Raw genomic sequence first — 72089 nt, 5'->3', positions numbered from 1 at the left:
CTAACTTTCCTAAGCTTCACTGAGTTTCAAAGACTTGCAAGTTTATCATATGTATATGTTGATTTTCATCCCTGATTTTTGTTGTTGTTGTTGTTGTTGTTGTGTCTCTTTGCTTCCAAATCTTTAGGAACACAGCCTGAGATCCTCACACTGCTTGTCTGAGAAGAGTCAACCTGCCTTAACCATATTGTTCTATACTTAATTCAGTTTCCAGGAATGCACTGTTTTAAAAAATCAGGAAGTAGCTTTAGGTTTCTTTTGCTTATTTATATTTATGCAATTTTACACACTTCGCAAAAAGAAAACCTTTGTTTTATCATTAAAGTACAATGACATTAGAAGTTGTCAGTGTCTTTTTAAAAATTTTAAAACTACTCATATTCTTTAGAATTTTAACATTTTAATAATATTCTCTATTTTGTTTTCTCCTTGTCATCTCATCTCATCTATGCCAATGACCTTGAGTGATTCTTACCTCTTTATATGTGGCCACATTTGCAAGGCTCTGATTAGAAAATCCTCTTTTCCCCTAGAGAGACACAAGAATAGGACATTTAAAAACATTGAAAAAGATATGGTGATCAAAGAATAAAATGCAAATAAAACCTATATTTATGCCTATTACAGGCTTTGAAACTACTGCGATTACAAAATTGTTAGTGAAGATACTGTGTCCAGAATTGGTGGGTTCTTGGTCTCACTGACTTCAAGAATGAAGTCGCGGACCCTCGTGGTGAGTGTTACAGTTCTTAAAGATGGTGTGTCTGGAGTTTGTTCCTTCAGACGTTCAGATGTGTCTGGAGCTTCTTCCCTCTGGTGGGTTTGTGTTCTCGCTGTCAGGAGTGAAGCTGCAGACCTTCGTGGTGAGTGTTACAGCTCTTAAAGGCAGCACATCTGGAGTTGTTTGTTCTTCCTGGTGGGTTCATAGTCTTGTTGGCTTTAGGAGTGAAGGTGCAGACCTTGGTGGTGAGTGTTACAGCTCAGAAAGTCAGCATGGACCCAAAGAGTGAGCAGCGGTAAGATTTATTGCAAAGAGCAAAAGAACAAAACTTCCACAGCATAGAAGGTGACCACAGCAGGCTACCACTGCTGACGCTGGCAGCCTGCTTTTATTCCCTTATCTGGCCCACCCATATCCTGCTGATGGGCCCATTTTACAGAGCTGATTGGTCTGTTTTGACAGAGTGATGATTGGTGCATTTACAATCCTTGAGCCAGACACACAGTCACAGAGTGCTAGTCCTCCAAGTCTCCCCTAGGTTAGCTAGACACAGAGTACCAATTGGTGCAGTCACAAACCCTGAGCTGGACACAGAGTGCTGATTGGTGTATTTACAAACCTTGAGTTAGACACAGAGTGCTGATTGGCACACTTACAATCCTTGAGGTAGACACAGAGTGCCAGACTGAAAGTCCTCCAAGTCCTCACTAGGTTAGCTAGATACAGAGTGCTGATTGGTGCACATACCATCCTTCTGGCTAGATACAAAAGTTCTCCAAGTCCCCATCCATTTCAGGAGCCCAGCTGACTTCACCCAGTGGATCCTGCACCAGGACTGCAGGCAGAGCTGCCCACCAGTCCCAAGCCGCACCTGCACTCCTCAGCCCTTGGACTGCTGATGGGACCAGGCGCCACGGAGCAGGGGGCGGCGCCCGTTGGGGAGGCTCAGGCCGCCCGGGAGTCCACCGCAGGGGGAGGAGCTAGGACATGGCGGGCTGCAGGTCCCGAGCCCTGCCCCCCGGGAAGGCAGCTAGGGCCCAGCGAGAATGCAGCGCCGGCGGGCCGGCAATAATGGGGCACCTGGCACAACCTCCGCAGCTGCTGGCCCGGGTGTTAAGCCCCTCACTGCCCTGGGTCGGTGGCGCCGGCTGGCCGCTCCGTGTGCGGGGCCCGCCAAGCCCGCGCCCGCCAGAACTCACATTGGCCCGCGAGCGCAGCCCAGCTTCCTGCCGGCGCCTCTCCCTCCGCACCTTCCGGCAAGCAGGAGGGGGAGGCTCTGGTCTCAGCAGTCCCAGAGAGGGGCTTCCACAGTGCTGTGGTGGGCTGAAGGACTCCTCAAGTGCTGCCAGAGTGGACGCCAAGGCCGGAGGTCGAGGAGGCGCTGAGAGTGAGTGCTGCTAGCACATTGTCACCTCTCAATATGAGTTATAAGCTGGTAAGGTGAAAATATTAAATTGATGTGACTTCTTTTCTCACCTTGTTTACAAAGTTACAGTTCAGTTATCAAGTCAAGCCTCTATGCCTGTGCTTGGCTCTCAGGAATGAGAATATTATTTTAGAAATCGTCTACAAATTGTTTCTGTACTCCAAACACATAATTATCAAATTGCATACAAATACACACTAAATAATCATTGAACCTATTAAACACAATTATTAAGGAAATCTGAACTTGTGTGGTTAAAATGCTATTTGTAGTGCAGACAATATTCTTATTTTATTTGGACATTGGTTTACTCTTTATGAGGATAGCATTCCACCTCTTCTTGATTTCAACTTTACAAACTGTGTGTTAATGAAGATTATCTCTTAAAAATAGATTTCTTATAACTAGATTGTCTATATACCTCATATATTGAAAATTTCATCAGGATATAGTCTCCAATTAGAAAATTCCTGCTTTTAAAAATCAAGACATTCTGGCACAAGCCCCACCTACTTTTTTCTAGCAATTAGCCCTCTTCAAAGTATCTGTCAGTCAGACCTAGAAGTCCCCCTAGAGGTGTCTCATATATAACTCTCATTTAGAGTGTTTTCATGGAATATTTCACCTTCCTTTTTTTCTTCTCAGTTACCCATTTGTCATTTTGCACAATCTCCTTGCGGCATTTGCTTTCCATTAGAGTGGCATTGTCCATGCCAAGAGTGGTGGCTACAGATGTTTCTACAGATTCCAGTTCTCAAGGTGTTCTGATGTTGCTGAGTTCATTCCAAAAGCTCGAGAATGGCCTGTTTCCCATCTAGAAGAACATATTTTGCCATATGTACATTGAAACAGCTCTCCCTATATAAATAAGATATTATAACTTCACTCATTAAAAAAGTTTCTTTTAGTTTCACGTATACTTGATATTTACAGATGTTTAATCGCAGTTCAGTTGAAAACCACTCAGTTATTAGTTTAGACAAACATCAGTGTTGATGACAGCAGCAGTATAAGTCAATGACTATAAAAATTAATTTGTAAAAAAACATAGATAAAGCATGTTGGGATAGGAAAAAATGCTTTTTCATTAACAATTACTGATATATATTTTATTAAATGTAAAAAATGCCATTAGAAATAACCAAGTCCTATTTAACCAAAACTGTTTATCAAAGATATGAATTTCTTAAAAATTTTATCTATTAATTTCATTTTTAATGACTGAAACATTTGGCGTTAATCAACTCTCTCCTTTTGAATCATTATACCATAATTTTAATCCCTAAATCCTAATTTCCTTCTGCCTTTTCTTTGATGATCACTGCTGACATTCAGATAAACAAATCGTAGTAGTTGATGTGATTGGTTAATGTTTTGTTTTGTTTTGTTTTGTTTGAGATGGAGTCTTGCTCTGTCACCCAGGCTGGAGTGCACTGACGGGATCTCTGCTCACTGCAGCCTCTTTCTCTGGGGTTCAAGCGATCCACCCACCTAAGCCTCCAGAGTAGCTGGGACTATAGCCATCTGCCACCATGCCCGACTAATTTTTGTATTTTTAGTAGAGATGGGGTTTCACCATGTTGCCCAGGCTGGTCTCAAACTCCTGGCTTCAGATGATCTGCCCACCTCACCTTCCCTAAAATGCTGAGATTACAGACATGAGCCATCACACCCAGTCAATCAGTGAATTTTTACAATCACACTATCTCTAGAATCCATTTTGTCTCCCAATGACTTTTTATATTTTGGTTCAGGTCCTAAATTCATGTGAAAATAGAATTGCACTGTGCTAACCTTGCCTTGTTTCAATCACTCTTTCGGAATTCTGTGAGATCATTTTTAACCAAGCTGTTGGCATGTTGGAATTTATGGGTGTTGGTGTTAAGATTCAGATACTGACAAAGTTTGGAAAGTGGTCATTAAGTACGGGTTGCTGAAGCAGTAGAAATTTTTGACCTTTAAAATGAGTTTGTTGAAGTCGTCTTTGATTTTGATATTAATTGTTGATTAAAAAAGAATAATCCAGGTTCTAGAATGGCATTCTGCACTCTACCAGATGTTGAGCCAACTGTGTCCATAGATTAACTTCTCTCACAAAGTACAGACTTCCTGAATGATATTTCACATATTATTTATTATTGTAGTATTATTGTAGATAAGTCTTATCTTAAGACTACAATAATACTTTTACACATTTACATGAATAAATGTAAATGATCATCAGGGGAGAATAAAGATTATAACTGAATTGAGTGTACAACCCAGATTACCCAAGATATTTTGTATTTATGCCACTACATGGAATAATTCTTATTGCACCTATTTAACTCCCCAAATTGCCCAGTATTGCTTAATAAATTTTATGGCCACCTAGTTATAACCTATATTTCTGAGTGAAACCTTGTGACTTTTTCTTACTTTGCCATATTATGTTATTCCAAATCTTGAGTAGATTATTTAAACACGTATATGACTAAAAATGAATCATAAATGAATAAGCAAGTCACATCCAGATTCAGGAACTGCTATTGCTATGAGTCCTCAGATACTGGTTCAAGTACACTGTATACTGTTATTTGCAATGAGTATGCTTAAAATACCAGTTACATTTTTCTAAACCTACAATCTGGATGGCTATAGGTGAATTATAATTTATTTATGATTATAAATATATATTAAATGAAAGAAAAAATAGCAAGTAAGTGAAAACTGTGTGAAGAATAAAGTTAAGAAGGTAGCCATTTATACTGATAATTTGCCTGTGACAAATTCTTCTAGTGTCTAAATATATTCACGAAGATTAATGCTTCCATTCAAGATTGGACAGCATGTATTCAGTCAATTATGTGTTACGTTTTTATTTTGTCCTATATAATTGTAAATACTGACATAATAGAAGACTCGACCCTATGTGCCTCAATCTTTTAAAGGCAGAAAGAGAAGTCTTATAGTTTTCAATATAAGGTAGAGGTTATTTCCTCAGTCTGAACTCCTGTAGCACACTGTATCCAACAAAGCACTTTATGTCTGCGTGACTTCTATTTGCTTTTGAAAAAGCACTGATTCAGGTTATAGAGAATTTTCACCTCTCTTTATAATTATATTCTACTTCATTTGAAATCACACAATACTTTTATATTGTAAAACATTAGAAAAGGCAGACAAATGACACATTTTTAAAAGTTACCAAACAGAGAGAAGGAAGCACTGATGTTATTATTTTAATAGTGAATCCTTTCAGATATCTCTCTCTGTTTATATGATATATAATGGTAATGGACCTTAATGCAGATGACCATTCAAATCTCAGATCCACCACTTACTAGCTGTGTGACACTGGGCTCATGACACAGTCTCCCAGAGGATCAATTTCCTAAGCAATGCAATGGAAATCACAACTGTATGATTATGTGTACATGTATACCTCATGTGGCTTTTGCACAATAATACATATAAAACTTGTATGTATTTGTAAAACAAAATGTTAAATGAACATTTTGTATATTGACTGATCATTATATTAAGACATATTTTATATAATGTATGTGGAAATCATGTGTAATAGTCTATGTAAGTATTACCTAAGAGTAGATATATATTGATTGCTGTATCATATTTCTTTGTATGAATATTCTATATTTTATTGATCCATATTGTTGAAACCATTTTAAAAGTTTATTTTTTTCTTAAATCATAAAATCTATGTCTATTGTAACCAACTTTATAACATAAAGTATAAAAACTCACAAAGTATATGTATGCAGAAGCAGATAAAATTTCAGATACTAGGCTTCTCCTAGTCTATACTATAACAGAAATATATTTTGTAACCCTATCTCACCAAGATCCTATTTCAGTGGACATTTTGCTGTATCCACTCATCACTCTATACTCACGGTCCATCATCAAAATCATTCATTTGCAATCTCATTCCATTCCCCATGCCGCTCTCATTTTCCTTTTTTTTTGGACTGGCAAATCTAAAATCTTGGTAGAACTATTATTTTATCTATCTATGCTCTCTGTACATATACCCAAGCAATTGGACATTACAGCAAATATCACAAAACCAGGCTAGGTACTTTTATTTAAATTTACTCTAAAACATAGACCTAAAGTAATCTCTCAACACCACCTGAATGTTTTATTGTTTGCCTCGTAAATTCAGTTTCTGTCTCTTCAAGCTGATGGCTATCTTCCTTTCTCCTGAAAACTCTTAACACTTCCTTCTCCTAACTTACTTGAAGGCAATAGAATCATATTAGTCTTCACTGTGGAGAGGAAGAGGACATAGAAAACACCTCATCTTCTTATCAGTGAATCTACACAGAAACTTGACTCAATGACTAAATTATCCACTGTCGCTTTTGTTAAGATTCCTTAACCTCAAAGACCAGGTCTTTATCTTATGCTTTGGATGCTAGACGATCCTTTTTTTCAAGGATTCTATTTCAGCTTTGCTTTATTCACCAGTGTTAATCTTTTTCACTCAACTCAATCATTCCCATGGCCTAAACATGTCCTTATTTATTTTTACCTTTATTTTTTAAAAATTAACTCTTTAACTGTATTCCGTGTAGATACCAACCCATTCCTCTAAGCCACTTCTCAAAATAAGGAAAAAGTATTATACAAAGGATAGTCTCCACTTGTTTTTGTAATTTTCTACAACCCTATTGGCCTTCACCTTCTCTAATCTGCTTTTTGTTCCCACCAATAGACTAAAAACATTTTCTCCTCTCCTTAAGATCATCTTTCAGGATCATTCCAGGTGCCAATCACTTGCCTTTTTTGAAACACATTTTCTTCTAAATTTCTCTAAATGCTTGTTCTCCTGCTTTATCCTTTACCCAGTGGATACTTCTCATTCTCTGCTCCTGCTTTTTCTCTTCTACTGGGGCACTAAATATTGAAAAGTCTTAAGACTCAACCCTTGCTGTTAACTTGCAAATTCTATCTCCAAGTCTAAACTTTTCTGTAAGTTCAGGTGTTGTAGGAAAAACCGGGTTCTTGTCATATGACCAGGAAAGATTAGGCTCACAGACACTTTGAAGGGTGAGGAGGAACAGAATTTATTGGGTGAAAAGGAAAAAACTCAGCAAAGTGAGAGGGGTTCCTGTTAACAGGCCCCCATCTCATAGATTGAATCCCAGGTTACCACACAGGAACAGGAGAGGCCAGGCTCCTCCCCGTTGCAAACAGCATGAACTTCCCAAGTTTCCACTCCATCCTCCTAGTGAGCAGACTGATCTGACATTCCCTGGACCAGCAGTCCTGTTTTTCAGCCTTCATGCTGTTTTAGACTTGAAGGCGAGGTTTTGAGGGGGACTCTTGCCTGCCTCCTGTCTCTGTTACTAGCTTTGCATACATAACGACCTATTTGATATTTACTATGAGATTTATATATCCTAAGTAGGACTTACTACTTATGATAATCACAGCTTGTTTTTCTCACATTATTGTCACAGCTTTTCACACAAAGGAAGCAAAAAGCAAGCAGCAAAACAGGCAAAACAAAGCAAAACAAAAATCCCATTAGATATTATCCTCAACCACAACTTGTTTTTAATTTGAGCTTTCAAGCCAGCAGTAAAATCCCTCTTGCCTCTAAAACCTAGTTCATTTCAGTCTACTTCTTTTATCTTCTTTGCTACTCTCTTTGTCTTTACAATGATTATCCCTCACCTATACGTATCGCAAACAGTTTCATAAAGGACTTCTCTGCCCACTTTCTTCCATCCTATCATATATTATTTAAATAGTATCTAGAGTGCTATTTTAAAAGCATGATTACAAAAAGTGTTTAGAAATTAACATAAGAGAATACCTTAAGACACAAAAAGCCATAACTCAAAGGAAAAAAAAGCAATGAAATAGGTTAAGACCTAATATTGAAAAGTTGTCACGAAAAAAATGAAAAGTCTATTGTGGGGAATATCTTTACTGTTTGTAAATCATACGAAGGACTCACAAACAGTTCATTAACAAAAATATAATAAGAAAATATAAGAAAATAAAAATATAAGAAATATAAATAAAATATAAGAAAATATAAATAAAATCTCAATAAAAATCTCAAAAATATAAGAAAATGCAGACAGTCCAATTAAAAATGGAAACATGGACTCAATAAAAGCATATCTATATTATCAAATAACATATAAATAGATGCTCATTATAATTAGAAAAATAAAATTTAAAGTTACATGAGGTATCACTATCACATAGCCAAAAATGAAAGGACTGATAATATCATGTATTATCAAGGATATGGAGCAACTGAAACTCCCATACACTGCAAACAGTAGTATACATTTGATAACTGATTTGCAAAACCTTATAACAAAGTAAAAATATGACCCAATAATCCACTATTGATAGACACTTTGCGTGTACCAAAAGACATTAAAGGAATGTAATAGTGGTAATAGTAATAGAAGCTCCAACATGGAAATAACAAAAGAGTCCAATTAAAATTAATACATTATAATAATGGAATGGCATATAGCCATAAAAAGCTATAGCTTTACAAATCACACAGTTGAATTACATAAGCATAATACTGATATTGACAAATCAAGGTTATTTGAATGCAAGCTAAAAACTATGTAAAAAAGATTTTCTGATAAAGGAGAAAGAAATGGAAAATGTAAAAAATATCTTTTTGTTTATGTCTCATAGTTTTTAATGTATTCTGCCTATTTGGCACAGCTCATAACAGAGGTTATGAAATATGATATAAATTAATTCATACTGCATATAAATTAGTATATGCAATTATCTCCACTGGTGTTACAGTGAGAATTTCATATCAGATTATGACAAATGAGCAACCTGGTTATTTAGTTTCACTGATGTTTTGAATTTTCAAATTTATTTTGAAATATTCTATTTTATTGCATGATTTTGAGAGGTTGTATCTATGTGGGACTGCTTTAAAAGTGACCATATTTTCCTTAATTTTATATAAGTAAACAATATGTTAAGGAAGTTAAACCAAGCACATACAACCAGAAGATGTCAGGCTGAAATAACTACATTCAAAGATAAAGTCTGTCATATCTTATTGCAAATATTTATTTTTGTAGAACAAACCACCTTAAAACTCGATAGCGTCAAGCAAGAAGAATCATTTTGTTGACATATCTCACAATACTGAAGTTAACTTCACACATCTATGTGATTCTTCTTCAACATCACTGTTCCAGTTAGTAGATGGGATTAGCTTCTCTTGAAGGATTTCTCACTCTCATGTCAACCAGTTCATGCTAGCTCCAGTCTGGATGCTCACCTGATGCAGTAATCCTGAAAACCTGAACATGAACTTTCCCTATGGCCTGGTATTCTTCATAGCATGACTTGGTTACTTTAGAGGGCATCTCATCCCAAGGTTACACAGCAGAAGTGTAATCAACTTTAGTGACAATCTCACAAATCAAGTAATGTTATGTCCCCACAGTCACAGCGTTACCCAAATTCAAGTACAAAAGACCTAAACCTCAACTGTTGGTGGCGAAATAGAAACCATAGTAGCCATTCTAAATCCTATTATGGTTTTATTTGCATTTCCTTGATGCTTAGTGACACTGAACATATTTTCATATACTTGATAGACACTAATATTTTGGATGCTTCTCATTTTGGAGAAGCTTATTCATTTGTTTCAAAATTTTTGCCCATATTTTAATCAGAATTTGTTTGTGTGAGGGGGTTTAATTTATTATATATTTTGGATATTAATCCCTTGTCCAATTAATAGTTTGAAAATATATTTCTCCCATTATACAAGTTGTCTTGACTCATTCCCTTTGCTGCGAAGGTTTTTAGTTTGATATAATCCCTTTTGTCCACTTAGTTTTTTTTTTTTTTTTGCCTGTGCTTTTAAGTTCTTACCCATAAAATCTTGGCCCAGACCAATGTCCTGAAGCATGTCCCCTGATGTCCCCTGTGTTTTCTTCTAGTAGTTTTATAGGTTCGGGTTTTACATTTAAGTCTTCAGTAAGTTTTGAGTTAATTTTTGTTTATGGTGAGAGAAAGGGATTTAGTTTCATTTGTCTGCATATGGATATGCTATTTTCCTAGTACAATTTGTGGAAGAGGCTTTTCTTTCTCCAATGCATATTCTTGCTACCTTTGTTGAAAATCAGTTCGCTGTAAATATATGAATCTAGTTCAAGTTTCTCTATTTGGTTCCCTTGGTTTATGTAACTGTATGTTTGTTTGTTTTTACCAGTACTATTCTGGTTTTGTTACTACAATTTGTAGTATATTTTGAAGTCGGCTAGTGTGATGCCTCAAACTTTGTTTTTTTTTTGCTCAGGATTGCTTTGGCTACTCAAAATCTTTTGTAGTTCCATAAAAATTTTAGAATTACTTTTCTATTTCTATGAAGAATGCCACTGGTAATTTAATTAATATTTTATTAAATCTATAGACTGCTTTGGGTATTGTAATCACTTTAACAATATTAACTCTCCCAATCCTGTGCATGTTTTCTCTTTCAATTTTTTGTGTGTCCTCTTCCATTTCTTTCATCAGAGTTGTATACATTTTATTATAGATATCTTTCATCTATTTATTTATTATCTTATTTATTATTCATTTATTATCTTTTCATAATAAATATGGTTAAATTTATTCCTAGGTATTTTATTATTTTTGTAGCTATTGTGAATGGAATTGCTTTCAATTTCTTCTTCACTAGCTCTTTACACATGTTTAAAAACACTGATGATTTATATATGTTGATTTTGTGTCCTATAACTTTACTGAATTCATTGATCCACTCTCATAGTTTTTTCGTGAGTCTTTGGCTTTTTCTCTAAAGAAATATATCTAATTTGTTAAGAGTTTTTGATTCAAAGGATATTGATTTTATCAAATTCCTTTTTTGCATCTACTTTTGTCTTTCATTCTAATGATGTTACTTATTGTATTTATTGATTTGTGTATTTTGAACCACTGCACCACTGAGGTAAATCCCATTTGATTATTGTGTATAAACTTTTTGATGTGTTGTTGGATTTGGTTTGCTGGTATTTTGCTGAGGATATTTTGCATCTATGTTAATCAGAGGTATTGGCTTATGGATGTTTTGTTGTTATTGTGTCCCTGTCTGGTTTTGTTATCAGGGTAATGCTAACCTTATATAAGGAGTCAGAATGAATTTCTTCCTCTTCATTGTTCTGCAATAGTTTGAGAAAATTTATGTTAGTTCTTCTTCAAAAGCTTGTTAGAATTCAGCAGGGAAACTATCCAGTGCTCAGATTTTCTTTGCTGGCAGGCATTTTATTATTGATTTAATCTCATTACTTGTCATTGGTCTGTTTTTATTGTTGTTGTTTTTCTGGTTTATCTAAGTTTGTTATATGTGCACAGGAATGTATCCATTTTCTCTAGATTTTCTACCTTGTTGCCATATAGTTGTTCACAATAATCTTTAATGATTCTTTGTATTTCTGTGGTATCAGAATCTTTGAGCTTTCTGTATTTGAGTGTTTATATTTCTCCCAAGACTAGGGAATTTTTCAGCTATTACTTCATTAAATTGGCTTTCTATTTCTTGTCTTACTTTTTATCCTTCTGGAACTCCCGTAATACAAATATATGCTCACTTAATGGTGGCCCATATGTCTTGTAGGCTTTCTTCATTTGTTAATTCTTTTTTTTTTTTTTTGTCTGACTCTGTTATTTCAAAAGATCAGTTTTTAAGTGTAAAATTTTTTTTTTACTTCATCTAGACTATTAATAGTCATCTAGACTATTAAAGTTCTCAATTTTTTATTCATTAAGTTCTCCAGTTTTCTGATCATTGTTTTTCTAGTTTTTTGGATTGTCTGTGTCCTCTTGTATCACAGTGAGTTTTCTTAAGGTCATTATTTTGAATTTTTTCTGACATTTCATTAATTTTCTTTTCTTAGGGATGTTTTACTGAATAATTATTATGTTCCTTTGGAAGTAACATGTTTCCTTACTTTTTCAGATTTCCTGAGCTTTTACATTGATATCTATGCATCTGGTGGAACAGTCACTTTTTCCCATTTTGTGCAGTAGCTTTCATAGGAACTTTTTTTCTTCCTGTGGATGTATCCAATAATGCCATTTAGGTAGAATGCTTTGGCTTTGGTCCTGGGTGGTTGCAGTGGTGTAGTCTCCATATGATTTCCTTGGGTGTCATCAACATCAGAGGTATCTCCGTAACCTAGGCTGTGTTTTTGTTGTTGTTGAGCCTGTGGCACAGCCTTGCTGGGGATGCAGACACTAAGCATGCCAGTCATTGGACCCCAGTAGTGCACACACAGGTGCATGGCAGCTTTACTGTTAGAGGTGATGGGATTGCTGGTGGCAGCATCCACCCCAGACAGGTGACTCTCTGGCTCTGGTGGGTAGGTACATTGGTTAACTCTGTTTTGGGGGCAACTTTCCCACAGTGCTGGACCACCTGCTCCCCAGGGTGTAAGGATTTGCAAAGACTTGGGTCACTAGGTTCCCCTAATGTTGTGATGTTGAAGTTCTCTGGTTGGATGTGATGGGATCTCAGCATAGCCCCAGGGGTGTGGAGATGCAGGAACATTGCGTCCTAGTAACATCCACCAGGATGCACTCTGGTGGGAGTTCTGCTCACATAGCATTCTCAAAATTCCCTGAGCAATGTGAGATATGACCCAGTGTGAATTCCCTCTGTCTGGAGTAAAGTACTCACGTGGACTCCAGGCAGCTCCCTATACTGGGCTCAGGGCTTATGAGGCTTTGGAGTTCTCCTATAGTTAGAATTTCAGGTGCCCATGATAGAAATGTGGACTGCTGGGCATCTCCTGCTTACCTTTTCCTCACCATGGCAAGTCCCTCTTGCCTCTGAGCCAATCATAGTTGGGTGTGTTACCTCTTTCTCTGCACTGCTATCCTGAGTTTCTGTGCATCAGAGGGTCTTCATCACTTCCTTGCTGAATTCCAGTTTCTCTCTTAGATACGTTATTCATCATGTAGTTATCTATTTGTTGTTTCAGTTGTACATTGTGGAAGAGGCTGGTTTTGAATGCCTCTAGTCAGACATCTTGATCTAAAGGAAATAATTAACACAATATAAGTTGCCGCTGCATGTCATTTTCTTTCTTTCTTTTTTTTTTGAGACGGGGTCTTGCTCTGTTGCCCAGGCTGGAGTGCAGTGGCACAATCTCAACTCACTGCAAGCTCAGCCTCCGGTTCACGACATTCTCCTGCCTCAGCCTCCCGAGTAGCTGGGACTACAGGCGCCTGCCACCACACCCAGCTAATTTTTTTTGTTTTTGTTTTTGTTTTGTATTTTTAGTGGAGATGGAGTTTCACCGTGTTAGGCAGGATGGTTTCGATCTCCTAACCTCATGATCCATGTGCCTCGGCCTGCCAAAGTGCTGGGATTACAGGCGTGAGTCACCGCACCTGGCCCACTGCATGTCATTTTCATTATGACTCTGTACTTTGCAGAAAGTTAGTAGAAACATTAATATTGATAATGGAGTAAGTTGTAAAACAATTGATTTATAAGCAGAGTTATTAATATATAAATATGTTTATAAATTTTGGATATTTACCAGTCCTCAGTTTTGAGCTACTTTGTTTCCCAATACCTGAACCTATGTTTTCATAAAAAGATCAGTTTTTTAAAAGTCTATTTGTTACTAGGATTATGTTCTGAAATTAATTTCTAAGAGATGTTTTGTAATCAATAGATATTCAATTTAACATTCTAAATCTGATGAATTATCATATTTAAGTTTACAAATTGAAACTGTAGAGTCAATGTGATAATGACCTTGAAGTATAATAATACTCTAATAAATAATTTAATAATAATTCTGATTCTTTTACCAAAGAAACATATCATAGTCCATGTTGTCTTTTCTTTAGATGATTGTTCAGCACCATCTAGAGAAATTTATTATGTTAATTCAAAGTATAATGAACAGAAAGATTTTGTCTGATATTAAACAGTAATTAAAACACTGGAATTAGAATCAATTTTTTAATATAACTGAGAATTCAATAATAAACCCTCTGTGACACAAATTACTTATCTTCGAGAGAGGCACAGGGGACTTGAAAATTATTAACAATTTGAATATGCATTTAATAAAATTATGAACTGATCGGCATGGGACTAGAACAAAAGGGTGAATTTAGAGTATATCCTTACAAATGTGTTAAACACACTGTTTGAATTAAGACTCTAATTCATTTTTGTTGTGGTATCTTTATATATTCAATTCCAAATTTAATTTTCACTATTTCTGCCAATATTTTATTTTCTATTCTTTTTAAAATTTTTAACTTTAATGGGTATAGCAGGTGTATACATGAGACACACATTTTGATTCAGGCATGCAATGTATAATAATTACATCAGGGTAAATGGGATATCCATCACCTCAAGCATTTATCACTTCTTTGTGTTACCAACACTTCAGTTATACTCTTTTATTTATTGCTAAATGTACAGAAAAATATTGTTGACCATAGTCACTCTGTTGTGCTATAATTTCTATTCTTGAAACAAAACTATTAATTTTTTTGTAAGGCAAGGAAGAATGCATGCCAGTTTTCAAATGCATGACTAATTACAGGTTCATCTTTTTTTCAAAAAAGGAAATACTCATACAAGATCACACACCACGGGAGATAATTACTTTATAAAAGGATACAAGATGGACTCATGACCTGAGAGCTTTAAATAGTTTCTTTTCATTTCACAGCTTTACCAAATATGATTCCAATGTCACTTCAGTTATGTCTGTGTATCAGCAACACTGAAAACTGATTAAGTAAATAAGAACTAACATATAGGACAATTGTATGTCAATATTCTTTTATTTTTGATTTTTTGTGTGTGAAATTTTAGAGAAAAGCAATAGAAACCTTTTGTTATTTTCTAAGATGTTTGTTATGTGGTCTCCTGTAAAGTGAGTACTTAGACTATGATTAATATCTTTATGTTTTACTTTTAGCTTCCTTTCCACTGATTCCAGGGACAGCTAAGAAGGTAGCCTATGGAGTCTTAACAATTTATTTTTAAAGAAATACAGGCAAAAATATTAAAAATAATGACTACAGCAGTAGATGTGACATCTAATTCAGTTAAGTGCAAACTATAACACGAACAGTTATGAATGCTTGACATGAATTTATTCATTTAAAATTCACATTAATCCTCTGACTTAGGAAAATAAGGCAAAAAAAATTTAATCTGCCCAAGGTTACAAGGCTAATAAGTGGTAGGGTGGACATTTGAACTGGGATTCAGCTACAGGGTCTCAACCATTAAAGAATAGAGAAAGAATTGCTGGCTTAAGTATTTGTGTAGTTGCTTAACATTTTCCTTGTAATTTTCTGTTTTGTTCTGAATACATAAAGAGTGTGTATGTAATTTTAAGACCAGCCCTGTGTAATGAAATAGACAGAATGGCATCGTGTGATTTAGTAACAAAAAAAATTATTAAGAAATGCTGTGAAACCTATGCAGATTCTTATAATTTTTTTTCTGTTTTCTCGTTCAACTATTTTTCTCCTCAAAATGCATTTACTCATCTCTCAAATAACTATGTATATATTTTTCCCTAAATGATTGAGACCACTAAATATATTTATATTATATACACACAAAAGGATGGCAGTTTTCATCCAATGGACAATACCAAAATTGTAAGGGAGTTTTGTAAAAACAATTATTGAATGCTTACAAGGGTGGTCCCGTAGTTAGCTAACTATATAGATTGCTAAAGTGACTCATTTGAAGGATAGTAATTGTGTGCAATTACGTCTGTTAATTAGTCAGTTGCTGCAACTTTTATTTGTAATGAAATCTTTAAGTAGCTTGTTCATACAATTGGATTTTTTGTGAAATATGCTACATAGGCTCTCTTAATTGAATCATCTGTAATAATTTCTTGTCCTAAGAGCTTGCAATATTGAAAGAGATTCTCAGGTGAGGTTTTTCATACATTAAAGTTTGAGAACCACTCTCCTAGAAGACAGGTAATGTATTTTCTTAAATCTTTAATGGGATTCATATTTATATGAATTTTTTCTAGATATTCAAGACAAAGTTGCTAACAACGAGGAGGACTGTGCATTAAGACTTAAAAATTGCCTAAACAAATTCAGCATGATATGTGAGAAGAGGCAAATATCATTGTTCCCAGAGGCTCAATCACTTTATAAACAGCAAAAAACTGGCTAGGTAGGTCTGATATATCTTTAGAGTACCTTGCACATCAGAAAAATGCCCTTTGTATTTAGAAAATTTGTTTATCCACAAGCTTCACAGTAAGATGTTTGTCTACATATCTTCTTACCTCATTTCTCTTGAAATATGTAGAGAATTATGGGGGAAGAGACTTTTACTCCATAGGTTACTGTGAGGTTCCTGGGCCAGTCAAGCCCTGGAAACATTTTCAAAGGGAATTGTGTACACTCTACCCTCCCTCCCTCCCTCCATCTCTCCCTTCCTTCCTTCTTCCTTCCTTCCTTGTAAGATTTCCTTCATAGACCCTATTTTACATTTCTAGCCACCTCACCATTATGTTTCTATCCAAGCATCTTTTGCATGAAAATTTGTGTATCAGGTGGCCAGATCTGTTATTTTCCCCAAGAGTCTTCCGAGATATTCAAACACACCAGGTTATCACTCCCAGGACACTTAACTAGAAATGTTATCACAAGGAGACACTGGATTGTTTCCAGCACATTTTGGCTCAAGCCACATGCCTGCACATAATGGAATTTATGTGAACAGATGTCCTTTTTTCTTCATCAGAATCATGACCATTATGGCAATGGAAGAGGAGACACTGAGTTGGTTACATTCATATTGACAATTTTCACTACAGAATCATAAATTAAGAAATATAATTACAGTATAACTATGGGATATACTGAAATCACATTTGCTGGTGTTTATGAAATTTATTTCATTCAGGCACAGATTTAGAATAAAATGCAAGTGTTGTGACATACATTCTATTGGTAATAGCAATGGAAAGTTTCCTAGTGCGCTACAGATTATAAAATCCTTTACTTCACTTGATCTTCACAAAAATTCCGTGAGTTGAATCCATGATGTATATATTTTACTCTTGGGAACTGAAGTCAATGGACTTCACAAGGATGACTGAAGTGGCAAGTGAAAAACCTGGAAATTCAGCCTAGTGGTCTTAGGATTGGCTGTTTCTTTTTCTTCTTTTTTTTTTTTTTTAATACTGATGTATCACTGGAATTTATTTGTGAATTAGCAAACTTTTTCCAGAATTTATTTTCTTTTTTTTTTTTTAATTTAATTTAATTTTTTTTTATTATACTTTAAGTTCTAGGGTACATGTGCATGACGTTTATATCATGTATAACTCCCCAATGCAATCCCTCCCTCCTCCCCCCTCCCCATGATAGGCCCCAGTGTGTGATGTTCCCCTTCCCGAGTCCAAGTGATCTCATTGTTCAGTTCCCACCTATGAGTGAGAACATGCGGTGTTTGGTTTTCTCTTCTTGTGATAGTTTGCTAAGAATGATGGTTTCCAGCTGCATCCATGTCCCTACAAAGGACGCAAACTCATCCTTTTGGCTGTTTCAATGAAATACATTTAAAACCTGAGAATAAATTTGTCTTTTCAATGTAATTTCCATTTCTGAGCAGTAAAATATAAATAAATGATTAAAAACTATCATCTATTTCCACTACTCCCATTATTTCTTAAAAATAGGTAAATATTTTCATTAGCAAAAAAAGTTCAAATATTCTCAGAATGAAAGCAATACTTCACATGGATTTCATTTGGCTTAAATAAGAAATGTACTAGTTAGGAGTAGCTTTAGCAGCATGTAAAGAAATCATATTAGGGAGGTTAAGTAAGAATTTCTTGTCGTAAGAAAAATATCTGGAAAACGTAGTTTAGGCAGGGTGTAGTTACTAAAAAATTTTTTCAAGAACTCAAGTTTGTTTTAAGCTTCATTCTCGACTGAAATTTTGTTCTCACTATTTTAAGATGGTTGGTATACCAGCAGGCATTGCCTCCACATTTTAAATAAAACTGAAAGAGAAATGTATAGGACACATTCTAACTTTGTTTCTCAGAAGCTCCATACTCAGTCTATCCACTTTTGCTAATGTCTAGGTTGCATGATCAAATCTATTTGCAAAGAATTATGGAATATAAACGTTTTTATAGGTAACTTCTGTAACCAAGACTAAATTAAGATTTTGTTAGTATGGAAAAAGAGCACATTGGCATCCAGTGCATAGTTAGAAATATCTGTCATAAGAATTCATTACATTGACCTTATTTTCTTTATTACATTACATACATGAGAATTTCATTCTCAACCAACCAGCATTGACCCTTGAATATGTGGTTGAGAAACACAATAGTTCCTGTCCTTTAACCATAAGCCTTCTGTTCTTTTCTCAGCTATATTTTCTCTTTGAATATAACATTTAAGACTGATACTAGGCTTTCTGGAAAATTATAGGAGCTATATAGTTGTGATAGCTATTTCCATTTGTATGCTCGGCAGATAACAGGTATAATTTCAGTGTGCATGTAGATTGACATGTTTCCTTGAAATTTGAAATATGGAATATTTCATTCCACATGCAAGTTATCATTTCCCTTCTGATGAAAGATCTAGAATATGCTTAAAAATTAGTAGTAGATGACTGGAAAAGTCACTATTATAAGTCTTTCGTGAGAACTTTGTTCTAATTCCAGTAACAAAGAGCTTAATTTCAGAAGGAAAAAGTTTTATGTATGTCATGAATCTTATGTTAATGCATGCAAACTATCATCTCAAATACTTATTCGACAGCATAGAATGTGTGCAGTGGGAGAGAGATTCTCTGTTCCCTTTTTTCCATACAAGGGCAAAATGGTTCATCTGCATTACCAGCAATTGTAGATTTTTCTAACCCCCCTACTTTACAATATTCTGGGGCTTCTTTTTAGATACATGAGCTTTAATAATCAAAGTACCGACAGACAAGATGGTAGAATAGATAAGAGCTTGAACTTGTTTGCACATGATCCAGGCTAGCATACTCAGTTCTATGTCATGCATACTGTGCAGTCGCCAACGAGTCATTTAACATCTCTGATTCCTGCTCATTGATAAAGTGGAAAAAATATATAGAGCATTGTTTGCCAGGCTTTGAGATAATTAAATAAGGCCATTTTCATAATGCAGTTAGCGATATGCTTAATGTATTAACTATTATTATTAATCATCTTCCTTGTTTTTCTCTCTCTTTTTTTTTTTTTTGGAGACGGAGTCTCGCTCTGTCGCCCAGGATGGAGCACAGTGGCCGGATCTCAGCTCACTGCAAGCTCCGCCTCCCGGGCTTACGCCATTCTCCTGCCTCAGCCTCCCGAGTAGCTGGGACTACAGGCGCCCGCCACCTCGCCTGGCTAGTTTTTTGTATTTTTTTTTTTAGTAGAGACGGGGTTTCACTGTGTTAGCCAGGATGGTCTCGATCTCCTCACCTCGTGATCCGCCCGTCTCGGCCTCCCAAAGTGCTGGGATTACAGGCTTGAGCCACCGCGCCCGGCCTTGTTTTTCTCTTTCTAAGATAACACTAATAAGTTTCAGATATCAATGCTGAGAAAGAGAAGATGGAAAGAAAAAAATGGGAAAGCTAAAAAATCATATTTGTGATGCTTTTTGAATGCATTTTGACTTCACTAATGCTATTCTATGAGAAAAATAGTAATATTTTCCTAAAGATGAACTAAATTCGTGCCTCTCCATATTCTAGAAGTTCACAAAAAGAAATAAAATATAGGCACTTAATCATTTATATGTTATTGGATTGAACTAACACAGAATGTATTCCAGTAATGAGACTTGAGAAAATATTGTCTGGAGTTTCATTAAAAACACTTTATCTAATATAGCGAACCAAATCTGCACAATAAAGACATGGAAATTATACTAGTGAAAAATACCCCACAGTAATTAATATTTACAATGCAATTCCATCTTCTCCAAAACACATGTCTTCATACCTCCATTTATATTTAGAGGAGTTGAATAAGAAGTTTAAGGCCCACATGGCTCCCCACCTCACCACTCCTTAAGAAGATGCGGAGCCAGGATGTAAAGGAAAACATATATAAATCCAAGGGTCACACCTTCCTCAAGACGAGAACAAATGCAATGAACTCTTTTTTACTAGCACAGCTAAGAAAAGATGTGTGGAAAACATCTTCATAGAAACATATATATATGTATATAATTTTATATGTATATACACATCTTTTTTTTTTTGAGACAGAGTCTTGCTCTGTCACCCAGACTGGAGTGCAGTGGCACGATCTCGGCTCACTGCAACCTCTGCCTCCTGGGTTCGAGTGATTCTCCTGCCTCAGCCTCCCGAGTAGCTGGGATTACAGGCACACGTGCCACAACGCCCAGCTAATTTTTGTATTTTTGGTAGAGACAAAATTTCAACATTTTGGCCAGGATGGTCTCGATCTCCTGATCTTGTGATCCGCCCGTCTCGGCCTCCCAAAGTGCTGGGATTACAGGCATGAGCCACCACACCTGGCCCATATCTTTTTATATAATATATATATCTTTATATTATATATATCTTATATTTTAATTAAAATATATTAGATATATCTTATATATATCTTATATGATTATTTATAAATACATATCATATGTATAAATATATATCTTATATATGACAGATATATGTCAACATATAGATATATGTCTAATAGGTAGGTGTCTATATATAGATATATATGTAAGATATATAAATCTGATATGTATCTCATATATCTGATATATATCTGATATCTATTTCTATATCTTATATAGATGTCAGATATGTATCAGATATATCTTATATATATCTTATATATATCAGATATATACTTTTTTTTTCCAAGTGCTTGTGGCATGGAAAACCATCTCCCAAGGAAACTTTGTATTTTATGGGCGTGTGTGTGTGTGTGTGTGTGCACACACCAAAAAATTTTCTTGGGGAAAGATGTTAAGTTCTGGTTTTTTATTGTCAGAGAATGAAAAGACAGATCTTATGGCAGGATAACCAGATATTTCTGTCACACTTTTTTTAGAGAATATTATTTTACTCAATATATGTTTACACGGTAACAAAAAAAAGTAAAACAACATATTTTTTTGTTGAGGTAAAAATATATTTTTAAGCAAAGCAATATTGTCGTTAATAATCTGATGTAACACAAAGCTAAAATTTAGAATCAACGAACAACGGGTTATTCTCAAAATAAACATTGTTTAAAAGTAAACATTTCTCAAACAGTATTCTTAATAAGAATGTGATGCTGTTAGTTTAGAATCACAGTGTTGTACGAGTCTAGAGGGTTCTTGTCACTTCGTGTGATGTGTGAATAGCAAGCTCTGAAGCAGAACTAAGTGGTTGGTATACCCTGGAGTTGTGCACTGAAGACACCTTCAACTCTCAAATTACTGTGGAGATCATTGGTGCTGCCAATTAAGAGTAGATTTATAAACTTTAGTAATTAAATGATGAGGGAGGTATTCAAGATATACAGAGTATCTGAGAAAATATAGCCTAGATAAGCACATAGATACATGTATACACATGCGTGAGCACACACACACCCACCCCTTCTAAGAGTGTAAATCAATATTCCACCAACCTCTCTGGGACATAGTCTTCCTATTACCCTTTGTATCACATCAGACACGAAGAACTTTCACTTGCATTGTGCTCCCTTCTAATATGAAAATAATCTTCCTCCCATGGGAAAAAAAAACAAACTATTGTATGTCAACATTAGTAATTTTTGCTTTGACTTTGCATGATTTTGCCATCATTATCATTTTTAAAAATTTACTGTTGATCCTATGATGATGACCTGAATCAGACCAGGTGGTACTGAATGCTCATTGCTCCCAACACCCAGTTATCCTATTCTTTCTTACTCAAAGAACCAGTGATATTTAGTCAGGTACTTGACTAGACACAGTATCTTCCCTAATTGCATTTTCCAGTGTCTTTTACTACCAGTAGAAGCCATATAACTATGTTCTGACTACTGTGAATCAGGCAGACTTGATTCAAGCTGAGGCTGCAAATGTACTTGGCAGGGTAGACTTGATACCTTTGTATTTGTCATCACTATGATCTGATCTGTCTTATTGACTGTTTCAAGGAGAATGGAATGGTGCACTGATCCCCTTTTTCTGTAAGAAACAACATCTACAGAAGAGTTACTGATCTTCACCAATGCACAAATGTGTGCTTGTGAACTAATAATTTGTTGGTTTAAGCCACTAAATTTCTAGATAGTTTGTTTCACAGAATTATTGCTGCAATAGCATGTTGTCACATAATCCTGACTCCTTAAGTCTGTTTTATTTTATGTTTTCTGCTACTCACAGCTGAAACTATTTCTGATTAAAACACTGCATGCATGTGTATTATCTTTTTAAGAATTAAACTTATTTTACCTTTTCTTAATTCAGTGACAGAGGCATCTAAATTGCTATAATTGTCCACTGACTTGGCAGGCAAAAAGAGTGTAATGAAAGGGTCATCACTCCTTGTATTTATGAAGAACACATGATTAGCTTCCGCTAGCAGCATCTCATCTACTATTTTAGATGGTAATAATCATAGGGTACATCTTTAAAATATTTTAGCTTGTTAAAGAAATCCTACTTAATTTTATTCTTATTATTGTTTTATTGAGGAAAATAGTATTGCTTACACTTTGCAATTTATGAAATAATTTAAATGAAAGCTGTTATCGACTCAAGGAAAATGGTATTTAGAGATTTATAGGTTTGGGTTGAAATGCATAGTACTGCCCAAATAACCTTAGAAGTATTATTAAAACATTCAATCACTTGCCTTGTCAGGAAAATAGAAATATTAATAATTTCTATGCAGTTTTGTGGTGGGGTACAATAATTATCTGATAGGCTTTAATATTAAACAAGTGTTATGAGCAAAGGAAGACACTTCTGAAACTATTAAGTAAATTTCCATGTAATCAAGTTCTTCCTTCGCATTTCTCAAACATTAATGACATGCAAAGACCACAACAAAGTTCACTTAAAGTCTCTGTTTACTTTACTGAAGATTTTTCTTATACTTTGAAGGTCATGCTTCAAAATTGTTTGTCAATCTTCTTTAACATCCTTATTTTTCTTTTCCTTCATGACTTTTCCACTCAATCTTTTCTTCCATTTCTTTGTCACAAAGCACAAAAGATCCTCTAAAACTGGATAGAGGACTCTTGCGAAATATGTGAGGGAGGGGAAAAACTGAACAATTTCTTAAGAAAGGTAGGAGGGAAGAAAGATTGTCAATAGTTTAATAAATTTCATCCTATACATAGATGTCAACTTTCATGATATTTCTTCAAAAAATACCTTACCTGAATTTAATCATGAAGAAACATCTGATAAGTCCAAACTGAAGGGAATTCTATAAAATAACTCATTCAAAAGTGTCAAGATCATAAAAGTCAAAGGAAGATTGAGAAATTATTTACAATTGAAAGAAATCAAAGAGACATGAAAGCTAAATGAATGTATGAATCTGAAATGGATTATTTTTGTTTTATGGATTTTTTTTTTTTTTTTTTTGAGACGGAGTCTCACTCTATTGCCCAGGCTGGAGTGCAGTGACGCAATCTCAGCTCTCTGCAACCTCCGCCTCCCGGATTCAAGTAATTCTCCTGCCTCAGCCTCCCTTGACTATATAGAGTTATGTGTTGCTTAACAGAACAACAGGAATGCTCTGTGGAATGTGTCATTAGGTGATTTTTCACTTGTGTAAGTAAACAGTATACTTACACAAACCTAGATAGTATATAGCCTACTATACAGTTAGGCTATATGATATAGACTACTGTTTCTAGGCTACAAGCCTGTACAGCATGTTACTGTACTGAAGACTGTAGGCAAATATAACACAATGATAAGTATGAATGTACCTAAACATGTCTAAACCTAGAAAACTACCTAAAAAAACACAGTATTATAATCTTATGGGACTACTATAGTATATACAGTATGTCCTTGAGTGAAAAACTGTTAGGCAGCACATGACTGTACATGAGTTCCAACATGCATAGCACCTGGTATATAGTTAAAGCTCAACAGATATTGATGTTATCATTATTTCATTTGATTACAACAGTAATTCTTTAAGAAACAAAAAATAAATATAACCATTTAACAGATAATATTACTCAGTTAGAAAGGCTGGGTAAAATGGCTAGGATCTTATTAACAAAAAAAGATGAAAACCAATTATAAATGAAGGAAAAAAGAATGAGAAACATATATATGCATATGTGTATATATACATATATATACACAGAGATATATATACACACACATACATATGTAAACACACATGTTTATGTTTTAATTTCAATGTTTAGTTACCCCATATGCTTCCTAATGAAAGGCTTAGGAATTCCTAATATTCTTTATTTTTTTAATTGAAGAATTACTTATCTAAAGCCATATACAGAAATCTTCAGTGTCCAACTCAATGTACAGCCAAGATTAGGTGTACATAAAAACCACCATGAAAAGCTTTCAAAGACTGAAAACTCTACCTAGGTCAGGCACAGTGGCCCATGCCTGTAATTCCATTGATTTGGGAGGCCAGGGCAAGAGAATCACTTGGGGTTAGGAGCTTGAGACCTACCCAGGCAACATAGTGAGACTGCATTTCTACAAAAAATAAATAAATAAATACAAAATTAAAAATTATGTAGGCACGGTGGCTGAAACATTATCCAGTCATGGTGGCATGTGGTTGGAGTCCCAGATACTCAGGAGACTTAAGTGGGAGGGTCGCTTGAGCCCGAGACATCAAGGATGCAGTGAGCCGTGATTGTGCCACTACACTCCAGTTGGATGACAGAGCAAGAACCCATCTCTAAAAACAAAAGCAAAAAAACTCTACGTAGATCAAAATGTAGAATATTTCCAGCATTACAGAGCGCATTCTCGTGATCCCTGCCAATTAATATTCCTCCCCAAGTGGAACCACTATTCAGACCTCCATCTGTAATACATAGAACACTTCTGCCTATTTTAAAACAACACAGATAAAATGATCAGGTTCTACTTTTTTTGTGTCTGACTTCTTTTTCTCAACATTACACCCATGAAATAATTCACTCATTTTGTTGTACTAATCAGAAACTCTGTTTTTTCTTTTCATTTTATAAATAAATAAGTTGTTTGGTTTTTATCCACTTGATGGCAACTAAATTGTTCCTAATTTGAGACAATTGTGAATATTTTTTGTACATGCTTCTGGCATATCTAGGCATTCATTTCTTTTGGGCTATACCAGGAGTGAATTGCTGGGCCTTATCATACATGCATGATTAATTTTATTAATAATGCCAAATGTTTCTCAGAATAACTGTATCAATTTGTACTGCCAAAATATTGTAAGATTTGAAATTGCTCAGTGTCTTTGCCAAATATCAGTATTTTCAGTAGTTTAATTTACCCCTTCTTGTCATTGCAGGGTATCATTTATTATTTATTAAATGAAGATTTTTAATTCATATTTCTCTGATGACTAATGATGCTGATCATACTTCATACATTCAATATATTTAGGCATCTTATGTATGGCACCTATTCAGAAACTAATTTTATTAAAACTTGATTGTCTGTCTTTTTCTTATTTTGTAGAAATTCTTGTTATACAATAGATACAAGTGTTTTGTAAGTTTTACCCATTTTTTTTTTTCTTTCCCAAGTTGTGAATTGGACATTTTAATAGCATGTTTTGATGAATAAGAGATATTAATTTTAGTAAAGCCCAATTTATTCATCTTTTCTTATATGGCTAATCTCTTTTTTAGGTTTAGCATTTTAAATTTAATGAACCAATTGTAGAAAAAATAAAAAGAATAATTTGTATTTTGTCATATGTATATGTAAATTTAATACATATGTATAATACATATGTATATAAACACATAAGTATGACATTCCTTTGAAGATACATATATATAATTTTAAGATGGCACAGACACACTCTTTGAGATTACACGCTATATAGTACCAATCGTGTTGTGGAAAGTGCAAGCCAGAGCTTCAACATGATTTCAAGTAGTTTGTTTTCTCATGAAGCTAAAACATTGTCTTTTACATTGTATTTACATTAATATTATAAACTTTTTATATACAGATAATTTGCTCAGCTAAGGTGAAATTCCCTTTAGATTCAACCTAATTTATGTCAAATAAAAGACTGATAGGATTTACATTTTTATAATTCTACTCTTATTTTTTTTTTAGTCAGCATAGAAGCATCCCTAAAATGGTGACTATAATCAATCTTGAAACAAAGAACACAACTAGAAATAATGGCTTAATAAGGAAAGAAAGGGAAAGAAAAATATATTGATAAGATGTCACTACAAATCAGCATCAAATTAAGGTCTTCACAATGTTATACCCTTTTTATCTTTTGTTTCAATGGAGTGAAATAAGATTAAATCACATATAAGACTCAGAAGGAAAACTAATCAGCTTAATTTGAACACTTGATTTCTTGTAACTTTCATTCACATTGGAAATATTGTTATGTTTCTTAAAATAGAAAGGAACATTTTAGTTACGATAAATTAATTTTGCAAAGCCTGGATAAACTAAATTTTATTTTTGGTTAAAGTACAATTTAGTTTTATCATTGTTTAATGAATGGAATTATAAAAACATTAATACTGAAATGTATATTTCAAACTGGATTTCATTTTAAATTTAGTAAATAACTTGCTATATGGAGAAAAAGAGAGAAAAAAAATAATGACAGTTGTGCCCAAAGTTATGAGGTGACAGATATTTCCATACTTTGTAATTTTTTGAAAATTATTTGTTTTTCTTTTAGTTTTTAGAGTGTCTATAAGTGTTCCATAAGTATCAAGAGAAATTAGAATTTCTAGTGTAATTCTAAAATTTTTAAAAGTGCAAATGGAAAAAAATCTGTGTATTCTTATGCAAATAATGGACTTTTCAAATATTCTTCCAATGTATTGATATTCGTTGATATATTCTAGCTTTTAACTCTTGATTTCTGAATATAAAAGGTAGAGAAAGTTTTTTATTATATTGTAAGTTCTGGGGTACATATGCAGAATGTGCAGGTTTGTTACATAGGTATACACGTATCATGGCAGTTTTAAGAAAAATATTGACACTAAACAGTACATTACTGCTTAATTTAGGACTTCCATATTCTTACTATTTTCCTGAGACTTACGTTAATACATTATTGTTGAACAACTGTAGACTCATTGAAAGGTAACTATCAGTCTTATGTAATTTTTTTGTCCCATGCTTCCTAGGCATGGAGAATATACATATACAGATATCATCAGAGATATTGATTCTTCAAAGTTGTAGTCTCTCTGCAAAGTATTTGAAGATTAGACTTGCGCAGACAAAACTGTGTCCCCCCAAAATTCATATTGAAGTCTAAAACTCCAGTCTGAAGATAGGGTCACTAAGGAGGTAATTAAGGTTAAAGTTCATGAGGGTAAGGCCCTAATCCTGTAGAAATGGTGCTCTTATAAGAAGAGAAAGAGACCAGAATGCAGTCTTTTCAGGCACACATAAAAGACCACATGAGGACATAATGAGAAGGTAGCCATCTGTAAGCTAAGGAGGAAGGCTTATTCAGAAACCAGCCGTGCTGACACCTTGATTTTAGACATGGAGCCTCCAGAATTATGCAAAAATAAAAATTCTATTGTTTAAGCCATGCCATCTTTTGTAATTGCAGCCCAAGCTGACTAACACAGGATTTATCCAGTTGACTTCAGCATAATTATCATCAGAGCTTCCTATGGTTAAAACCAAAACTTTTAAATAGAGATATTTGAAGTATATATGTTTACATCATAATTACAATGGATGTGGGTGCAATATCTTTATTATTTAGTTCAATATGAAAGAACTTTTGTTTTTATGCTGAACTAATAATAAATTATCTACAATGAGACCTGTCATTGTAATGTTGATGTGCTTGATTATTAGCAGTATGCACCTCCACTTGTGCAATAGATTACACTGAAAGTGTCTTCTTTGGTGTGTTCACTTATCACATTCCTATCCATATTTAAATTTTATTTTCCAAGGCCAACCAAATGCTCATATATTCTATGAAGACTTTTGCTTGTATCAATTTTGATTGACATTTTATTCTCTCTACTTTCACACACTTAAGCAATTATTTATCAATATTATTTAACTGTGATTTAATATATCCTTCCCATTAAATATGTTTTTAAAGAGTCTGTATAATATTATTTTATTTTCTGGATAATAAATAAGGCATCATTTTGACATCAAATAGATATGAGTTCAAACTGCCACTCTCCTCACTATTATGTCTGTGCCCTTTAAAAGAGTCACTTTATGTCCTTGTCTTTAAAATAGGGGTGATACTGCCCATTCCATTCTTTTAATATAGGCATTTATATCTATCTATCTATCTATCTGTCTATCTATCTATCTATCTATCTATCTATAAATCACTAACAAACCACTTCCTGACACAAAATAGCAGTCCAAAATGTATTAGCTATTAATATACATAGTTTTACATTATTGTTATTGTTCATTTATGATTATTTTTCATACTAATTTACTAGTTACTTCACTCATTGAGTAATATACTTGCTAAATAATATGATTAATTATTTAAGGCAAAATAATTATTTTAAAAATACTGTTTCAAAAGTACTATTCACAAAATACAAATGAAATGCTACTAAAAATAAAGTGAATATCATTACCTCTAGAAAACTTCTAGTTTTAAAAAAGGACTGCAATGCATATTTACATTATGAAAAACAGAAGGTACTGCATCTTACATGTCACACACAAAATATTGGAGTTCAAAAGTGAGAGAGATAATTTCTGCTTGAGGAAAATATCAGCATATAGATTGTATTTGCATAAGGCCTGGTGGAATTATTATAATTTTAGCAGATTGAAATGAGTAATAGTGATTTTCAGGCCTAGAAAAATACTACTGGTAAAGGCATGGGGTTCTTGCAAAGCGGTATATTGTATGATTTGTCTTTGAGCATGTAGAAAAGACCAGTGAGGTCAAAAAGAGATGTTTTGGTGCTCGCTTCGGCAGCACATATACTAAAATTGGAACGATACAGAGAAGATTAGCATGGCCCCTGCGCAAGGATGACACGCAAATTCGTGAAGCGTTCCATATTTTTAGGACCTTCAAATAGGAGTGATTGAAATAAATGACTACTTGCATGTTATGCTTTCATTTGGGTGGAATAATTCATCGGAATAAATTACTGATCTTGTGCTGTGTCAAAGAAAAAAAAAAAAAAAAAAGAGATGTTTTGCAGAGTTTGAGGTCAACTTTGAATGCCAGGCTCAAGTTCTACTCTGATTTTGGCAGAGAGTCAGGGAGGAAACTGATCACTGGCAGTAGCAACGTATGAGTACATAAGAATGGGTTGTGAGTGATGGAGGTGAGGGGCAAGTAGCACTTTAAGGAATTGTGCCCATACTCCAAGGTGATGGATAATTAAGACCTGGACTGTGAAAATGAGAGTAAGTAAATTAAGCACATTTAGATTAAAGATGAACATTTTTCCAAGAATGCACATAAAAATGAAGATAGAATAAATTTTCTGAGAAACTCTCCCATTTTGTCCAAACTGTGCAGTTTTATCAGTGTTATGTTCCTTTATTAGTTACTTTTAGAAAGACTCATTTAGAAAGACTAATTTAGAAAGATTGTGAAAATCTTTAAGAAGAGGTCAAAATGAATGTGATTATTTGATTGAAAACTAAACATGACACATAGTAAGTGATATTATTTATTAAAGTCTAATAGAAGTGAGAAGCTATTTACCAGACATTTTTTGAGGAAAATATTGACAGATGTAATAAATATTAGCAGATCATGAAGATGTAAAAAAAAAAATGAGGATGCTGTTTGATGGATCTGGTGGTACCCAACATTTGCCATGACTTTATTGATAAAACTAAGTATCTTACGTTGTTAACATTTGGGGAAATTTGATTGCAAAAGTGTACACTTGCAAATGTGCTTATATGAAAAATATGATAAGAATTCACTCTCCTGCTAGTATATATTCTCTAAGAAGAATAATGAAATGAAAATTTTTAATAGTCTAAGGAAATTTTCTGCACTTTCAAAATACTAAATTATGTGTTAAGGAATAAATCTTGTTGATAGAAACAGCAATAAAAGCTATACAAATAATTTTCTTATTCTGAAATATTTTCCTCAAAATTGCAATGCTGAATTTGGTTTTCATTTAAGACATGAACTACCATAGTGTAACAGCTTGCCAGCACAAAAGTTCATCATTTCAATCACCTTAAGAATAACCCCTATTCTCATGGGATCGATTGCAACCAGATAGAATTCAGCAATGGAGCAAAAATACTAGCCAAATTTAATAAGGCTGACAGTTTCTGACTTGTTGTCTAGTTCACCCAGGGATGACAGTCTCTTTTAGGTGACATAAACATGAAACCCAAGAATAAGTGTTTATATGAATGATGGTTTTTACTCTAAGTATTCCATTCCAAAGCAGAGATTTTCTGTATGAATTTGTGGGATGAAACTAAAAAAAAAAAAATTATTCCTCTGTTCATAAGTAAATGAGTAATTGATAAAAATAGCAAGCAAGAAAATAACAATTCAGTTCTCTAAACAGTGATTTTTGTCCCATTAGCATTTTAGGTTCTTAAAAATTCTGTTTCTTTAGCTCCATGAAGCAATGAAACCCGTCCACTGTAGACTGAATAATAAAACCCACAGGCCATGGAAACTGACTTTCAAAAAAAGAATGATCTATAGCCTCGACCTTTGATCTTTGCAGAATCTGAAAAGTTCACCCTGTACTGAGATGGAAAGAAGTTTTATTAGGAAATGAAAATAATCCAACTTATTAAAAAGAATATGAAAGTTTTGGCCGGGCGCGGTGGCTCAAGCCTGTAATCCCAGCACTTTGGGAGGCCGAGACGGGCGGATCACAAGGTCAGGAGATCGAGACCATCCTGGCTAATACAGTGAAACCCCGTCTCTACTAAAGAATACAAAAAACTAGCCGGGCGACGAGGCGGGCGCCTGTAGTCCCAGCTACTCGGGAGGCTGAGGCAGGAGAATGGCGTAAACCTGGGAGGCGGAGCTTGCAGTGAGCCGAGATAGTGCCACCGCACTCCAGCCTGGGCGACAGAGCCAGACTCCGTCTCAAAAAAAAAAAAAAAAAAAAAAAAAAAAAAAGAATATGAAAGTTTTATGCTTTGCAGATAATTCAAAGCTCCTGAAAACAAAGTCCCTTGAGTTACAGTCAGATAGGAGGAAACCATATCTTCCTTTGTTTTCTTCTCTTCTGCAATAATACTTCTCTTCAGTAGGAATTGACAAATGTTTCCACTAAGACAATGACTGCACGGCTACTAAGAACCTGGTATGTGCATAAGCATCCGTGAAGTGAATAGCGTTTGGCTAACATAAACCGAGTAATTGTCTATGTGTGTTTGTAATCAAATTCACTAACTTTCCAGGTAGTTCCATTAAACTGTACCTCATTAATTCTTTCGAGAATAAAAAAAGCCAACTTGCAAAATTGTAAATGACCTCAATCGAATCAGCTAAAAAAAAACATTGAAATTGAACTATCTAAAGAATTGACCTTGAAAAGCCTCCATGTACCATGGTAATCCTTTTAAATTAAATTATCACTTCAAATTATTTACTTGCTGTTTAATTCCCTTACATTTTCTTTCATTTCCAACCTTTTAGCTCACCTTTATCACAAATTTTTCTACAGGCAGGGAAAAAATAAAAAAGATATTTTCATTATAATGATGTACTGTTGATTCTATATCTAGAGTCATTGTGATTCAGGAAGTTTCTCTAAGGTTCAACGGATGTTTGCCAGAATTTTAGTCTGTGAGAGCTAAGTACTTCTTGTTATATGAACTGAGCAATACTACCTGCATGGAAATAAATGTATTCGCTTTACCTACCCAGAGTTAAAAATCTGGAAGGAAAAGCAAAAGCTTTTATCATGCCTGCCAATATCCTTTGTCTATATCTCTTGTCTCCAGCTGTAAATAGCGTGATATACGCATACCACACAGGGTAAATAGTTGTTGAATAAATTGAATAAATACATATACATGACTGAAATAATGAGAATGATTTTCATGAGCCACCCTCAAATAGTAGGGTCATTATTTTGTGGGAATGCCATGACAATATAAACAAAAGAACTCTCTTAACTTCATTCTTTTATTTCTTGGATTCTTTCCTGGTTTCTGCCATAATAATATTTCACAGTCTCAAGTGTGCATAATGTGTGTGTCTCTGTGTGTGTAAATATACAACTTGCTCTTCCAAATGAACTTGCAACAGCTCTTAAGAAATTAACAGAATGTTTTTGATTTGCCATGCAAACGAATTGCTAATATAGGTAGGGAAACAGTAAGTTCAAATGACTACAATGCAACTAAAATATACTAGATAAATGCATACATATTTTCTGACAGGGTTGGTAATCCATACTAATTTTTGATATTTAAAATTAGAAATCAATAGAACTGCATATAGCTAAATAACAGTGTGTCCAGTGTCATCAGAAATAGGTTTTTTAAGAGCAAGTTTCTTTCATTTCTTCAGCAGCATGCCCCTTCTCATATATTCAGTTATGCTACACTGCTTGAGGCTGTGCTGTGAATCTTTAACATGTTTCTGCTGCCCTCTCTGCTTGCGATTACCCCCATTTCAGCTCACTTTACAGCAGCAATTGGATATCCTGCTGTCTTATATTTTCTGCACATGTGCAGCTCAGTTGAGCTGTGCTGTGATGAATATTGTTTCAGTGTTGCCAGATCAGTTATATTACAGGACTGTCTTTCTGGTGGCTGTGCTTCTATCACTGCTGTACAGTAGTGCTCAGAGGTAGGCTGATGAAACAAACTCTGAAGACTTATACCTTACTGATTATAAGAAACTTCCAGAATAAGCAAGCCCTGCTTAGGGTTCAGTGGCTGCTCCAGCACAGTCTTGGTTGAAGTCCAGAGTATCAGAATTCCTCTGGAAGTCACTCCTAAGCTGACCCCAACAGTGCTCCACAAATCTGATTAGTTTAAGATTCTTCTTTTAAGGTACTATGAACATAATTTTCCTCTGTGTTTGCCATGGATACCAAGAGGAGAGAAACTATGGCTTATCCACCCAGATTTGCCCTGAATATTTTCTGGCACAAAATAGGAGTGCACAAATGCATTGATAGTATAAAGAGGAACTAGATGATAAGTTGTGAAGTGAAATAAAACTTTGGCAATACAAAAGAGTTTTACAGCTGCCATTTCTGATACTTTTCTTCCTAGTCCTCAGTGGATCAATGCTTGCCATAGGTGAAGAGATTTTATTTTTTCCGGGAAATGAAAAACACACATAAAAAAGAAAAGAAATAAAAAAATAGTTATTGAATACATTAATAGATTTTGTAAAGTTCAAAAAGTGGGAACATATATCTGATAAGTCAGGTGACCTTAGATTTTCAAGCACTAAGATTTTGAGAACGAAAAAGATTTTTTTGTTTTGTTTTGTTTTAATCCAAAAGAATAAGAATATGGTGGATCAGAGAATAGTTTATACTTTTAAGAAACTGATGTGTGTGTGCGTGTGTGTGTGTGTGTGCGCTTGTGTGTGTGTGTATTTTGTGTTGGGTGTGGGGGAGGGATATGTTGATTACAGAAGAGCATATTTTCAACCAAAAGGAAATAATCTAGAATAATCTAGGCATTTCCCTAGAAAGAATACATAGAAAAGGGAAGAACAAAAAAGATCACAACATCAGAAATGAAGGTTTCTACTTTCCCCTAGTACATAAATAAACAAGTTACAATAGAGAGAGAAAAAAAAAATGTGTTCTGAAAATATCTGAGATACCTCCCCCTGACCCCTGCGCAACAACTAATGATCCTGTGGGTATAATGGATTATTACATAATGTCACATGTCTCTAAAATAAGGAAGTCTGAGGGTAAGCCAGTGGCACGAGAGTGTTCTTGTGTGAGATGAAGAAAATAAACACCTCAATGGCCTGATGGATTGTCTCTAAAACAACCTATTTGCATTCTGAAAACAAAATCAATGTCATGAATGTTTGGGAGACTGTGAGAGAGACAGTGACAACACAGCAGTGGGTGCTGTGGAAATAAAGCCTGAAGAATTGAGAACAGAGGGTTTCTCAAACCAAAATTCAGTTTAAATAAAAAGAATATTAGAGTTCCCTCTTCCAATTTTGTCTATTGATTCTTCTTACTTCCTCCTATTTCACCACCATGTGTTTGGATCACAATGAGGAAAAAAGAGCAGGTGAAAAGGGAGAAACTTGAATGGACTGAGAAAACCTAAACTGAAATTTTTAAATAAGTGAAAGTCACAATTGAGTGTATATAATGAGATTCAGTTAGAAAAATATTGTTTTAGTTTTCCATGCAAGTAGGTGAAATTCATAGCACTGGAATAATTTCTTTTTGTTTTTTTCTTTTTTTTTTTGAGACGGAGTCTCGCTCTGTCGCCCAGACTGGAGTGGAGTGGCCGATCTCCTCTCACTACAAGCTCCGCCTCCCGGGTTTACGCCATTCTCCTGCCTCAGCCTCCCGAATAGCTGGGACTACAGGCGCCTGCCACCTCGCCCGGCTAGTTTTTTGTATTTTTTAGTGGAGATGGGGTTTCACCGTGTTAGCCAGGATGGTCTCGATCTCCTGACCTCGTGATCCACCCATCTCGACCTCCCAAAGTGCTGGGATTACAGGCTCGAGCCAGCGCGCCTGGCCTGCACTAGAATAATTTCTAACTGTAGAGAATCAAAAAATATAGAGGAAAACAGGTAAAACTCACTTTTTTTTTTTTTTTTTTTTTTTTGAGACGGAGTCTCGCTCTGTCGCCCAGGCTGAAGTTCAGTGGCAGGCTCTTGGCTCACTGCAAGCTCCGCCTCCCGGGTTCACGCCATTCTCCTGCCTCAGTCTCCTGCCAAGTAACTGGGACTACAGGCGCCCCCAACCACACCCGGCTAATTTTGTTTTTGTAGTTTTAGTAGAGACGGGATTTCACTGTATTAGCCACGATGGTCTCGATCTCCTGACCTCGTGATCAGCTCGCCTCAGCCTCCCAAAGTGCTGGGATTACACGTGTGAGCCACAGCGCCCCACCAAAACTCATTTTTTAAACTGCCTCAATAAATCCTGAATCCCTTTTCTAATCCTTTGTGCTCCCTGACAAAGTTCTTTATTATGGCCTTTCCTCTCCATCTGCCTTCTCCTCCCATGCTCATAACTTTTTGTTGTTGTTGTTTACTGGAAATTTTCACTCATTTTTATATCGAGAACCTGGCTCCTCGCTCTTCTTTCTGACACCAATAATTAACCTTTATCTCTAACATTTTCACCATTTCTCTACTCTCAAAATAAAGGCTCTCATATGAAATAAAACATTAAAGGAACGAAAATTTAGTTTTAACACAACTGAAACTAGTTAGTAATTAGTTTACATTTTTATTCTGGAACAATTTCAAACTTTGTACAAGTTGCAAAAATAAAAATTCCCTTGTACAGTTTTAAAAATGACTAGCTTATTTCTTTTATGATCTTTCTCCCTCTCTCTCATATGTATATATTGTATGCATATGTGTGTATGTGTGTTCAGCATGTATATAGTATGCATTTCTTTCTTTAATGTATGAGGCTAGGTTTCAGGAATTATTACATTTTAACCTTTAAATGTTTAATTAACATTAGCTAAGAGTACGAAGATTTTAAAAAATAGCTACAATAAAATTATAAAGGCCAGGTGCAGTGGCTCACGCCTGTAATCTCAGCACTTTGGGAGGCCAAAGTGGGCAGGTCATGAGGTCAGGAGTTCAAGATCAGGCTGGCCAACATGGTGAAACTCCGTCTCTACTAAAAATACAAAAAGTGTGGAGTCTGGTGGTTTGAACGAGATGAAGGAACTGGAGCCGGGTGAGGGCAGTGGACTTGATTCCCCCGAGAGCCGAAGATGGCAGTGAACATATACTCACGTCAGTGACCAGTGATAACTTAAGTCGACATGACATACTGGCCAGGATCAATGAGTCTCTGCAGTTGAATCTGACAAAGATCAAATAATGTTGTCAGGGACTGCCTAGTGTCAGTTTATGGACATGCTGTTTCCTGGCTCCATTGACTTGAAGAAAGTGAAATTTCAAGCTAAGCTAGAACATGAGTGCATGTGGAACTTCGAAATACTGCAAGCGGGTTTTAAGAGGATGGGTGTTGACAAAATAATTCCTGTGGACAAATCAGTAACAGGCAAGTTTCAGGACAATTTTGAATTCATGCAGTGGTTCAAGAAGTTTTTTGATGCAAACTATGATGGAAAAGCCTATGACCCTGTGGCTGCCACACAAGGTCAAGAAACTTCAGTGGCTCCCTCCCTCCTTGCTCCAGCTCTGAATAAACCAAAATTTTAGCAATGCAGCTCTGCAGAGGCCCATCTCAACACAGAGAACTGCTGCGGCTCCTAAGGCTGGCCCTGGCGTGTTATGAAAGAACCCTGGTGTGGGCAGTGGGGATGACCAGGCAGCTGAGTTGATGAAGCAGGTCAATGTATTGAAACTCACTGTTGAAGACTTGGAGAAAGAGGGATTTCTACTTCGGAAAGCTATGGAGCATTGAGTTGATTTGCCAGGAGAATGAGGGGAAAAACAACCCTGTATTGTAGAGTACTATAGACATTCCGTATGCCACAGATGAAGACTTTGTGATACCTGATGAAGGGGGCCCACAGGAGGAGCAAGAAGAGTACTAACAGCCTGGACCAGCAGAGCAACATCCAAATTCCTCACTCCAAATCATGTGCTTAACTGTAAAATACTCCCTGTTATTATCCTTAGAGGACTCGCTGGTTTCTTTTCATAAGCAAAAGTACCTTTTCTTAAAATCACTTCACAGATGTTTCACTCCTTTTCCAGTAAGTTTGAGTTAGGAGTGTTTACGTTATAGCAGAGCAGTATTAATATCTAGTTGGTTCACCTGGGAAACAAAGAGGCTGACTCTGGGGCTCACTGTGCGGATGCCGGTCACACTGAGTGCTGGAGAAGGTGTGTAATATGCTGAGGTGGCGACCTCAGTGAAGAAATGGAAAGACTGAATTGAATTTTAAGCTAATGTGAAATCAGATAATGTTGTAATAAATAAATGCCTTAAGAGTATTTAAAATATGCTTCGGCATTTCAGAATATAAATTGTAACATGATAGGGGATTTTGTGTTTGACGTTGTGTCTGGGAAGGAAGGACTAGACCTTGGAACCTTTAGAACTTGCTGTCACAAGTCTTAGAGGGCTGCTTGAATCCTCATAGCCTAGGCTTTGGTCTAAAAGGAGCATTTTAAAAGTTGCCCTGTAAAGCCATTTGGTATCATTGACCAGTTGCATCCCTGCTAAAGAGCAAGGGCATTGTTGACTGGATAATAGAAGATATGTTTCAGTCCTAAGATGTTCGAGGTGAAGAGCTTGGTTTTCATTGAGCATTTCTCTATTTTTCCAGTTATCCCCAAAATTTCTTTGTATTATCTTTTTGGGGAAGTGAGGTGTGTCCTTTTTTTTAGTCTAACAACTACTTTTGGGGACTTGTCCTCGTCTCTGGGATTTGAATGGGGATTGTATCCCATTTTACTGTCTTTTAGGTTTATATTTACCATGTTTCTCTTCTCTGCTCCCCTTGCCCACTGGGGACTCCTCTTTGGCTCCTTGAAGTTTGCTACTTAGAGTTGGAAGTGTAGCACGCAGGTGACCATGCTGCAAGTTCTTTCTGGACCTCTGGCAAAGGGAGTGGTCAGTGAAGGCCATCCTCACCTGGGGACCTGCCAGGCCGGGGTGTTTTCGGTATCTGCTGTCCACAGCTCTCCACTGTAATCCGCATACTTTCCCAGTGCACTAATCTCTTTGGGGATAAAATTCATTAGTGTGTTGCTAAATATTAATTTTCTTTTGTACAAAATACAGTACCGTGTCTGAATTAATTATTAATATTGAAAGTATTTCATTCTTTAATGCTCCCTCATTGTTTTTGCCCACAGCCTTTTCAGTTCCTTTGTTTGGCAGGATTTTGTAAAATGTGTCTCACCCACTACTGAGATTGTTCAGTCCCTGATGTATTTGTATTGATTTGTTTCTGGTGGTAGCTTGTCCTGAAATGTGTGTAGAAAGCAGGTATGTTCTGATAAAATTGTTGTGTAGTGCATGCTCTGTTTGGAATTCAGAGGAAAACCCAGATTCAATGATTGACAATGCCAGAAAATGCAAGTAACTAGCCATGGTTCAGATGGCAGTGGTGTTATTTGTCTTTTGTGGCCTTTTAGACTTTTGTTGCCCTAAAATTACATTTTTTTGGAAACCCATTTTCCACTTGGTCTTTCTTGACAGAGTTTTCTTCTACTTTACAAAGTTTATAAATAAACTTCTGTATTTCAAGAGTTAAAAAAAAAAATTTGCTGGGCGTGGCGGTGCATGCCTGTAATCCTAGCTACTGGGGAGACTGAGGCAGAAGAATCGCTTGAACCCAGGAGGCACAGGTTGCAGTGAGCGGAGATTGCACCACTGCACCCCAGGCTGGGCGACAGAGACAGACTCCATTTCAAAAAAGAAAAAAAAATGCATACAAAAAACTTAACAGTAATATAATACTTTATTCTAATCTTCAGTCCTAATTCCAGTTTATTCAATGATGCCAATAATGTTCTGTATAGGGATCATTTTTCAGGATTGGATCCAGGCCCAAATCCCATAACAAATAAAGTTTGCATATCTCTCTAGTCTTCTTTAATCTCAGACAGCTTCTCAGCCTTTCTTTCTGACACTGACATTTCTTGAAGAATACAAACCAGTTATTTTATAGACTCTCTCTCAGTTTAGATTTGTCTGATATTTCCTTATAAGTAGATTCAGGTTACGCATTTTTGGTTGGCACAGTACTTAAGTGATGCTATGTCCTTCTCAAGGCATCAAAATGGAGGCCTAAAATGTCCAGTTGCAGTTTATTGATGATATCAACTTTGATCAGTTGGTTAAAATATCATTATATCCACTTCAGAGTTACTGTTTTTCTTTTGTAATTAATAACAAATTTGACAAGATATACTTTGAGAATATGTAAGTATTCTGTTTCTCATCAAATGCCGTCCAGTTGATTAAACATGTATTGAGGTGGGCAGATCACCTGAGGTTAGGAGTTTGATTCCAGCCTGACCAAAATGGTGACACCCCATCTCTACTAAAAATACAAAAAAAAAAAAAAGAAATTAGCTGAGCATGGTGGCACACGTCTGAGGTCCCGGCTACTTGGGAGGCTGAGGCAGGAGAATCACTTGAACCCAGGAGGCGGAGGTTGCAATGAGCTGAGATCACGCCATTGCACTCTAGCATGGGTGACAAGAGTGAAACTCAGTCTCAAAAAAAAAAAAAAAAATTTACTGATGATTCTTACCAGAATTAATTTTTAGTATGTTGGCTATAAAAAATTGCTGTATCTAACTATATTATTTCATCTACATTTATCAGCTGATATTTTACTGAAATGAAGAATTTTTCTTCACTATTTATTCTTATTTATTCATATGCTTACACACATCTGTATACATGTATGCATATATTTATTTTCCACATATATTCATTAAGTCCTATTTTATTCAATGAAATTTCATTTATTTCTATATTGTGATGCCAAATTGCACCAATTTTGCTAGTTGAAACTCTGCCAACCTGAATTATCTTATATTTTGACATATAACCATAATTATTTTTAAACATTACTTTAATTTTCTGGTACAGCAAGTTGTTTCAATTTCATCTTCTATTTTCCCTGTCCCAGACCCGGAAGCAGTCATTTTTCCAAGTATTCTTGGTTGCTTTTAGTGGTTAATGGTATTTAGCAACTGCATTAGTAATTAAATGCTGTCTAACAAGTTTCCCCAAAGCTTAATGACTTAAAACAATGCTAAGTATTTATTATCTCTTACAGTAGCTATGGGTCAGAAATTCAACAGTGGCTTGCCTGAGTGGCTCTGGCTAGGGTTTCTTATGAATTTTCTCAGTCAGGTGTCCACTGGATCCACAGTGATCTGAAGTCTACATGGATCACTTACATGACTGGCATGTTGGAGGGAGGCCTTTATTTCTCTCCAATATGGGCATCTCCCAGGAATGGCTGAGTGTTATCATGATAGTGTGGCTGGCTTTCCCCAGAGCGAATGTTTCAAGGAAACAAGATAGAAATGTTATCAGCTCCCTGAATTCTTGTGATCTCCCAGAGCAGAAACCAAGAAAGGTTACCAGATACAGCAACAAAGAGACAATTTATTTAGCTTGTGCACAAGGGAACCAACACTGTGTGTTAGGTTAGTTTTATAGGGTCTTTCTATAGGAAAGGGTTTCATTAGGGCATGTATAGAAGAGGTTTTTCTAGTGCTTGTGCAGTAATTCAACATGCTTCTTCATAGACAGCATGTAATGTTAGCATTGTAATCTACCCTGGGTGTGATTTTTAGCATTAAAATGAGGAAGGGGTAACTCTAAGTTGACGTTTAAGTCTAACTGCACATGTGGGACCCCAGGGGAGTCCATAGCCCCCTAAAGCAGCACTTGAGATTAATAACTTCTTGGGTATTTTGTTGCTGAATAGCTGGAAGTTAGGTAAGCCTACAGCTTGATTAAGAGGCTTTTGTTCTTTTATTCTAGACCACATCAAAACAGAAAAGCAATCAGCCTGCGTGTCTCAAAAGTGTCAGTGTTTTAGCTTTAGGAGTTACTAGTCACTTCTATTATCTCTTAGCTAGGTAAGCTCTGATTTAGTGTGAACATGAACTGCATAAAGGTAATGATACCAGAAAGTAAGAATCACTGGAGTCAATCTTGGATGGTGAATTCAACAGAACTCCCAGGATTCACTGGCATTATGTATGCTCATTTCTTCTGGTACACTTTTAAGTGAACAGAGCTATATACATACATGCAGATAGATACATAAATCATAGAGAGAAAGTTAGATAGATAGAAAGATAGATAGATAGATAGATTAGATAGATATGAATTGTTAACCTACGTAACAGAGAGACTCTCCAAAAGAAAAATATATTTATTCTGGAAGACGCCACTGCAATGGAAATACAAGTGTCATAGTAAACTGTATGCATTCAGGGAGGTAAAGGAATACAAAGACTTTTAAAGAAAAAAAATAAAGCGGATTGAATAATTGCTTTGAGATAACTATCTTTTGCTAAAGCAATTACAAAGGTGGCGCCACTCTGAGGTTACACAAGCAATTGCTTGGCATACTTCCTTGGAGAAGTATTTTTTTGTGTAACTCTGCAATTATCTTTGTGCAAGGTTGTGATTTTTACAGTGTTTTGTGATAGTTTTTGTTATCAGACACACAAGCATAAGAACTCTCTCTTTTTTTATTATACTTCAAATTCTAGGGTAGAAGTGCACAACGTGTATGTTTGATACATAGGTATACATGTGTCATGTTGGTTTGCTGCAGCCATCAACTCATTATTTACATAAGGTATTTCTTCTAATGCTATCCCTCCCTCAACCCCCTACCCCCGACAGGCCCAGGTGTGTGATGTTCCCTGCCCTGTGTCCAAGTGTTCTCATTGTTCAATTCCCACCTATGAGTGAGAACATGCGGTGTTTGGTGTTCTGTCTTTGTGATAGTTTGCTGAGAATGATGGTTTCCAGCTTCATCCATGTCCCTGCAAAGGACATGAACTCATCCTTTTTTTATGGCTGCATAGTATTCTATGGTGTATATGTGCCACATTTTCTTAATCCAGTCTATCATTGATGGACATCTGGGTTGGTTCCAAGTCTTTGCTATTGTGAATAGTGCTGTAATAAACATACACACACATGTGTCTTTATAGCAGCATGATTTAAAATCCTTTGGGTATATAAACAGTAATGGGATTGCTGAGTCAAATGGTATTTCTAGTTTTAGATCCTTGAGGAACTGCCACACTATCTTCCACAATGGTTGAACTAATTTACACTCACACTAACAGTGTGAAAGCATTCCTATTTCTCCACATCCTCTCCAGCACCTATTGTTTCATGACCTTTTAATGATTGCCATTCTAATTGGCATGAGATGGTATCTCATTGTGATTTTGATTTGCATTTCTCTGGCGACCATGATGATGAGCTTTTTTTCATGTGTCTGTTGGCTACATAAATGTCTTCTTTTGAGAAGTGTCTCTTCATTTACTTTGCCCGCTTTTTGATGGGGTTGTTTTTTCTTGTAAATTTGTTTGAGTTCTTTGTAGATTCTGGATATTAGCCCTTTGTCAGATGAGTAGATTGCAAAAATTTTCTCCCATTGTGTAGGTTGCCTGTGCACTCTGATGGTAGTTTCTTTTGCTATGCAGAAGTTCTTTAGTTTAATTAGATCCTATTTGTCTATTTTAGCTTTTATTGCCATTGCTTTTGGTGTTTTAGTCATGAAGTCCTTGCTCATGCCTATGTCCTGAATGGTATTGCCTAAGTTGTCTTCTAGGGTTTTTATGGTTTTAGGTCTTACATTTAAGCCTTTAATCCTTCTTGAATTAATTTGTGTATAAGGTGTAAGGAAGGGATCCAGTTTCAGCTTTCAACATATGACTAGCCAATTTTCCCAGCACCATTTATTAAATAGGGAATCCTTTCCCCATTTCTTGTTTTTGTCAGGTTTGTCAAAGATCAGATGGTTGTAGTTGTGTGGTGTTATTTCTGAGGTCTCCGTTCTGCTCCATTGGTCGATATATCTGTTTTGATACTAGTATCATGCTGTTTTGGTTACTGTAACTTTGTAGTATAGTTTGCAGTCAGGTAGCATGATGCCTCCAGCTTTGTTATTTTTGCTTAGGATTGTCTTGGTACTGTGGGCTCTTTCTTGGTTCCATATGAACTTTAAAGTATTTTTTTTTTCCAATTCTCTGAAGAATGCCATTGGTAGCTTGATGGGGATGGCACTGAATCTATAAATTATCTTAGGCAATATGACCATTTCCACAATATTGATTCTTGCTATCCATGAGCATGGAATGCTCTTCCATTTGTTTGTGTCCTCTTTTATTTCATTGAGCAGTGGTGTGTAGTTCTCCTTGAAGAGGTCCTTTGCATCCCTTGTAAGTTGGATTCCTAGTTTTTTTATTCTCTTTGTAGCAATTGTGAATGGGAGTTCACTCATGATTTGGCTCCCTGTTTGTTTGTTATTGTTGTTTAGGAATGGTTGTGATGTTTGCACACTGATTTTGTATCCTGAGACTGCTGAAGTTGCTTATCAGCTTAAGGAAATTTTGGGCTGAGAGGATGGGGTTTTCTAAATATACAATCATGTCATCTGCTGTCCCGACCTGCAGGACAGTCGACCAGACCCTGGAAGGGGAGTGGGAATGGAGGAGACAAGAAAACACGAGAAATGGAGACAAGACAAATAGTCTGATCAAGTCTTGTTTAATGGTGGCAGTGCAATGCCTTATATAGACTGGCAGGGGAAGAGGTTGGGCCAGGGCGGTGACGGGGGGCGGGGGGGCGGGTTTTCTCAAATTACAATCGCGCATGCGCCGTTAATTGGTATTTTTCCCGGGCACGGAATTGCGCCTGCGCTGTAGGCTGCATATCTTCCTGGGCGTGAAAAAGTTTGCAACAGAGGTTGCAACAGAGGTCGGCTAATTCTGGGCCTCATGGCTCCGGACAATCTGCAAATGGGGACAATTTGACTTCCTCTTTTCCTAATCAAATACGCTTTATTTCTTTCTCTTGCCTGATTGCCCTGGCCAGAACTTCAAACACTATGTTTAATAGGATTGGTGAAAGAGGGCATCTTTGTTTTGTGCTATTTTTCAAAGGGAATGCTTCCTGTTTTTGCCCATTCCATATGGTACTGGCTGTGGGTTTGTCATAAATAGCTCTTATTATTTTGAGATACATTCCATCAATACCTAGTTTATTGAGAGTTTTTAGCATGAAGGACTGTTGAATTTTGTGGAAGACCTTTTCTGCATCTATTGAGACAATCATGTGCTTTTTGTCATTGATTCTATGTATGTGATCCATTACGTTTATTGATTTGCATATGTCGAACCAGCCTTGTATCCCAGGGATGAAGCATACTTGATCGTGATGGACAAGCTTTTTGATGTGCTGTTGGATTTGGTTTGCCAGTATTTTATTGAGGATTTTTGCATTGATGTTCATCAGGGATATTGGTCTAAAATTCTCTTTGGTTGCTGTGTCTCCGAGGCTTTGCTATCAGGATGATGCTGGCCTCATAAAATGAGTTAGGGAGGATCCTCTCTTTTTCTATTGATTGGAATAATCTCAGAAGGAATGGTACCAGGACCTCTTTGTACCTCTGGTAGAATTCGGCTGTGAATCCGTCAGGTACTGGACTTTTTTTGGTTGATAGGCTATTAATTATTGCCTCAATTTCAGAGCCTGTTATTGGTCTATTTAGAGATTCAACTTCTTCCTGGTTTAGTTTTGGGATGGTGTATGTGTCCAAGAATTTATCCTTTTCTTCTAGATTTTCTAGTTTATTTGCCTAAAGTTGTTTATAATATTCTCTGATGGTAGTTTGTGATCCTGTGGGATCGGTAGTGATATCCCCCTTATCATTTTTTATTGTGTCTATTTGATTATTCTCTCTTTTCTTCATTATTAGTCTTGCTAGTGATCTTTCAATTTTGTTGATCTTCTCAAAATCAGCTCCTGGATTCATTGACTTTTTGAGGGGGTTTTTGTGTCTGTCTCTCCTTCAGTTCTGCTCTGATCTTAGTTATTTCTTGCCTTCTGCTAGCTTTTGAATTTGTTTGATCCTGTCATTATGATGTTAGCTGGTTATTTTGCTCGTTAATTGATGCAGTTTCTTCATAGCATCAATGGTCTTTACAATTTGGCATGCTTTTGCAGTGGCTGGTACTGGTTGTTTCTTTTCAACTTTAGTGCTTCCTTCAGGAGCTCTTGCAAGGCAGGCCTGGCATTGACAAAATCTCCCCTTCATAGCCTTTCCCAGCTCTGTTTATCAGATTTTCTTCCTCACATGTATGTGTGCATATGTGTATCCATGTGTGTATGTAAATACTTGAAGCTGTAAATTAATGAGTTTGTATATAAGTATATTCCTCTGATAAATCCTTCAATAGGCCTAAAATGGCTTCACACCTTCTATGCTCATTCCTACTAAGAAAAGTTCTAGATTTGTTCATTGTTCTGTTTTTCTTTAGGAGTATAAAGTTCAAGTAATCTATCCAAAATGTAATAGGATATCTTCTTTTCAATTTGAAAATCTCTACCTTTAATGTGGTTTGAAAAACAGTTGGATTCATATGCTTTTATTTATATTAGGTTTTTATTTTCCATCTTGTTCACATAATTGTATATATATATAATTAAAAATTCATTTGGATAATCAAAATTACACTCAAAGAAGTGTCACTCCTCACCTATCTCTTTCAACCATTTCTCCCCTCCACCTAACCCCTGCAGATTACTGAAGTTCCAATGTACACCTAAGAAACTTCATCAGAAACCCAAGCCAGAATTGCCCAACCAAGCCCTCTAAAATTCCTGACCCAGAAAAACTATAAGAGATAACACGTTTGTTGTTTTAAACCACCAAGTTTTAGAGTAACTTGTTACATGGAAATCAATCACGAACACAGATTTAGAATACGATTAAACACTACAAAAAAAAAAAAAGAAAGAAAGAAAAGCTAGGTATTTTTCAAAAACTGACTAATTCCAGGTTTGGGACAGGGAAGCTACAAATCAAGACAGAAATGTCTTGCTTGATGTTGCAGAAAGTGAGTAAAATGATGGTGAGAGTGTGTTGAAAGGATAGAGAAACCAGATTGAAGGAGTTTCCACTAGCCAAATAGGCACAATTTGAGCATGTAAATATATATAAAGATGTTAATGAACTTTATCATATTGCATAAAGTAAGACCCTGGGAGTCTTTATTGAAAATGAACACAGGTGGTCCTCAATTTACAATGGTTAGACTTAACAATATTTGGAATTCACAATGGTGCAAAAGTTATATGCATTCAGTAGAAACTATATTTCAAGTATCCATATAACTATTCTGTTTTTTACTTTCAGCAGAGTATTCAATAAATTACCTGAGATATCCAACACTTTATTATAAAGTAGTAGTTTTATTTTATTATAAAAATAGTTTTACTTGATTATAAAATAGTCTTTGCATTCGTTGATTTCACCAAACTGTAGGCTAATGTAATTGTTTAGAGAATGTTTATGTAGGCTAGGCTAATCTATGATGTTCAGTGGTTATGTATAATAAATGCATTTTTAACTTTTGATATTTTCAATTTATGAGGGATTTATTAGAACATAACCCCATTGGAAGTAGAGGAGCATATAGACATACACACGTACAAAGTAAATGAATAAATTAATTAGGAAGATGGAAAATTATTTCAATAGGCTATCAATTAATAAATACAGTAGAAACAATAAAGTTAGAAAATTATCTTTTACAACAAACGTATAAAAAGAGTTTCCACCAAGAATCATCAGTAAAGGCTTAATCAGCAGAAGAGGTCATTTAATGAAGAACAAAATATTTATGCTTTGTCAAAGGATTGTGCCTTGAATTCATTATTAACTACAAAAGAAAAAATGGTAATTGTGAAGTGAATAAAATAAAAAAATTTTAACCTACTGATAAAAATTAGCATCACTAATAATTTACAAACAAAGATCATACACATCTGTTTTGATACCCAGAGAACTCAGCAGCTCTTAAGAAGTGTGTCAGCCAAAAATGTTTAATGTGTATGTGCAAAAATGTTTAATGCATATGTGCAAAATACCTATATGCTTTCTTATTTCTTATTTTTTCTTACTGAAACGATTGTGCATATGTACATATGTATATAATATTTTTCATCTTTCCTTTTTTAACTTACTATATCTGAAATTAACTTATCAGTAAATAGGGATCTTTCCTTTGTGCAATTACATAATACTTTTTTCTGATCACAGCTATATTTTACTCAATTGCCTATGTTTGTCACGTAGGTAGTTTTCAATGGTTTAGAAATTCAACAATGTTGCAATATATAAACTTGTGCAGATTTATTTTTATTTTCTGGAAGTTTATCTTTATAATAAATCTTAATATTTTAGTATTATACTGGAAAATACTAACTTTTTTATTTTGTCGATTCACTAGGCCATTATTTAGTGAGTTATTTCTATAAATCAAACAATATACACCATACTGACTAAACAAAGATGAATAAGAAAAATCTCTTTCCATGAAGCAGCTCTCAGTCTAATGGAGGAGCCAGATCCACAAGCAGAAAACTAGAATGGATAATAGGGAGATTTCCTTAACTAAAATGTAACACAATTTTTAAAAAATTAGGATAGACAGTACGAAACAGAGTACACAAACTTCAAGGTGTGTGGTAAGCTGTTCTTCTTTGCTTATTAGTGGTATATTGTTCAAAAGGTTTGAGAAGCACTACAAAACCAGGATAACAATTGTTTTATGCAGGGAGCTGAGATAATCAGCTTTGAATTTTTTACAAAAATTTTGATTGAACAAGTATAATAAAGAAGCTATGCCAGTCGGTAAGGTCAAATAGGACCTTTGCCATGTTCTGCGAAATAGATAATGAAGACTTAAATTAAAGCAGTGAGTATAAAAATTGAAAGAGGAGTATAGGTTTGAGAAAAATTTTAACAGCTATAGGACATAAAGCTTGGTAATTAATTAGATGTGGTAGATATGGAAGATGGTAATGTCAAAGGTGCAATTCTAGATTTCCATGTTGGGTGACTGGCTGAATAACAATGCTGGACATTGGCATGGAAATTACCAGAAGGTATTAGATTTAATGGATAATATATAAATTGATTTGGAGCTTACTGAATTTGAGGCATTGGTATGTTCATTCTGCTGAAGATGCCCAGAATCCTTTAGGATTAGAGAGGCTCGAGTAAGTTTATAGAGTAAATTAAAATAAAGAGCCTCTTGGGAATTCAAAGAGACTGCAAATGTATGATGCTTCAAGGTCTAAAGATAACAGAGAATAAGGACCAAGAGTGCAGGGGAAATGATTGTCTTTGTGGAGAAGAAAGAAGAGATAACTCATTCTTAGAATCTGGAAGCAAAGCCAAATTCTGACTTTATCTCTTGTAAAAACGCAGAGTATTGTGCTTTAGCTGTATTTTATAGATGAGGAATCTCAAAGATAACCTAAGAGTTACACTAATAATAATTAGCTAACACCAGAATCGAATCTAGGTTTGCTAAAGTTTTCTCATTTCTCTTTTTATTAAGGCATACTGGTTATCTAAGAAGACTTGGCTTGGGGAAAATTTTTAGTTATTTCCCTGCTAAGATTTATGTTAAACTATTACAACAGCAGAAATTAATCGCTTCAGTCACTCCCCACTTACTGACCTCAATATACACCATTTTATCATTGTTTTAGGTAAAAATAATTGTATGTGACTAAAAAAATTGGGCTTCATTTATATGTACGCCCATAAGACGGGGTTTCTGGGTTTCCCAAGGCAGGGTTTTAGCCACTTCAAAAGAAGTTCAAGAACTGAACTCTGGATATTCCAATGCCAAAAGCTGAGGAGATTGAGGAAACTACAAGCAGTCAAGAAGTAGAAAGAAAGTAGAGGATTTGTGTGTGTGTGTGTGTGTGTGTGTGTGTGTATAAGCAAAAATATTATCACAAAGGTTAGAAGAGATAATCTGCATCAGTTGTATTGCCATGTCAAGTTAAATGAGAGGCAAAAATTGACCTGGACTTATTAACGTCATGGCCTTTGTTGATCCTGATAAGAGCGGTGTGAAGTGCTGGAGACCAACCTGATTGGAGTTAGTTTAAGGCAGCAGAGGATATGAATACCGCAAGTTTACATGTTGATTTCTTTTGTTGTTATTGTTTGTTTGTTTGTCTGTTAGATAATTATTGCTGTAAGTGAGAGCAGATAAAATGTGGGTGGTAACTGAAAAAGGATATGAGCTCAGGAAAAGGATTTGTTTATTACATTTTAAGATGGAAAAATATTAGTATGATTATGTGCAGGTGGAGAGGATCAAACAGTAAGAGAGAGTGCAAGTATTACTGAAGTAATGGGCTGGATTCGAGTGAGAGGATTTGAGATATAATGCATAAATAGATGAGTTCATCTTAGACAAAAGCACAAAGCGCAAATCTATATTAATAAAGTGGAGTATGGGAACAAATTAAAAGAGTGGTTGTTGATGAATATTTTTCCTCCTAGTCATTTATATTTTATTAGTAAAATAAAAACATCATTTTCTATCTGTTAGAATAGAGAATAAAGTTGTGGAGGTTTCAGCTGAGAAAACTGGAAATGTAATATCCATGAGTTTGTGTGAGTGAATGGATAAAGAAAATGTGGTATGAATATCAGAAAGCAGTAAGGGTCCAATTGATATGAGTGGTAGTAATTCATATCTACCAGTGAGGCCAGTTAGTATGGTTGCATGCGTAGATGCTAACCCAGCAGATCTTTAGCAGGGTTCGGTATTTTCCATGAGTATCTGAGGAATGGAAATCAAGCAAAATTATTGACATTCTAAACTAAGGAGAGATTACATTCCTGAAGCATGGAATTTAAGTTGGATGGCAAGTGAAGTAAAAACAAAAAGTGGGTGAGAGGCCATGAAGAGGAAAAATACTTATTGATCTAAAATTCTTAGAAGGATAAAGAAATTATTAGTGTCTGGGTAGAGTTATGTGGATGAAAGAGATAGAATGGAGTTGAATGCTTGAATTTGGGATTATGGAGGCTCTAAAGTTACTGGTAATGATATATTTTAGACTTTTGGCTTGGAAAGTGGGATGTGAGGTAGGATAGGAGATAAGATAAATAGAAAAGAAGTGAAGAAACTGAAAGTCCAGGTACTAAAAGAATGACCTATGAGAATACTGGCCTTGCCAAAATATGGCAAGAACAAATTAGAGAGATAGTGAGCCAGCAAAAATCTTCAAGAAGTGATTGAGAGTGACCTTGTGTTGGCAAATCACTGAAATGAGGAGCCATATGCATGATATACTCTTGAAACCTTGAGACTCAATACTGCTTGCTCTTAGGAGGAAAAGAGAAAAATGGTTCAAAAATGGGCATGAGGTTCAAGAAAAACACCTAGCTTCTCTTTAAGATGAATCATGAAAAAGAATATGACCGCGGGCATTTTGGAGATTTCATATGAAGCCAAGTCCTGTGGAAGAAAATTGTATTAGAATAAGAAGGCAAAAAGAATCTTTAGGGAAATAATTGAGTCTCCGGAGATTTTGCTGATAACAGTATGTTCCAGATGGAAAAACTCAGGAGTTGTTCAGGGGTAGGTAAAAGAGTTCAAAGAGGGTTTGTACACCGCTGTCTAGGAGAATAAAAAACAAGAATTGAAAGTAACCTAGCAATCCCAGAGTTCAGATGGTGACTCACTTGAACAGGAATCAGGGCATAATGAAGTTGGCCTTCATGATGTCTAGGCAAGGACTGATGGGGAACCTGGGGGCATGGGTGTGGGGGCAGGGAGAAATCTCCACTTGGGAATGGTGTGAGGAGGCTTGAGCAGCAGCCAAGGTAGACAGCACTTTCTCTGAGCTGCTGCCTGTGACACTGCTGCTTTGAATTTGAGTTCAGTTTTCAGAAGATATTTCCAGGTGTTTTTTTCTTTTTTTCTTCTGATTTTTTTTCAAATTATCTTCCTATAATTTCTAGTATTCCCTTAAATATCTAAAATACTTGTTGACTTTCTTGCTTTTTTTATTTTCAATTTTTTAAAAAATTTTGTCCACATTGTCTTCATATATTACTGAGAGTATTCATAGAAAAGGCTCCTATATTTCCAGTGACAAAAACACCACTTTAAAAGATAGAAGTAAAATAGAGTGAATGTTTTGCATGATGGTGACATTTTACATGAAATAGTTAGGTAACAATTTCAAGGTTCTTATTTGAGTCTCACAGAAAACTCTCTTAACAAGGTAACATTAACATTTATCTCCATTTTACAAATGAGAAAAGAGATTCAAAGGAGCTAATTATTTTGCCCAACATGACAACACTAATACACATTAGATGAGGATTCTACATAAGTTTTCTTTCCTAGTTGATTATGAATTATCTTACTCTCCTGGATTTCACAAGGGGCAGTCTAAAGGCTTTGATAAAGAAAGCCGATGATGTCACAGATTTGGGTCACCATTAACAGCCCTGAGAGTGTCAGGGAATGTGCCACATTTTTCTCTTGCATAAAAGAACCTTAGAATGTACTATGATTGTAGCCGTGAGTTGACTTCCAAGAAGTATTGTGTAATGTCACTGTAGTTACCTGCCTTCTCATTTTACTCGTGGTGTTCTCACTGCCTGAGATGTCAACAGTCAAAACCTTGCTTGAATGGTTATCATAAATTCTTCTTCCTCAGTAATGTATGTCTGAATCCAGAAATAGACTATAACCTCTTTTTTAATCCCCTAAGAGTTATGTTTATACATTTATTCTGTCACTTCATATGTATCCTATTATATACAATAGCAAGTAATCATCTAAGCATTCACCTAGAAAGTGTAGACAAGTGTAACTAGTGTAGATTAAAATGTTTAAAAATGGGATAAGATACATAAGATTTTAAGATACACTATGATTTTAGCAATAAATGGAAGGTGAGGAAAAGTGTTCTGTACAAAATCCTGTTTACATATAATTTATATGCTACTCTTAGTGTGAAGAACACATGGCAGAGCATCATGGTGAGAAATGTGGGTGCATGGGACCTGTGTTGAAACCCAGAGCTTTACTACTTACTTCCTTTATGATCTTGGGCAAAGGGCAAGCTCTTTAACTTATCTCTGTCACAAAGCCCTATCTATAAAGTGGGAACAGTTAACAATCCTGCTTTATAGAGTAGTTCATTCTTCAACACATCAAGTACTAATCCAGAGGCAGATTAAATGAACTGATACTTGTGCATCACGTAGAAAAGCACATGCCATCTCGTGAATCCTCCATAAATGTTAGATTAATTTTTCCATTAATTTGTTGAGATAAATTCCTTGAATATAGATGACAGCAAAACATAGGCATTGAAATTCAAATTAATTGTAATTTAAAATCATATCAAACAGAATTGTAAATTCTCTAAAGCAGTGTGCCAAATGACTCTTATCTTCTCCAGTGGTCTTTTAAGAACAGAATAGGTCTAGTCTCTATAAAAATCCAGACAAAAATATACCTGCTTTGCCCAATATCTTTACCTTATGTCAGAAACCAATTAGGAATTATATAAAACATGCAGGACTTGTAATCCAACTTAGAGATATACTATAAATGCATAAACCATGATTCATAGGAAGTACTTAAATATTAAAGAAAGTCAAAATCCTTTCTGACAGTATCTGACCTTTATGCTTATCTATTCCTAAAATACATCTTGCCTATCAACCAAAGCTTTAATCACTTTCTCATTTCAGATATTGAAAGTGAGATTCCATTAAATCAAGTAAAGGTCATCTTTCTTTGAAATATAGATTATTCACCTGCACTCTTTAAAGAGACACGGATTGGAGAGCAAACTCAATAGAAACACCTTTCTTCCTACTCTTCAAAGTAATAAGTAAGCCGCCAAACGGATTAAGGATGATTATGTTCAGCTACCAAGAACTGGGTTCCAAACCAGATATAAAATGCAATTCCAGCACTCAAGAGTAGGGTCTGCATGTTGAAAAAGAGAGGACATATTCAGCTGCTCTGGGTTTCTTTTGAAGTACTTATGAAATACATTGAGGTTAAAGCAGCAACAGAAGCAGCCCAAGATAAATAGGACTGGGTAATTCATCTCAAACTTTTCCCAGAGAAGCAAATTGTTGATGGGTAGAAACTTAAAGTTCCAAAGCAGATGTGTAGCGTTTATTTGCTCTAAAGTCCCCATTTGTTTCACTAAGTAGTTTAGGAATTCTCCAGAAAAGAATTTATCCCTAAGGGAAATGTGAGTCTTTTAATGGATGTATGTTTCTTTTAAAAGATAATTATTTCAATTTTCATAAGGGATCAAAGATGGTTTCTTTTCATACCTAATTGCTGATAGTAATGCTCCTTGCATGGGAACCATCAGATATTTCACAGACATGCTTAAGTAGTCATTAATTATTTACACATAAATGCTGGAAAAATAATTTAGCAAAGAGATATTTTCATTTACAAAGTATCTGACAGAGAAATATGTCCATTAAGAAACTAGCCTCCCCACAGTATACTTAAATCCCGCTTTGCAACTAGAATATTTGACCAAGTCTTCCTAAGACCTTTGAACCCAATTGTTTTCCTTCACACAGTGTTCACTGTATTTTCTGCTTCTCACATAGCAGCCCTTTAAAATACACTTCCTTGCTTTTGTTTTTGTTTTGTATTTTTTATCGGGTTTGACAAATTTATTATGTTTCCAGAATTCATAACTTGACTGCCTTGTTTAATAAAGTATAAGTATTTCTGATTTCCAACCATTACCATCCCTTGGTGAGTATAAAATGGCACGGTGACCTTCTTTCCTTGAATTCTCATTGAAGGTGCACCAGATCTACCCCTACAACCCTCCTTTCTGGTGGGATATCAAGATTGCTCCATCCATACTGGGCAGGTCCTGGGATGAAGAATTCCTGCTAGATTTTGTCCTCTAGCATTTGCATACACCAGATGTCAGGAAGGAACTTAGAAGTTGAGTGGGGTGTTTATTCAGAAGTTGGTGATGTGAAAGTAAATAAAACAGACACCAGATCAACAATTTTGCAGGGAGGGTGTGTTGGGGACCTGAGAAGAAGAGACTAAGAAAACAGCAGAGTGTCTAAACAGAAGGTTCATTTGTACATATTTTCATTGTTAATTATGCATACTCCAGAAAAATTTTAAAATCCCTAAATATCGGTATGTAAAACAGTTCCAGTATCGTAATTCCTTTTTAAAAAAGTCTTATCTGATATGCCTGATTGACATGCAACAAGATTGGACTTACAACTCATTTTATATGTCAGATTTATTTAGTAAATTTTATGTAGAGTCGAAGGTGAGCTCACCCTATTGCTCTTTAAAATGTTCATGAGTTCACAGTGAATGAATGGGCCATTATTACTGGGTAATTTATTTTCATTTTAAGATATGAAATTTGCCCTGGTGTTGAAGAAGTAGGTAGATGGGAGCAGGATTGTATGTGAAATGCCTACATTGTAAAATGTCTCTGTGTATAACTAGTAGTGCACTAGAACAACAGAGAAATAGAGCATTTTTTTATTTCACAGGGATCAGCAATTTTAACCATGAGAAAAAAAAATTAGTGAAAAAAAAGCTAAGTCATTTTTTAAAGTCCATTAGAATATAGTCGACTTGGCTGTTTTATTATTTACTGGGTTTACATAAAATTTTATGCATAACTGTATTGCTATTATAATGTAAATTAAGTACTTTGCCCTGTTGTTATAGTTGAACTATAAAATTACATAGAATAGCTATACAGCTATACAGAAATAATTAAGTGACATTATTTTTTAAAAAACCTATTTTCGTGCCTAGTAAAGTATCTCTTCAGAGAACAACTAAACACTTTCCTGATTGCAATTAAAAATGGAAGAAGCTCCTAGCAGTCTTTAAGATTTTATAAATATTTAAGGTAGGGAATGTAAATGTTTATTGTATATATTATTTTCTGGCTGTAGAGTCACAATTCTTCAGTATCCACACTGCATAAGCAATGTGCAAAGAGTTAGAAAACAGACTTATATAGAGAAAAATCTTTAACACACCATGAGGCCAGAAAAATATACAGTGCTTAGAATTCCCTGATGAGTACTTATATTTTACTCTTAATCACTTGTAGCAGGTAAGAGGAACAGCATTTTGTAAGCCAAGTAGGAAAGCATATCTTTTTTTTATAGAGTGTGTCCATTACTCTCATTTCATATATCAAAAGCAATGTATTAACAAGTTACTTCAGCAGGCAGGAAATAGAATTCATTGCTGGTAAAATGAAGAATGGAGAATATCCATGTTTCACAATTCAATCACTTACCTTGAAAATGAAGACTGGGAACACAGTCAGTTATTGCACTGTGAGTGAAACGAAAGAAGTTACTCATTTCATTTTGCTTACTTCCACCACTGACACAGCATCAAAATTGCTGTTGTTTTTAGAGTCTTTCTCCTCACTTCTTTTTCTTCACTGAGTTAATGACATGCCTAATTTCTTGCAGTCTAAATAGGCTACAGGTTCTATAAATACAAAAAAATTATCATTATAAACCTTTAACTAGTTAGTAGAATGCCAGGTATATCAACACAGAAAAATACTCTTTTATGTTATATTCTTAAATATACAGTCAGATAGGCCTGAAAATGCACTCATGTAACTGTTTGGGGTTTTTTTCTCCCATACAAAGGGGTGTAGGATATTCCACACAATATAATTTCCTTATAGAAAAGGACAATCCCAATCACAAAAGGAACATAAAATAATGACTTCTAAAAAGAAAACCGTGAATCTATTGAGAATACACAGTAGGGATATATCTGATCATGAAGCAATGTGTCAAGCTGATGTGATCATTTTTCCACTTCCTAAATTATATGGCCTCTTCAGGTGAAAATGATTTTAAGCTAAATTATAGCAATAGTTTACTTAATCTGAAATGTCACTTTGTATGAATCCATAGATGAAAAAATTCACATAGCTGGTTCTCAGAATTCATTAAATTTTATGAAGATGGTAGAATAGAGAAATAAGTAAGTTAAAATTAGTACAAGCAACAGGTGAGCAAATATTGCAGCCAAATTATTACATATTATATATTTACCAAATTATATAGAGAATCCATCTAAGTTGACTTCTTATTTATCATTTGCCTCATAGTTCTAAAATGTTTTTGCTCTAAATAATTATCATTGAAATTGCTGAATATTTTATAGATTCTTGGGCCTCACACTTGGAGATTCTGAGTTAGTGGGTTTGACAGGATATCTAGGAATTGACTTGTTAAACTAGTGCCTCGTGTGTTTATGGCTAAAGTAGAACATACTTTTATAACATTGATAATTAGTATATTAGCAAATACTGGTCCTATAATGGGTACTCAAATCATTATCTGATTATACTGAAATATGCCTAAATGTGTACTCTTATTGCCTGCAAGCTTCATTTTATTGAGTCTCCTGAATTGTCTCCTTCCATCACTTAATGCATCCTGAGCAATTAAGCATCTGACAGATTCTGTCATTCCTTTGCCTAAATATTCATTACTTCTTAAGAGAATAAACAATAAAATACAAACATTTTTGTCTTTCTTTTTCTGGATCTAATGAAGCTTATCCTTGTTTTCTATGCTTTCCCAACATACACTTTTTGCACAAAGCTATTTGGGCAACTTCTGCACCTTGTATGTCGGTCCACTTTTTTTAGTATGCCAAAGCTTCTCTTTATATTAGCTCCCGTTTCTGTCTTTTGAAATTATGTCCCATGCACTGAGTTCCAACCCAAATGCCACTTTTTCTAGGATTTAAACACACTCGTTGACCCCACCCTTGAAGAAATTGTCCCATTTTATATAATGTTGAATATTTTCATGCAATATCTAACAGCCTCTATTGGCCAGGCAGGTGGCTCACAACTGTAATCCCAGCACTTTGAGAGGCTGAGGTGGGGGAATTGCTTGAGCTCAGGAATTCAAGACCAGCCTGGGCAACATAGTCATCTCTACAAAAAAAAAAAAAAAAAAAAAAAAAAAAAGCCATGTGTGATGGCTTGCAGCTATAATTCCTGCTACTCAAAAGCCTGTGTGGGAGGATTACTTGAGCCTGGGAGCCTCGGAGATAGAGGCTACCTTGAGCCATGATTGTGTGACTGCACTCTAGCCTGGATGACAGTGATACCTTGTCTCTAACAAATGAATGAATGAATGAATAGCCACTAGTGTTGTTATATCTAATATGGTTGTCAATAGACATATGCAGCTACTTAAATTGAAATTCCTTAAAATTAAATAACACCAAAAGTTCAGTGTCTCAGTCATAGTAGCCATATTTCAATTGAACTGCAGGGATATAAAATACCACTACCATTGCAGAAAGGTCTATTGGACAGTGCTGCACTAGAGGATTAATACTCTACCCTATGAGATTTTTAATGTGGGTTTTAGTGAAGCTCCTCTGTTAAAATACAGTGATTAAATGTATGTTATTATTGAATGACATTAGCTCTCATACCCCCAGTCTCCTAAAGGAGATTCAACATAATTACAACAATAATGATTTCCATCCCACCATTATTGTTTAGTGTAGTAGATCTCACACTTTAGCATAAATCAGAATCAGCTGGAAGACTTGTTAAACTACAAATTGTTTCACTCCGCTTTCCTGCTTCACTAGGTCAGAACTGGAGACTGAAGATTTGCAGGCTTTCTAACAAGTTCCCAGGTGATTCTGATGCAGCTGGTCTGGAGAAGACATTTTGAGAACCACTGGCTTAGAGTATTTAAATATTTTCTTCCAAATTCTTTTGTAATTAGTCATTCTTTTCTTTGAGCTTTGTATTATGTACCTAGCATTTTCATTTACACAGAGTATTTAATTAAATAAAAGTTCATTCTAAATGTATTTAATATATGCTTACTGGGTTCCAAATCTGTACTCGAAGTACCTGTAGTAGTATCATATTAGTGTCTGTATTATATCCACTAATCTTGTAGAAAGGAGTCTAGCTGGACTGATGACATAAAGATAAATGAAAAAATAGTAATCTCAATATAGCCTTGCCCATTAAAATATTTAAAACACAGTTATACAATTATTCTATTTCATCTGTACAACAACCCTGTTACCTAGTAGAGACATAGAGTATTTCTATTAGCAGATGAGGAAAACTAGACGCAAGGAATTTGTGTCCTAAATAATGTCACTAGATTAATATGTTTGAGGTACCTATTAGGGCAAAATTAGAACAAAATCTACAATGTGAGTTTTTCTTTTGTATAAAAATGAAAAAAGGAATCATATTTTATTGAAAAGATTATACTGATGGCTTAAGCTAGAACTTTATTATTATTTTTAAAATATAAATATTTTTACTTGTTTAATGTAGAAAAAATGCAGATTAAAAACCTGTGAATAAAGTACTAGAGCTATTGGAAGTCAAGTAAATTTATAGACTATCCTTTAGAGAGATAAGGGTGAAGGAAACAAGTAATGTCAGTCAGGAAATGTAGATAGATGTCAGCTACTTTTATTCCTTCATTTCTTCAGGGCAATCACATGCTTGAAGACTGGGAATGCACAAATGCTTGAATTGTCTGGTGAAAGTATGAATCCATTCAGATAGAACATGTGATATCCTATTGTCTTCCCTTTGTCCCCAAGACAATTATAATTAAATTAATCTTGCTGCCAAAACAAATGTAGCAAAATGGGTCAAAATCTTCATAAACCTTTAGCAATCTGACAATAAATTAACAAATTGATTAATGTCTCTGTAGTGGTTGTAACATCTGGGACCAAAGGAGAGAAGATGAGATGAGAGCAGCAAAACATGTTGTTCCTTAATTGCTCTGTGGACTTTTTCTATAGTTGATCGTCATCCCCATCCAATTTAAGTAAATCATTGAGCATATGGTTTGTACTAAATTTAGAGCATCTGTGATACTCACTGCTACGCATATTTGCCATGCAGGTGTCTGATTTTGGACTTGTCATATGGACAGATGGGATTTTTCTGTTTGTCTTTTTCATTGATAGTGGAGTAAGGGAGTTCAATCTAGCTACTATTGGGACAGCTCTGCTCACATTGATGCATTTTCTCCATTATAAAGTAAGAGTTAGTGCTCATACTCTCTTTTCTTATTCAAATTATGTGATTAAATTTAGGCTAATAAAAATGTTTTAGCTGGACTGGTTGACTTTTTAAGACATAAGATATAATTTTATAATATTATATTTTTTCTTAGAGATGTTTTGATGCATTCATTTGCACCAATCCTTAATGTAAATAGATAATATCAATTGCTTACTATAAGCTAGACACTTCTTGAGAAGGTAAGAATTATTGTAACATTTAAACATATTAGCATCACTATAGTGCAGATAGAATTTGTATCCCCATTTTAGATACAGGAGTATTGAGGCACAAGAAATGTGGCAAAGGTAACACAATAATTTAGAATTGGAAGTGGGACTTGAACCCAGGCTGTTTGACTCCAGAACTCATTCTTCTACATACACTCTACTGCTTCTCTTGTTGGCAAAATTGGTTAATGGATTTACTGTTTTCTACTATCCTTTTAAAATCCTTCATCAATACCCTTTTAACATCAGATTGAGAATCATTTCCTTCTTGATAAACTAATGTGTATTATACACAATATGTTGTTTTCTTTTATGATGATAGTTGTGAGAGGCAAGATATAGTGAAGGTTAATAGACACAATGTGAAATTTTGGAACAGAAAGCAGATTCTCATCTTTGTGAATATCTTCTTGTGTTAGTCAGTGGGAGCTGTTAGAACAAAATTACCATAGACTAGGTGTCTTAAACAACAGACATGTATTTCTCACAGTTCTAGATGCTGGGAAGTCCAAGATCAATGTGCTGGCCAATTCACTTCCTGATAAGTATCATCTTCCTGGTTTGCAGACCTGTGGAAGAGAGAGAGGGAGCTTTAGTCTCTTTCTCTTCTTATAGGAACACTAATCCCATCATGGAAGAATCTACCTCCATAATCTCATCTAAACGTAATTACCTCCAAAGACCCCACCTTCTAATACCATCTCATTGGGAGATAGAGTTTTAACATACGGATTTTGGCAGGGACACAGATATTCAGTTCATAGCATACGTAAACATGAAATATCTGATGAAAGTGAAGGAAAGAGGCAAAGAATGCATAATGTTAATAAATTCCTGTTTATCTCATAGGCGTGCTCCACAGTCCACAGCCAGTGCTGTCATTAGTAATTACTATTGCTTTGACTGCTTGCCCCTTGCTGTCATAGTAGATTTTACCTCATTTCATTTACTTGTATCAGTAGATTTTGATACAAAATAAAAACTGAGTGTACCTCAGTGGTGGATCCAAGGTTGTATGCTCATGACCTGGCTCAAGGGCAGTTGGAAGGGCAAGAAACATTTTTTGGGTAAAAGTAAGCTTGAGTTCTTAACAGTGCATATTCCCCAAATATCAGAAAGGGAATCAGAGGCTGTGACTTTCAACCATGGAAGTTGACTGAAGCTGACCCTAACACTGTGTCTTCAGTCTTCAATAAGTCATTTTGCCATCTCTTGCTTCTGGTAATAGGACATATGAAAAGACCAGAGAAACCTGTGAGCCTCAGCCCATTGCCTTATCTCTTACACTACAGTGCTATGCTGGATTTGTGATGATAAATACAGCATTCAGGAAGTCCACAGAAGTAATGCTACAAAAACGTGACTGTCAGAGAAAGTAAACATTGCCAGAATAAGTATTTGGATGAAATTAAAATGTTTCTCCTATCCATTACACAAGGGAATTCAAGGCAACAAACCTACTACCAGTTGACTAACTTGCATCTCTGAATTATGGGACCATTGTGGAGGCTCTGTATTGACTCTGCTATTATGCAGTAGATTTAGAAGTTTCCTAGTCAGCTTTGGTGAAGACAAGTCCATGCACTATCTGGACATTTTTTTCTTGACTTCATTGATTAAATATTTAAGCTAAAAGGTAATAAAAAAGATGACTGAAACACACAGAACACATCAAGTTGTCTTCATGATTAACTGTAACTTACACCACAATATTAGTCTCTGCATGCACTTTTAAATGGGTGTAATTTCACTCATACCAAGGGTTAATTCTTGTGAGGTGCATCCATAAAATTTGTATTAGCTTCCCAGGTCTGCTGTAGCAGAATATCACAGAGTGAGTGGCTTAAACAAGAGAAACCTATTGTCTTACAGTTCTGGAGGCTAGAAGATAAAGATCAAGATGTCAGCAGGGTTATTTCTTTCCAAGGGCTGTAAGGCTGTGAGGAAGAATCTGTTCCATACTTCTCTTTTTCATTTCTGGTGGTGTGTTAACAATCTTTGGTGTTCCCTGGCTTGTACATGTATCTCCCCAAACTCTGCCTTCATCTTCACATAATATTCTCTCTCTCTCTCTCTCTCTCTCTCTTTCTCTCTCTCTCTCTGTGTGTGTGTGTGTGTATCTGTCTCTGTATTGAAACGTGCCCTTTATATACAGAAAGCAGTCATTGGATTAGGACCTATTCCAATGATTTAATCTTAACTGTCATTTGCAAAGACTTTATTTTCAAATTTGGTTACATTTATGGGTGCCGAAGGTAGAACTTCATTGTCCATCTTTTTGGGGAAACAATTCAACCGCTAACATAGTTCTTCCCTCCTTACTAGCAGTTTCCTAATATTGTCTTTTCATGTCCCTGACTCTTAAGCCATATTAGTTACTGCCCAAGCATCTGTGTATTTCCTTACTTCATCCTGTTTCTCATTCCAAACAGTGGGGACAACTCAATGTACTGCCGTAAGTTCTCTCCACTTGAGACATTTATTTTCTCCACTTAGTGGAGATAAAATATTTTACATAGAATTCCACCTAGCTAAAGTAAAAGTGCATGGTATTGTAGCATCTATTAGGCTTTATTTTTTCTAATCTTACTCAATTGGTCAGAGGGAGTTCTGCATAAAGCTGCAGATATAGAATAAGAGAAAGGCAGTGGAACGGGAGACGTAGACGACAGTCATGATGAGTCATCTGCTCAGGATACTCACCTGTGTCTTTAGTAATTGCTTGGGATCATCTTATATGTAAATGTCCACGTAGTAGGGAAAGTGTATTAAACTGTATGGGTTCATGGAACACACAGCACTCAGTTTAAGATGGACAGCATATGTCATATGTATGTTTATTATGGATTGTCAAGTTTTATCATCAAAATGATTTCACTAGTAAGAATTAAAGAAAAAGTAAAATACTGAAAAACATGCATGTTATTCTACTGGGGTTGCTACAGTTTTCACTTGCATACAGATGCTTCTGATTATGATATTGCCTGGGTTAAAAAGGCTAAGTGATGGGATTGCTTGCACCACTGTGCATATAAGCAAAAGCCTTCTTTTTACTATATCCTTCTTAAAATTCAAGGACTTTTGCTCACCTGGGGAATGAGTTAAAGCAACATGCTTTATATATAAACTGCTTTCCGAAACCAAAAACATAGACTTCTTTCTTGGTGGTGGAGAGAAGAAAGTGTGGCAAGTTGCCCTTCTCCTTGCAGTTTATGTTATAATGTAGCAAAATCACTGAGCTCTCAAAAACTTTACTGTCTAGCCTTACATAATCATGAAGTTTATCTTCTTCCCTTTATATGAATGTGTTTTACCAAGATACTCCTCATCCTTTTAAGGGAATTTCAAAATACATGGTTTGGAGTTTAAGCAGCCACAATGTCCAAAATCATGTCACAAATATGGTCTACAAAAAACATCTGCATTATCACTGCTAGGGGCAGACTATGTTATTTATATAGCCAGTTATGCTTTTATCAAACACTGCATGCTTCTGTTAATTTCTTTGCTTCTCTGTGACTTAGGTATGGCTACAGATGTTTTGAACATGTTATCCTGAATGGATAAGACATAGTTTCTTCAAATCTCTAGATCCAAATCAAAGTCAGAGACACATACATCTTTTCAGAAATCCTAGGAAATGTGCCTACTCCTTTTGTGACAACTGAGTATTGTCTGCATTCTACTTCTAATGAAGAATAAATGCTCTCTCTTCTTAAGGCAGGTAATGCAGCTGGAAACCATCATTCTTAGCAAACTATCACAAGAAGAGAAAACCAAACACCGCATGTTCTCACTCATAGGTGGGAACTGAACAATGAGATCACTTGGACTCGGGAAGGGGAACATCACACACTGGGGCCTATCATGGGGAGGGGGGAGGAGGGAGGGATTGCATTGGGGAGTTATACATGATATAAACGTCATGCACATGTACCCTAGAACTTAAAGTATAATAAAAAAAAAAAAAAAAAAAAAAAAGAAAGGATTAAAATGCTGTGCTTTTAAAGGTCAAATACAGTTCCCTAGGGTTACCCACATCATTTAGTAACACTTATTATTCACCAAGTCAAAATCCAGTTGTGTGTCATGATTTTATTATAACCTCTTCCTACAATGTCAGTCCCTCAACAATTGAGGTAAAGCCTCAATTGGCTTTACCTTGAAAATATATTTCTTGGATATCTCTACTTCTCTTTATCTGTGTTGTTTTAATCAAAAGTCAAGCCACTGGCACTTCTTTCCTTTACTATGGCAATTATCTCTTAGCTTGTATCCTTGTTTCTGTTATTTTACTTGTTAAAGTGCTTTATTCAGGAGATTTTTTAATATAAAATTCACATATTGTCTCTCCTTGCTTATGAAATAAAATCCAATCCAAACCTTTCATTCACTTTTCATTTTTTCTTCAATTATGAAATTTTACCAGGTCTACAATTTTAGCCCTAGCTCTCAAAATTCATTTTATAACATTGTACTGTCCCTTACTGGACACTAGCCAAATCATTCTTCTTTATTTTCTTAAGATACACCAAACTCTTTTTATCTCTGTGTCTTAATACTGCCCTTCTGACAGTGCTCTTTTCTCAGATTGTTATATAACTGGCTACATTTTTCCTCATGCAGCTCTCACATTAGATGTTATTTCATGATAGGGATGCTCTCTGACTACTCCATGGAAGGTACTCTAACCCCAATTGTGGTAGCTACTATCCAAAGATAATTTCCAATGAACCACACCTACCAATGTTCATGCTTTTGTGAAGTTCCCTTTTACAGTGGATCTGGACTGGCTCTATGACTCATTTTAACCAAAAGAATGTGACAGAGAAGGCACTGCTGGTTGTGGATCTGAATCTTAACATGACCCAGAACCTTCGCTTTTTGAACTTTTGGGGGCCCTGAGGCATCATGTAAAACAATTGCTTTTCTTGCTAGAGAGACATCATGGAGAGGTCATGGAGGAGCTATGTGGAGTAGAGAAGAGCCAACGATTATATGGAAAAAGAGAGAGGTACAGTAACACCAGTGGCCCAGTAAATTTTAACCTTTCAACTATCTCTACCAATTCAACAGATTTATGAGTGAGTCATCTTGAACCTACCCAGACTCACGGAGTTCCCAGATAACTACAATCCCAGATGGTATCATATGCATCAGAACCACCTAGGGAAGCTCAGTCAACCAGCAGAATCATCAGAGAAGATAAAACTGTTGTTTTAAGACACTAAGTTTTGGACTGTTATTTAAGCAGCTGTAGATGATCAAACACCAATCTTTCTAATTTATGATCACATTTATCACTAGGGTAAATTATCGTACTTATTAATTTGTCTTTTTTGTCTCCTCCCCTACATTGGCCTCATTCACTGCTATATTCCCCGTGCCTAAAAAAGAGTCCACCATGGAATACACAATACACATTTGACATGTGAATGAATAAACCTATGCAAAATATTTTGAATTTCATAATTTAAATTTTAACCAGTTATGCTTCATGTTTCATTTTACATTAGTTACTCTATGCAAAGGTTGCTCTAAACATACAGGAATGCTTTTTTCCAAGATGAGAGGCTTTAAGCATGCGTCAGCCACTTGGAAATAGCAAGATAATATACAAAGATCAACTCTGTGAGCTTTAATTCAGGAAGAAAAATGTGAAGCCATCAGAATCGTGAAGGACACCACCGATCACATGGAGGAGAATGCCAGCAAACAGTCACCATGATGGCATACAGCTGATAAAAATATCCTGGTGCAGAGAGGCCCCCTCTGCCTCTTGCCAGGCAGATCTCCAGGCATTCAGAGGACTCACTCATCTGGTTTTTCAGCCTGAGCCACCCCACCCTTCCTGGACATAGCTGTGATGCAGCAAGGCCATCTTCGCTCCATGCTAAGGCAGGTCTCCAAGTGTTAGGAGTGTCAGCTCACCTGGGTCAGCAGTCTGAGCTGCCTCACCCTTCCTGTGCAGAAATCCTGGTGTGATGAGTCCCTCTCTGCTCCACACCCAGGCAGATGTCCAGGCATTTGGAGCACCTGCTTGCTTGGTTCAGCAACCTGAGCTGCCCCACCTTTCCTTTGCAGAGATGCTAGTGCCGGGGCCCTTTTTGCTATATGCCCAAGCAGATATCCAGGTATATGAAGCACCTACTTCCCTGATTCATCCACCTGAGTTGCTCCATCCCTCCTGTACAAAGATCTTGGTGTGAGGAGCCCACTCTGCTCCATGCCCAGGCATCTGGAACACTCAATCCCCAGAGTTAGGAGTTTAGGCTACCTTCCATCCCCATGCACAGAACTTGGGGCTGAGCAGGTTTCCCAGCCCCATGCCTAGGCACACTTCAGGGTGCTTGGTGGCTGTCCACTGAATTCTCCTTCAGTACTGGTTCTTGTGCCTATCGTTCTTTAAGCTGTAGGCAGCCATGCCTGGTCTGGTCCCACCCTTCATGGCCCCCACTTCCACAGGGCTGAGCAGGGAGCATAGACCACTATGCATTTTATAAATCAGCCCATTGCCTAGGGCAGTGGAGAGCTTCTGACAGTAAATAAGGATCCAGTATATATTCAGCTACATTGTGCATAGTCAGCTCTTATCTGTAAACACCATCTACTTGCTTGTAGGTTTGAATAACACAGCCTAATATAACACCTGCTGAAAGAAATTCATAGGGCTCTAAAAGCAATACAAAAATACCCTACCCTGCATTCTCAAAGTTACAGCTCCTTAATAGGGGAGGAAAAGAAAGGGAAATAATAAAATAATATTATAGGGAAAGAGAGAAGGAACTAGCACAAGAATTCTGGCACTATAAAAATCTGAATGTAGTGACACCTCCAAAGGATCACACTAGTTCTCTAGCAATGAACTGTAACTGAAATGGAAACTCAGAAATGACAGATAAATAATTCAAAGCATGGATTTCAGGGAAGTTAAATGAGATCCACGATAAGGCTGAAATTTAACAAAAAGAATTTTCTAAAGCAATCCAGGAAATGAAGAAAGAGATAAACATCTTTAAAAGAAGTCAGTCAGAGCTTCTATAACTGAAAAGTTTACTTAAGGAATTTCAAAGTACAATCGAAAGCTTTATCAACAGACTAGACCAAGCAGAGAAAAGAATTTCAGAGTTTGAAGACCAGTCTTTTGAACTAACCCAATCAGACAAAATGAAGAAAAAAGAATTTGTAAAAATGAACAAACTCTTTGAGAAATATGAGATTATGTAAAGTGACCAAACCTATGAATTACTAGCAATCCTGAGAAAGGAGAAAAAATTAACAATCTAAAACATATATGAGGAAATAGTAAAACAAAAACAAAAACAAAAACAAAATTGCTAATATCCTAGAGAGGTAGATATTCAGACAAAATAAATCCATAGAACACCTGTGAGATACTATACAAAATGAACATCACCAAGATATATAGTCACCAGACTGTCTGAGGTCAACATTGAAGGAAAAAAACCTTAAAGTCAGATAGAGAAAGGTCAAACCACATACGAAGGGAACTTCAACAGGCTAACAGTGGACTTCTCAGTAGAAACCATACAACCCAGCAGAGATTGGGAGCCTATTTTCAGAATTCATAAAGAAAATATATTTCAACTAAGAATTTCATGCCCCATGAAACTAAGCTTCATTAGTGAAGAAATAAAATATTTTGCAGACAAGCAAGCACTAAGGGAATTAACTACCACTAGACCAGCCTTACACGATATCTGTAAGGGAGTTCTAAACAAGGAAACAAAAGAACAATACTTGCTACCACAAACACAAAAACACACTTAAGTTCATAACCTGCAGACCCTATAAAGCAACCACACTATAGAAACTACAAAGCAACCAGCTAAGAACTTCACAATAAGATCAAAACCTCATATATCAACATTAACCTTGACAGAAAATGTTCTAAATGCCCCGTGTAAAAGGCACAGAGTGGCAAGTTGGATTTACAAAGAAAGGAATCATTGGCCTGCTGTCTTCAAGAGATGCATCTCATGCATAACAACACCCACAGGCTAAAAGTAAAGGATTAGAGAAAGATTTACCATACAAATGGAAAACAAAAAAGAACAGGAGTTGCTATTCTTATTTCAGATAAAACAGACTTTAAACCAACAACACTGAAAAGGACAAAGAAGGATATTAAATAATGATAAACGGTTTCATTCAACAAGAAGACATAACTGTCCTAAATATATATGCACCTAATATTAGAGAAGCCACATTCATAAAACAAGTACTTCTAGGCCTTTAAAAACATTTAGACAGTCATGCAATAATTGTGCAGGAATTTCAACACCCTAGTGACAGTATTAGACAGATCACCAAGGCAGGAAACTAACAAAGAAATTCTGGAATTAAACTCAGTGCTTGACCAATTTAGACCTAAAAGACAGAATACCCCATTCATGAACCACAGAATATACATTATTCTTATCTATACATGGAACATACTGCAAGATTAATCATATACTCAACCATAAAGTCAGTCTCAATAAATTAAAATGAAGACATACCAACCATTCCCTTGTATCACAGTGCAATACAAATAGAAATCAATACCGAAAAGATCTCTCAAAACCACACAATTACATGCAAATTTAACCATTTGCTTCTAAAAGTCATTTAGGTAAACAAGAAAATTGGGGAAACAACAAAATTAAGGCAGAAATAAAAATGTCTTTGAAATAAATAAAAACAGAGGCACAACATCCCAAAATCTCTGTGATGCAGCAAATGCAGTTTTAAGAGGAAAGTTTATAGCTATAAACACCTATTTCAAAAAACTGAAAATGTCTCAAATTAACAATCTAACATCACACCTAGAAGAACTCGAAAACAAGAACAAATTAACCCCAATGTTAGCAGAAGAAAAGAAATACCTAAAATCAGAGTGGTGCTAAATGAAATTGAAACTCAAAAATCTACATAAAAATCAACAAAAACAAAAGTTTGGTTTTTGAAAGGATGAACAAGATTTATAGCCAGTTAGCTAGATTAACAATAATGAGAAAAAACAGAAAATCTAAATGAGCAAAATCAGAAACGGCAAAGGTGACATTACAGCTGATCCCACAGAAATACAAAAGATCCTCAGAAACTATTATGAACACCTAGAAAATCTAGAGAAAATGAATTAATTCCTGGAAGGTCACAATTTCCCAGGATTGAATAAGGAAAAAATTGAAATCCTGAACAGATCAATATCAAGTTCCAAAACTGAATCAGTAATGAAAAATCTATCAGTCAAAAAAAAAAAAACCTTGACAGTACAGATTCATAGCTGAATTTCACCAGATGTACCAAGAAAAGATGGTGCCAATTCTGTTGAAAATATTGTGAAGATCAAGGAGAAAGGACTCTTCCTTAACTCATTCTATGAAGCCAGCATCATTCTTATACCAAAACCTCAGAAAGACAATGAAAAGAGAAGATTTCAATCCAATATATTCCTTGATGAGTATATTTAATATACAAAAATTGATTGAATATACAAAAATTCTCAATAAAATGCTGGCAAACCAAATTCAACAGCGTATCAAAATGTTAATTCATCTTGATAAAGTAGGCTTTATTTCTGGGATGCAAGGTTGTTTCAACATATGCAAATCAATAAATGTGATTCACCTTATAAAGGAATTAAACACAAAAACCATAAGATTGTCTCAATAGATGCAGAAAAAGCTTTCAATTAAATCCAACACACCTTCATGTTAAAAACCCTCAGGAAACTAAACATTGAAGGAATATACCTCAAAATAATGAGAGCCATCTATGAAAAACCCACAACCAACATCATACTGATTGAACAACAACTGAAGTCATTCATCTTGAGAACTGGAACAAGACAAGGATGCCCATTCTCACCATTCCTATTCCACATAATACTATAACTGATAGCCAGAGGGATGTTAAGAGAAAGAGAAAAAAGATATCCAAGAGTAAATGATAAAGTCAAAATAACTCTTTTCATGGAAAATCTAATTCTATACCTAGAAAACCCTAAAGACTTCCAAAAGTCTGTTGGAACAGATTAACAACTTCACAAAGTTTCAAGATGTAAAATCAATGTAAAAAACTCAGGCATATTTCTAAATACCAGTAACATTCAAGATGAGAGCCAAACCAAAAGCATAATTACATTCGCAATACTCCCCACCTCACAACAAATAAAATACCTAAGAACACATCTAACCTAGTAGGCTATGAATCTCTACAAGGAGACCTACAAAACACTGCTAAAAGAAATCATCAAATTGAAAAACATTTCATGTTCACAGATTGGAAAAATCAATATCATTAAAATAATCATACGGCCCAAAGCAATCCACAGATTCAACACTATTCCTTTCATAATACCAACATCATTTTTCAAGAACTAGAAAAAAATATTCTAATATTCATAGAAAATCAAAAAAGAGCCTCAATGGCCAAAGCAACCTTAAGCAAAAAGAACAAAGCAGGGGGCATCACATTACTCAACTTCAATTATACTGTCAGGCTACAGTAACCAAAACAGCATGGTACTGGTACAAAAACAGTTACATAGACCAATAGAACAGAGTAGAGCACCCAGAAATGAAACTGCACACTTACAGCCATTTGATCTTTGACGAAGTTCACAAAAATAAGCAATCAGAAAAGGATTCTCTATTAAATAAATGGTGGTTAGATAGCTGGATAGCCATATGCAAAAGAATGAACCCAGACTCCTTCCTTTCATTACACACAAAAACTAACTCAAGATGTATTAAAGATTTCAGTGTAAGACCTCAAACTGTAAGAATCCTAGAAGAAAACTTAGGAAATGCCATTGTGGACATTGGCCTTGGAGAACAATTTATCAACTAAATCCCCAAAAGCAATTGCAACAAAACAAAAATTGATAAGTAGGTCCTAATTCAATTACAGAGCTCTGCACATCAAAAACTCAGCAGAGTGAACAGACAACCTACATAATGGGAAAAAGTATTTCCAAGTTATGCATATGGCAAAGATCTACTATCTAGACTCTATAAGAGCTTAAATTAATCAACAAGCAAAAAGCAACCTATTTAAAAGTGTGCAATGCATATGAACAGACCCTTGTCTAAAGAAGACATACAACTAACCAACAACCATGAAAAAAAGTACTCAGCATCAGAAAAGTACAAATCAAAATCACATTGACATACCATCTCACACCAGTCAAAATGACCATAAATGTCAAAAAACAATAGTTGTTGGCAATACTGCAGAGAAAAGAGAATGCGTATGCATGGCTAGTGTGAATGTAAATTAGTTCAGATACTAAGGAAAGCAGTTTAGAGATTTCTCAAAGAACTTAGAACTACCATTTTTGATCCGGCAATCCTACTACAGGGCATATACACAAAGGAAAGTAAACTGTTCTACCAAAGGCAAATACAGTGGCATGTCCATTACAGCACTATTCACAATAGCAAAGACATGGGATCAACCTGGGTGCCTATCAATCATGGATTGCGAAAGAAAATGTGGTACATATACACCATGGAACACTATGCAGCCATAAAAAAGAATGAAATCACGTCCTGCGCAACAACATAGATAGAATTGGAGGCCATGATCCTAAGTGAATTAATGTAGTAACAGAAAGCCAAATACCACATGTTCTCACTTACAAGTGGAAGCTAAACATTGGGTACTCTTGGAAATAAAGATAGCAAAAATGGACACTGGAGACTACTAGAGTGGGGAGGGAAGGAGGGTGACAACACTTATAAAACCAACCATTAGGTACTGTGTTCAGTACCTGGGTGATGGGATCATTCATACCTTAAACCTCATCATGATGCAATATACCCAGGTAACAAATGGGCACATGTGCCCCCAGGTGTAAAATAAAAATGGAAAAAATAAATAAAAAATAAAGGAATATTGAGGTTCTCTGAATTTTGTTTGCAATTCAACACCTTTCATAACTTTTTGCAAGCTATTTTTTCCTATTCAAAACAGTCTTCATCTGCATATCTTGCCTGCAGAAGTATCTCCCTTTAAAGCAGAGGTACAAATCTACTTGTTTTCTCAAGTGTTCTCTAACTATGTTAGAATAAATTGGCAATCCCTCGTTTTTGCTCAACAATAACCATGCGTATTTCTGTCATAGCACTTACTAATTCATACTTAAACATCTCTGTGTTTTATCACTCAACTATTACCACAATAATGCCGATAAGAAAATACAACAAAAGTCAATGGCTTAAAACAAGAATCATTATCTTCATTAATGAATCTGAAGACTGCTTCTAGTGCATGTAATCTAGGATTACCTTGACTTGGCTTCAAACTGCTGTTTGGGTCTAGATATTCCATTTATCTTTCAGTTTTCTTGGAATGGAAAGATTTACAGGTGTATAACTCTCATTAAGACAGCACATGAGGACACTACAAAGACAAAAGCTGTCACATGCACTATCGTCACATTGACCAAAACATGTCTTATGGGCATATCCTATGTCAAAGAAAAATACACATAGTGAAGGGATAGATAAGGGGAAGGATGAAATGTTGCAGCCATTAATAAAATTCTATCTCACTCTTCTTTCATGAGTAACTCCATGCTGCTTTTAGAGAGATTTTATGATACAGTAATGCACCAGAGTGAAAGCACTCAAAAAATATTGTTTCAATGAATAGATACATTAATAGCTAGACTTTTT

The 72089-nt window shown here is 35.5% G+C and overlaps 1 non-coding gene and 1 pseudogene across 1 annotated transcript; both read left to right on the top strand.

The window, feature by feature from the left end:
* The first annotated feature begins 29306 nt into the window (after positions 1 to 29306).
* Positions 29307 to 29413, top strand: LOC117086592. The gene has a single exon (XR_004438464.1). It is a non-coding gene; the product is annotated as a U6 spliceosomal RNA (small nuclear RNA).
* Positions 29414 to 36260: 6847 nt separating this feature from the next.
* Positions 36261 to 37133, top strand: LOC117086323 (annotated as a pseudogene).
* The last annotated feature ends 34956 nt before the right edge of the window (positions 37134 to 72089 follow it).

This window comes from Trachypithecus francoisi, unplaced genomic scaffold, assembly GCF_009764315.1.
Source record: "Trachypithecus francoisi isolate TF-2019V2 unplaced genomic scaffold, Tfra_2.0 Lachesis_group1, whole genome shotgun sequence".
NCBI lineage: Eukaryota > Metazoa > Chordata > Mammalia > Primates > Cercopithecidae > Trachypithecus > Trachypithecus francoisi.
Note: the sequence above shows the minus strand (reverse complement) of the source record. Positions and strands in the feature narration are given on the sequence as shown.